The 72,089-nt window shown below is 34.1% G+C and overlaps 1 protein-coding gene across 1 annotated transcript; it reads right to left on the bottom strand.

Moving 5' to 3' along the window:
• Positions 1-26,421: 26,421 nt before the first annotated feature.
• LOC149572581 (enolase (DUF1399)) lies at positions 26,422-31,522 on the bottom strand. Its single transcript, XM_089813675.1, has 9 exons — positions 30,825-31,522; positions 30,543-30,648; positions 30,007-30,270; positions 29,775-29,921; positions 29,240-29,545; positions 28,568-29,124; positions 28,312-28,436; positions 27,997-28,163; positions 26,422-27,337 (listed from the first exon to the last, which is right to left on the bottom strand). The coding sequence occupies exons 1-9, from the start codon at positions 31,031-31,033 to the stop codon at positions 26,693-26,695; spliced, it is 2,526 nt and encodes an 841-aa protein (XP_089669801.1). The 5' UTR covers positions 31,034-31,522; the 3' UTR covers positions 26,422-26,692.
• Between the last annotated feature and the right edge of the window lie 40,567 nt (positions 31,523-72,089).

Raw genomic sequence — 72,089 nt, forward strand, 5'->3', positions numbered from 1 at the left:
ATTGTGTGTGTTTTTTAGCATCATGGTTTCAGATCACTCTCCGTAATCCATCATCAGCCGGATGAGAGAGTGCAGGATGCATACAAAATGTCATATCATACGCAAGACATGTGACTATTTTATAGAATGCCTGAAAAAAATTTACACCTTTCTGTTGGTAGAAATTTCTACCTTCGTTGGTCAAAATTTTTGACCTTTATTGGTCGAAATTTCTACTTTTTTTGGTTCAACTTCTTTAACCTTTGTTGGTCGAAATTTCTACCTTCATTGGTCAAAATTTTTTACCTTCACTAGTCAAAATTTTTGACCTTCATTGGTCAAAATTTCTACCTTAATCCACAAAATTTTTAACCCTCGTTGGTCGAAATTTCTACCTTGCTTGGTCGAAACTTTCAACCTTCATTGGTGGAAATTTCTACCTTTATTGGTCAAAATTTTGACCAATTTCTATCAGAACTTGCAAATGGCAATTGAGGTTTTTCGACCAACGTATTGGTCAAAATTTCGACCAACATAAGGTTGGTTGAAATTTTGACTGGAAAAATTCCGACCAATGGGTTGGTTGAAGTTGGTCGAAGTTTGGTCAAAAATTGGGTCAAAATTTTGACCATTAATGGTCGAAAAATGGTCTCAAATGTACTAGTGTGATCATGTCTTCTGACATATTTTCACAATCTTGGTTCTTCTCTACTTTCTTCAATGGGTCTATCAACTTCAAAATCATTATTACTTCTCTATCAAGTAAATCAACATTCCTATCATGTACACTTATCTCATAATTACAATGTACCTTAGCTTCTATCTGCAACTTGACTCCTGAATGTAACTCGGTTCCTAAATGCAACTTGGCATCCATAATATGTGACTTCATAGTCACGGATACTTGTTGTTGTTGATTTACAACTTGGTTCACAACACCTTCATTAGCAGGCATATCTTCATAAAAGTATACAAAATATTTTTACTCTCTAGGTTCCTTCAAAGGTTGAGCTTCATGCACCTTCTTATATTCATCAAGCTTCACATTTTCACTTTCCACAACTTTGTTAGTATTAGTATTTAAACACTTATAATCTTTGCTTCTTGTGGAATATCTTAGGAATATACCTTCTTCACTTTTAGCATCAAATTTACCATTAATGTTGTCCTTAAGAATGTAACATTTTCTTCCAAATACCTTAAAATATTTTGCATTTGGTGAGTATACATATCATAGTTCAAAAGGTGTTAAATGAGTACCTTTCTTGACTTGTACATAGTTCAGGGTATAAATAGTTGTACTTATAGCTTCTCTCCAATATTTCAAAGAAACATTCTTCTCCATTGTCAATGTTCTAGCATAGTTTATTACAAATATCTTCCTCCTTTCAACAATCTCATTTTATAGAGGTGTTCTAGGTGTAGAAATCTGTCTTTTGATTCCTCTATCATTATAGAATATCTCAAACTCATTTGATATAAATTCTCCACCTCTGTCAAATCTCAGACATTTCAAGCTTTTTCCAGTCTCCTTTTCAACTCTTGCCAAGTACCACTTAAACATTTGAAATGCATCAGATTTTTGTTTCTGAAACATAATTGCCATCAACCTATAATAATCATCAACAAATAAGATAATGTACTTGTCACATTTGTAGCATTGCACATCAATTGGTCCACACAAATTAGTATGAACTAATTCTAGAATTTCTTTAGAGGAGTGAGTCTTACATTTAAAACTAGATTCTATCATCTTGCCTAACTAACATTGTTTGAAAATTACATTATCAGCTTTCTTTAGTTTAGAAAAACCTCTGACTCTTTTCATATTACCAATGTTGACTAAGTTATCAAAGTTAACATGACATAACCTCTTGTTCCATAGCCACACATCATCAAATTCAAACAAGACAAGTAGCATCATTCATGTCAAGATAAAATAGATTATCTCTAGTTTGATCTCCTTTTCCAATCATTTTTCCATCAATGTTATAGATATTTGATTTCTTGTTCTCAAATTCAACTTTGCAACTTGAACTATTCAATTGTGACACACTCAACAAGTTATAGTTAAGTCCTTCTACATAATAAGCATTGTCACACGTGATCTTTTCTGTCAGTTTGATTGATCCTTTAAATTTTATCAGACAGGGTGCATCATTACCAAATCTTGCACTATTTTCATTATAATAATCAAGGGTAATGAACTTACTTTTATCTCCAATTGTGTGATGTGAACATCCATTGTCAATGATCCATATGTCACTCTTGTTCACATAAGATACAAGTGCAGTTGCCTCATCCTCATCAGAATCATCCTTCATAGCAACATACACAGCTTCATCATCATGGTCATAAAATTCATCTTTAGTTTCCTCTTTAGAAATGTAGCAATACTTCTTTCCTTCATCTATATAATCTTTTTTGTTCTCATCTCTTTTACTTCTATATTAGTCTCCACTTCTATTGTTGTTCTTCTTTAGACAACTAGCAACAATATGACCAACCTTGTTACAATTAAAGCACATGATAGGTAGCTTACCTTTGTATTTGCCTTTGTCTTTGTGAAATCTCCTTTCTAGCAATGCTTCAAGCTCTTCTACATCATCATCTATATCATTTTCACTAGAAACATGTTTGACCTTTTACTTTGTCTCTTTACGTTCCTTTATTGATAGTTTATCTTTTAAAGTAGATTCAAAAATTTTAGTTTTGAAATTATCAAAATTAGAGAGTTCAAAGGTAATGAGTCTACCCATCAGTCCTTCAATAGTCAAATTACTACCAAGAACACACCTTAGTTCTTGTATGATAAAGACTTTAATAGTATAGATGGGCAATAATGTTCTCAATGCTTTGCTGATTATAGTCTCGTCTTCAATAATACCATTAGCTCCTCTAATAACATTCACAACGTCTTTAATTCTTGTGCAATATTGGACAATAATCTCACCTTCTTGCATTCTCATGTCATTGAAATTTCCTCTAAGACTTTTAGCTTTAGCTCTCAAAATATTCGTATCTCCTCCATAGATCATCTTAATAGCATCCCAAATATTCTTAGAAGAATCACATCCTTTGATGTCATCAAACTCTGAGCAGTTTAGGGAAAAGGCAAGCTCTAACATAGCTTGATTGTGTTCTTTCTACTTTTTTAGATCATCAGTAGTTAGGGTTCTAGTAGGATCAACATGTTCAATAGTGATGGTAGATTGTGCATAGTCTCCAAGACCTCCTAGATGTAGCTTCATCAAACTTTGCGATGCAGGAAAGTTTTCCTTGTTCAATTTGGGCACCTCCTTTGTATACATCTTGATCTTTAGCTTTTAGTACCTTCAAACTATTCCCTCACAAGCACCACTACTTTGATACCAATTGTTCAAAGTCTTTAGAATAATTGAGATGGGGGTGAATCAGTTATCCAAGGTCTAGATGTACAAATAAAACTTTTCACTTCTTAACATATCCATATCCATAAAACCTTAACATGCATGCATTGATTAGATCATACAATACCTTAGCTTAGCAGGTTACTATCCTAGGTCAAAATAACTTTGTAGAAATGTAAACATGAAATACTATAAGCATATTTACACAATTTGACACAAGAATTTTATGTGGGAACCGAATTTGAGAATAACCACTAGTAACATGTTACCCAATTTCACTCTTATGAAGTGATGCCCTATGAAAGGTCAACCTTGTTAAAGGTTATAATACACACTATTAAATGTGACTTGGTTAAAGGATTTCAATCACCCTGTTAGGAGTGAGCCTTGTTAGAGGAGTTTAGAACATTTCATTAGAATGTCACCTGATTAAAGGATTTACAAATGACTATTATGTCAACCTTAATCCAAAGGTTTTTATCTACACTAGTACAATTTTTAGAAAGCAACAGTAGGAATAAATTAGATAAAAAATTACAACTCACTTGCAAATTACAAATCTTTGGTTTAGTCCTCCATTTTTCTTAGCTTGCATACTCTTCAACTCTGATAGCTTGTTCACCCTTCAAGCATTCATCACCTTCTTGCTCTGTATGTCAACTGTACTCTCTCTTGTTCGGCCACTAGATAAAGCAATGCCCTAGAATTCTTATCTTATTTAGGTTCTCATACATGACAACCTTTTCTTCTAGCTAGCTATCTCTATGAATAGATAATTTATATCTTTTTCCACTTAACCATGATCTTCCATTTTAGGGTTAGTTAGGATTCAATGAATCTACCCACTTTTCCATTTTGTTCCTCTAGAAATGTCGTCCACAATCTACCTTGAATTTGCCTCAAACCAAGTTACCTTGAATTCTGTGTCACCAACTCATCATAGTCATCTTCCACATGCTTTACATAATTCAAGAAATCAAATTAGTTGGCTCAGATTCATCAAATATTTGATTTAACACTTTTTTTGTCACTTGACATCTATATTGTTCTCTCACTTGGCCAACACTAGTTCACTTGACAAAAACTAAAGTTTACTGATGTTCAACACCAACTAAACTTTACTCATCATATACTAACAATCACTCAGCTTGCATTATTTTCTTCTTTTCCTTGTACCTATTGATTTTCACTCGACTTCTGCTATTTTCTGCTTGGCTTGCACTATTTGCTTGGCAGGGCTTGGTAGACACTTGTCTTACTTGATCTTCTTCCATTATTCACTTGAGTAATCTTTCATTACATATTTTAAGTAGATAAACAATAAACTATAGTATCAATGTCTTACTTGGTCTTAGTGCTCCTTTTATACACCAAATAACTCAACCTTTCTCTAGGTTCTCTTGTTATCTCCTCTTTCCAAACCCTCTTCATCAATCAACCAAATGATAGAATTTAGACCAAAAAGAATTTGTCTCACCAACAAGTAGCAAGTTTGACTTCATCAACAAAATGATGACTATTCCATTACATGTTGCACACTTCAAAACAATCTCTTTTCAACACTCTCTACCTCTTGCTTCAAAATTTATTGTGTATTTATTCCCAATTGTATATTTATCTAAATATGTTGAATCTTGTCAAATTTGAATTGATAATTTTACTTAGATCTTTTATTTTCATATCAAATCATATCCAAACATATAAAATGAAAAAGAAAAAAATAAAACACACAACAACAAGCTCCCCTTAAGCCGATGTTTCATAACTATGAACTCATATTAGGCATTCATGTTATATGACACTCTCCTTTAGGAGAAAAACTTAAAATATATATGTTATTGGAAAATAGTTATTACTCGGGTAATTTTTAAATGTAGACATGTACCTATACTTATTTGTGATGTAGAGAGAGAATTGGATAAGTATGTTTGTCTTAGATTTTTGGTAATGTGATCTTAATGTTATCCAATTGTAATATTGGAATCATCTATTCATAAAGTAAACTTGATTATAGTATGATGATGGTCTTAATGTATAATTAGGTTGCCATGCATTGCTAGTGGTGATATTGGGGAACCTAAGAGGACTTTCTTAACTAGTGGATGTAATATAATCAATATTGTATTTATTATAGTAATTCATTATGGCTTAATGTTATAATAAATAGTGAAGTTTTTTATTTTAATAGAACATTTCTGCACTTCAACTTTGAACAAAAAAACTATTGTTTCTTTTTCCTTAGTTGTTGCATTGTCCTCTAGAGTTCCCTAGCAGGGTGTTACTAAAGTTGGATCTTGTTGTTTATTTCCTCTAATAAATAACCCACAATTAAAAATGGTGAGCTATTAAGTTTATATTTTTTGTCTCTACACTTTGGATGTTATTTCCATCCATTTCATCTTGGTATTAAATACAACATAAATTGCACTATTCATAATTTTGATGTGTTGGACATATTCAACTATGGTATTGTGGGATAACTTTAAGGTTTCCATCTGTAGTCTATGAGAGTGATTTAAGGATCACTTGATTTTGATGTAAGTTGTTGTTAGCTAAGAGAAAGTGTTGAAGACCACTATTTAGAAGAGAGTGCTAAGAACATTGTTGTTGCTACAACTGTGAAGATTAAAGAGTATATCAAAGGAGGCTAGTTTTGAACAGAGAGCTATAGAAAATGTGAAGTGCACAAGAGAAAGAAGGGTAGAGTGCAGAAAGAAGCTCACTCAAGCTAGAGCAACAAAAGAAGGTTATAGAATCTTCGGTAAAATGTAACAGAGGATCTATCAAGAAAGATGTGCCAATAGTTAGATCACATACATTAGTTTTCTTTCTAATTATAACATCTATTGTAATCCTTTAATAGGGAAGACTTGTAAAAAGTCTTTGAAATCCTCTAACAAGGTATCTCTTAGAAAGAGATCTAAATCCTCTAGCAAGGTAGCCTTAACAGGCTATTGTAATCATAATAGGCTACTTGCATTCCTAATATATGTGTTCTTATAAGGAACATATGTAAACCTTGAATAGGGCACCCTTTCTATTTCAAGGAAAGGCTAGTGGGTATGTTACTCCCATTGTGGTTTTCACCCTCACTCTTGGGGTTTCCACTTAAAAATATCTATTTCATTAATGTATGCTTCTATGTAAAATATTGTGTGGTTTTATTTCATATCATTCATCATTTCCTTGATAGTTAAAGACATAGTAGCAAAGTGTGTGATAAGGATAAGAAACTAACTAGTAGATTTTGTAAAAGTGTGTGTACTTATTCACCCCACTCTTAGTATTGGTTGGGACCAACAATTTGTTTTAGATCCTAGGCCCTGATAGTGATGAGTCTAACAACCTAGGGGAAGATCCAATGACATGGCTCAAAAGGCTACTAGAAGAAACATTAGACACTATCAAAGATTTGAAGGAAAAACTAAGAGAATCTCTAGCTTAGAGAAAGAAGTTGATGAAAAAGTTGGGAGAAAGCCAAGAGATTGTTAGAGTAAATTATTAATTATTAATTATTTCTTCTATTTATTTAAGCTTACTTAGGTTAATGCATGTAGTTAATAGTTGTAGTGATGAGTTGTTGACAACACGAGAGTTTGTTCCCTTCTAGCATGTTCCACCTTTTTGTGGAAGTGTGCTTACTTGTCAACCTTATCTTCTACCTCCTTCCAACTTGTTCTACAAGATTCCATGAGGCCTTTATATTTGGGCTCTCTCATTATATTTCACAACACATATCATCTCATTTTTCATTGTGAATACATTTTCTTTTTTTTTTGCAATATTTTCTCTCAAGTCTATTTAGGGTTTTTCCAATCTCCACCTCTTCCTTCTTTGGTTTCCCTTCGACAGGTTATTTGCATGCAGGTGATCTTGGTGAGCTATGGAGCTAGATTTCATCAACTCCTACATGGTATCAGATCCTCCCTGTTGCTTCTTGGTTGAAGTTTTTTTGAAGCCGTGATTTGAAGACACAAACCCTAGTTTGTTTGTGCATTTTTCTTCAATCTAAGGGAAGAACAATTTTTCATAACACTTTGGGCCTAAACAGACACTGCCATTGGATTTGGAAGGTCATTTATAGTCAAGATTCATATAAAAAAATCAATTTTATTGATATTCGCTCTGGGAGGCAAAAAAAAATTGGTTGTACGGCCGTATGGATGAATTTGAGCAAAAAAAAAATTTTAATTATTTAGGCCACACCGCCATAGCAGTGCTCGTGTGCCACCATGGAGCTGCCCTCGCTCCACCCACACTCTGCTTAGGAGGAGTCACACCACTTGTGCAACACTCAGCCTCCTCCGTAGCCCGCACGCCTCCCTTCCTAACGGTGCCTCCCTACTCCTCTGCTCCAGTCACCACTTTGCCAAAGTTCCTGCCTCCATGGTTTCGCCACTCAGTCTGCAACAACTGCCAACTGTGTAGCATGCGTAGTTTTTTTGTGAATAATTAGCACAAATTTGGAGCAATTTGTGGGTGACACATGGCACAGGTGCCACATTGACACTTTTCCATGTGGCCCCTACCATGTCACCTGCCACATCAACACATTACCACATGGCATCCATGTAGCACTACCATGTGGCCCTTTTTTTGTCGCAACAACCCCTAGGCCATCAAATTTTTTGCATTAAAATGCTGACATTAGCATGATATCAACACTACATCATCAACCCGCCAACACCTCTCCAGGCTCCTTTTTGACCTAAGGTGTTTTTTTGGACATATCTTGAGCATACAGAGGTATTTTTCTAATCTAAAAGAAGTGCCAAAAAGATGGTTCTAAGACAAAGATGTTGGTGTAGGTATTTTTAGGTTTTGATGTAGTTTAATTGCTCATTTTTGCAGTTAAAGTTTGAAGTTCTATTTTTTACTTCGACAAGCATATCTTTTGCATCCCATGTCTATTTTTTGAAAATGTTATATTTTTCAAAAGCTCGTTTTGTCATCTTTTCAAAAATGTTGTCATTTCCTTCTAATTCTACCCCATGCTCTTTCTATCATGTTTTTGGCATTTTTTCTCTATGGTGGATATCTTGGGTGTTCTAGGTCTGAGGATCATTTTCAAGGCATGGGATCTTCTGTTTTGGGTTGTACTATCTTTTGTATCATATTTTTTTCCTTTTCTAATCATTGTAGCATCTTTTGTAAGAACTTTTATGTATATGCACCAAGATAAAGTGCCACTCTTGCATTTCAAGTTCATAAATGTTGTTTTGAGATAGTTGTACTTGCACTATTTTTATAAAGCGCCATGGGGGGATAGTTGTTTTCCGCTTTTATGCCTTTTTTCTTTTGTTTTCCCATGTAGAGTTAGTGTGATCGTGTCTTTATAGGTGTTTGTACCTCTTCCCCTCTCATTGTTCTTGGTTCTATTTATAGAGGATATTGGCCCACCTTCTTAGTTTCCTATCATCTCACCTCATATGCATTAGCAGGGGGGGGGGTGTTATTCTAGTGTTCTAATGCTTTTATGGTTTGATGGTTCGATAGTATGAGCTATGTATTCAATGGTTGATCCTATATACTAGGCGATTGTAGTGGCTAGCTACCTATGGATTTCGATGAGATGGATAATCTACCATATAGACACGCTCAATTCATGCCTCCTTCCATGGAGGTTCTTTAGATCAGCAGTTTCTTTCTGATGGTAGAATTTGTGGCTTCTTCATGCTTCAGTGATGCTCTTCATGATCACTCCTTGTTCCTATTTATGGGACATTCCTCTAGTTGGAGGCTTCTTCAGTCCTTCACTAGGTTCTTACCTCTTTTTGGGGGAGAGTTTTTCCCATGTAGTTTTCTCTCTTTCCCCATTTTTAGAGGTTGTATTTCTTTGCATTGTACATGGATACCTAACATGGCCTTGTTGTTGAGAGCCATTTTGCATTTCATCTTAGTTTTGTGAGCTTAAGGCATTCCCCTAAGTTGCACTTAAGGGGGGGTGTTAGAGTAAATAATTAATAAATTAATTATTTATTCTATTTACTTAAGCTTACTTAGGTTAATGCATGTAGTTAATAGTTGTAGTGATGAGTTGTTGACAACACAGGAATTTGTTCCCTTCTAGCATGTTCCACCTTTTTGTGGAAGTGTGCTTAGTTGTAACCTTATCTTCTACCTCCTTCTAGCTTGTTCTACAAGCTTCCATTAGGCCTTTATATTCAAGCTCTGTCATTATATTTCACAACACATATCATCTCATTTTTCATTGTAAATACATTTTCTTTGGTTTGCAATATTTTCTCTCAAGTCTGTTTAAGGTTTTTCAAAGCTCCACCTCTTCCTTCTTTGGTTTCCCTTCAACAAGTTATTTGCATGTAGGTGATCTTGGTGAGCTGTGGAGTTGGATTTCATCAACTCCTACAGAGATAATAGAAAAACTCAACGAACAAAGTTGTTGTAAAGAATCAAAAGAAGCTATAGTAGAACTCATGGCAAAGAATGATAAGCTAAACAAAAGGATCAAGGTATTGAAGAAGGAACATGAAGATTCTACAGTGAGATTAAGTAAGGGTATGGATAAGAAAGGTAATGCCATCCTTTCAAGAGATCAAGCCTATGAAGAACTGGGATTGGCTCAAGAAGCACAATAGAAAGATGAGGATCTTATGAGAGAAAGGAGAATAAAATATCTCTAATGGAGGATGAGCACAAATACATAGCACAAGAAAATAGCATACTCCAAGAGTATGATCATGAGAAGGCAGAATGACTGAACATTCTCACTGAGGAAGCTAGAAAAATGGAAGAGAAATCTTGTCAATTGATGAACATTCTCAAGTTGGTTAAGGAAGAATGTGATAGAATTTTAAATCCAAGTAAGAACACTCAAGAGATAGAGATACAATCAAAAATCTGAGAATAAATAAAAAACTCAACCAGTTTAGGATTCCAAGGAATCCATACATCTAAAACTAGAGAGTCTTCAAAAGAAAAAGACTCAAATCTTGCAAAGAAAAAGGGAGAACGAAAGAAGGCAGGTCATTAAATAAATAGGTACTTGTCTTTACTATGCTAAGATAGGACACAAATTGAATGAATGTTGGCATAGGAGAAATGCAACTAGTAGACATGACACAAATAGAGAAGTATGTTGTAGTTGTTACCTATATGTACATAGTACAAAAGAATTAGAAACCTTCTGAGTAGAGAAAGAGAAGAGAAATACTACTGCTACTATGACATGTGTGGTTACAACAAAAGAGACTGTGGATAGAAGAAAAGTCTACTTTTCTCGTGGAAATGATGGGCACATCACATTATAGTGCAAATGGTGGGTGAGTGAGCAAAAACAAGAGAGAACATGGAGAAAATTGAGGAAGACATGCGGGTATGTGCAGGATCATGGTCAACCAAACTATGGCCTTAAGTAGCAGTGAAAAACTAGCAAATCAAGGTTATGTCAACTTGACACATAATTTTAAAGTGGTTATGGACTTTATGTCAAAATTTTGTAAGAAAATAATCTATAGGAAATTGAATGTAGTTTCTAAACTACTAGGCCTTATCTGGAGAAAAAAAAAATTGATTGGTCAAAATTTTGGATTTTAATGCAGTACTACAAAAATTTCAGGGCAAAAATAAAAAGTAGATGTATGTCTAACGACCTTAATCAAAATCAAATGATAATATTTTTTAATGTAATTATAGATATAAAAAGTAGACTCATGCCCAGATGTGATGCATATTTTTGGGATTATTTATTCCAAATACATAATTAAATATGAATTTTCTACTAAAACTTTTTTCGAAAAAAAAAACTCTCGTATCTGACCACCATAACTATACCAAATTAATTTATTTTTTCTTATACTAGACCAAGCATAGAATGTGACACAACTTTTGGATTTAAAAAATGTTATACCATTTGAAAGTTATAACTATTTTTCAATCAGTATGTCAATCAGCACTTTACAATCATCTTCATTGAAAATTAACTAATAAATACTTATCAAAATCAGAATTTGACAGCAATTATATCGATGGAATCTTGAGAGTGTTATAAAAAAACCCTTTTCATTTCATTCAATTTCGATGAAAATAGCATTGTCAGATGGCTACTCGAAGTTTGAGTGTCAGTGAAACCCTTCTCAAACACATTTTTTGGGTTGACCAAATAGGGTTGGTAAATATCAAGCCTAATCGAAAACTCGAAATCAAATTCGGTATCTGATCAGGTATGTGATTTTTCAATTACAATTTTAGAAGAAAATTTGAGAGGAAAGATTTTCCAATTGCAATTTTGGAGGGAGGAAAATTTGAGAGGAAAGAAATTTTCCAATTGCAATTTTGGAGAGAAATTTGAGAGGGAAACTTTACAGTGTTTTAGAGGAAAATTTATTTAGGGGAAGTGTGGACATTGATAGTATTATTATTAACTATTATTATTAAATATGATTATAATTATTATTATATATAATAATATGTATGATTATTATTATTAAATATAATATAGTTATATATATGAAAAATATTATTATTATTAAATATATATAGTAATATTATATGACTATTATTATATATAATAATATATATGGTTATTATTATTATTAAATCTATAATCTAGTAACATATATTATTATTATTGTCATATAATCTAATAATATATTATTATTATATTATAATATACAGTATTATATTATTATTAAATATAATATTGCCATAAAATGTGTAGAGAGGGGTCATAGGCACCTAGGGACATAGGTTGTCATGAAATCTGTCTAGAGGGGTCATAGTTTAACCTATGACCCCTCTTGATGCATTGGAACAAACCACATGCATCCCTAGCGGTCCTAGGGCCCCTAGGGACATAAGTTGTCATGAAATGCATCAAGAGGGGTCATAGGTTAACCTATGACCCCTCTCAACACATTTTATGTTGGTTATAATGTGCCAAGAGGGGTCATAGGTTAACCTATGACCCCTCTACACGCATTAGAACCAACCACGTGTGTCCCTAGGGGTCCTAGGGCCCCTAGGGACATATGTTGTCATGAAATGCCCTGAGAGGGATCATAGGTTAACCTATGACCCCTCTCGACACATTTGAAAAAACCACATGCATCCATAGGGATCCTAGGGCCCCTAGGGACATAGGTTGCCATGAAATGAATTGATAGGGGCCATAGGTTAACCTATGACCACTCTCAATGCATTAGAACCAACCATATGCATCCTTAGGGGCCCTAGGACCCCTAGGGACATAGGTTGTCATGAAATGTGTCGAGAGGGATCATAGGTTAACCTATGATGCCTCTCAACACATTAGAACCAACCACATGCATTTCTAGGGGTCCTAGGGCCCCTAGAGAAATAGGTTTTCATTAAATGTTTCTATAGGGGTCATAGGTTAACCTATGACCACTCTCGGTGCATTGGAACCAACCAAATGTGTCCTTAGGGGCCCTACGACCCCTAGGGACATAGATTGTCATGAAATGCATCGAAAGGGGTCATAGGTTAACCTATGATGCCTCTTGATGCATTAGAACCAACCACATGCACCCATATGGGTCCTAAGGCCCCTAGGGACATACATTGCCATGAAATGTGTCCAGAGGGGTCAAAGGTTGACCTATGACCCCTCTTGATGTATTATAACCAACAAAATGCATCCTGAGGGGTCCTAGGGTCCTTAGAGACATACGTTATCATGAAATGCATCAAGAGGGGTCATAGGTTAACCTATGACACCTCTCGACGCATTAGAACCAACCACATGCATCCCTAGAGGACCTAGGGCCCCTAGGGACATACGTTGTCATGAAATGCATCGAGAGGGGTTATAGGTTAACCTATGACCCCTCTCGATGCATTATAACCAACCAAATGCATCCCTAGGGGTCTTAGGGCCCCTAGGGACATACGTTATCATGAAGTGTGTCGAAAGGGGTCATAGGTTAGTTAACCTATGACACCTCTTGACACATTAGAACTAACCACATGCATCCCTAGGGGTACTAGGGCCCCTAGGGACATACATTGTCATGAAATTCCTTGAGAGGGGTCATAGGTTAACCTATGACTCCTCTCGATGCATTGGAAACAACCACATGCATCCCTAGGGGTCCTAGGGGCCCTAGGGACATAGGTTGTCATGAAATGCATCAATAGGGGTCATAGGTTAACCTATGACCACTCGTGATGCATTGAAACCAACCAAATGCATCCTTAGGGGCCCTAGGACCCCTAGGGACATAGGTTGTCAAGAAATGCATCGAGAAGGGTCATAGGTTGACCTATGATGCCTCTTGATGCATTAGAACCAACCACATGCATCTGTATGGGTCCTAGGGCCTCTAAGGACATACATTATCATGAAATGCGTCAAAAGCTTGATGCATTATAACCAACCAAGGGACATACGTTATCATAAAATGTTTCGAGAGGGGTCATAGGTTAACCTATGACGCCTCTCGACACATTAGAAACAACCACATGCATCCCTAGGGGTCCTAGGACCCCTAGGGACATACATTGTCATGAAATGCATTGAGAGGGGTCGTAAGTTAACCTATGACCCCTCTACATGCATTAGAACCAACCACATGTGTCCCTAGGGCCCCTAGGGACATACATTGTCATGAAATGCGTTGAGAGGGGTCATAGGTTAACCTATGACCCCTCTCGATGCATTATAACCAACCAAATGCATCCCTAGGGGTCCTAGGGCCCCTAAGGACATATGTTATCATGAAATGCATCGAGAGGAGTCATATGTTAACCTATGACACCTCTCGATGCTTTAGAACCAAGCACATGTGTCCCAGGGGTCATAGGACCCTTGAGGACATATGTTGTCATAAAATGCATCAAGAGGGGTCATAGGTTAACCTATGAACCCTCTCGACACATTATAACCAACCAAATGTGTCCCTAGGGGCCCTAGGACCCCTAGGAACATAAGTTGTCATGAAATGCATAGAGATGGGTCATAGGTTAACCTATGACCCCTCTCAATGCATTATAACCAACCAAAAGCGTCCCTAGGGGTCCTAGGGCCCCTAGAGACATACATTGTCATGAAATGCGTCGATTGGGGTCATAGGTAACCTATGACCCCTCTCAACGCATTATAGAACCAACCAAATGGATCATAGGTCATAATAATAATAACAATAATATTATATGTTGTTATATTTAATAATAATAATAATAATAATAATATATTAATAACATATATAAATATTACGTTATTATATTTAATAATAATATAGTAAAAATAATTATAATATAATATAATAGTCATATATATATATATATATATATTATATTTATAGATTATAATAATAATAACATAATATATTATTATATATTAATAGTTAACATAGGTCATAATAATAATAATAACATATATTACGTTATTATATTTAATAATAATAATATATTATAATAATTTCATATATATATATATATATATACATATATTTATAAATTATAATAATAATAATATATATTATTATATTTAATAATAATATGATATAATAATGCATTATAATCTAATACATAACTCATAACTCATTATACATACTATATAATTTAATTATAATATAATATAATATACTCATAACTCATCGTCAATAGCCACACCCTATATACAATAGAGAATGCAATTAAATTTCATTACCACAAACATTTTAGAAGAATGCATTGATATTTAATCAAATAGAAAGCACCTAATTACCTTTCCTTTGTCAATGGGTGTTGGCTCATCCCCTGCACTTTGTCCCCCAGGGATAGGTGGTACCTACAAGATAAAAGAAAGATTAGAAACCATATATGCTATAATATCAAATAGAAAAAATAATGAGAACACAACATAATGTATCGTAGATGTCTCAAGGCCAAATGAAATAGTCGAGAGTGTGGCATCATCGACCTATCTTAGCTCCTACTTGATCATCAACTAAACCTAAATGAAGATCACATACATGTATAAGTCAGTATAGCTTACAAATTAAAATTACTCTATTATAAAAATTTACTTTAAATTGCATATGTCATAACAAAAAAAATGTATACACGTACCAACACAGAAGGAGTCCATGCCTCTGCATTCCCCTCCTCTCTCGCATTAGGGTCTGTAGCCTCTGCACATGCATCTGGTGTATCCTCATCTAATACAAAATAATACTCAAGAAGATCACCTATGGGACCCAAGAAAATATTCTTGCACGTAATGCAAGTGTGAGGCACACAAATGTGTGATGAGCTAGCCGATGATGAACTGGCACCAACATAATCAACACGGGGAGGCAGGACTAACCTAGCCTAAGATATCAATAGGCTACTTAGTCTATGAATGGCTCTAATGGTCTAAGAGCTAGCCTCTGCAATAATATTAGGATGTTGCACTCGAGGAGGGGGGATACATCAGTAGGGGGGACAAAAGTGCCAGCTTTCCTCCATTGGGAAGAGGGTCTATCCTAAGGAGCTCCTAGTCCTACACCCATGTTGGGCTTCATGCTCCAATAGTTCACTTTGAATTTCAACACAAATTCTGCATACAATTTTCTAAGAAAATAAAATGGCACCTCTAAATTTCTATGTGGAGGGATATCAAAAACCATCCATCAACGATCCCAAAAGTTTTCACGTATGGCGTCATTTGTGCACCATTTAATCGATAGTTTGGGTTTTTTGCAATCGACTAGTAAACTAGTTTTTAGGTTCGCAAAAAGGCTGGCCAAATCATCTTTTCTTATATTGAGGGACACAAACTCATCATAGTCCAAGCCATCATCAAACATTTCATACATTTTGTCACACCAATGAAGAGTTGTTGGAAATGATTGAAATGATCATAAGAAAAGTTGTTGGAATGATATATGAAACTGGTAAAGAATGTTCTCAATCATTGTTTTTTTATTGATGTCAAACTTGCTACTTGCAAGAATGACAATTTCTTTAGTGATCCAAATACTATCAATTAGTTGATTGTTAGGAGGAGGCAATCAATAAGATATAACTAGAACACTTAGAGAAAGGTTGAAGTTATGATGTTGTAATGAAGTACAAGGATCAACTAAACCATTGATGAAAAAGTGTATTTGATGACATACTATAAGATACAGAGAATGGGCACACTGAAACATATCAAAGATGTAAGGTTTTAGCTAAGACATTTGTAAAGCTCAACTAAGTTCATTAGAGAGAAGGAGCCGAGCAAGCTAGTATGTGCCAAGCAAATTCCTAGCAAGTGCCGAGTAAACTTCAAGTGCCGAGCAAGTTCAAGTGCCGAGTAAACTTCAAGTGCCGAGCAAGTTCAAGTGTCGAGTAAACTTCAAGTGCCGAGTGATATCGAGTGCCGAGCAGAGATAGGTGTTGAGTAACATAGAGATGTCGAGCACCAGTAAAACCAATAGTGCCAAGTAATACAGAGATACCAAGCACCAATAAAAACCAATAGTGCTGAGTAACACAGAAATGCCGAGCACCAATAAATCAATAATGCCGAGTTGCTGCATTATTTTGAAAATCGAAGATTTGCCAGATCTAAGCGGACAAGGTTGTTATCTAGAAGTTTGTGAATTAAAATGGAAGATAAGAATGATGAGCTGGTGGCACAAAACACCATGTAAAACATTTTAAGGATACAACTAAAGAAGTTTGAAGATAAGAACAAGATATGAGGTAGATACATTGTATCCTACCTAATCCATTCGAAACCCTAAAATTGGAGAGGGAGAAATGAGCGGAAAAGGCAAATCAGATTTCTATTTAAGGAGTCATAAGTTAATGAAAAAAAAGAGAGAGGCGGTCAAGCATGAAAGCATGAAATGTTGAAGGAGGTGCTAAGGAGATAAGAGAGCATAGTGACTCTGTTTCAATAAGAAGACCCCTGATATGGATGCATTGGTACAATGAGTTAGAAGACTCAAGGAGACGAAGCTTAAGAAGAAGTCAAGCAGTCAGAGCTGAAGTGATTGAAGCCAAGCATTAGGATTGAACTAAAAGTGTGATCTGAATTCTGCAAAGTATGTTGTAAGTTATATCAGATCAAAAGACCATTATCATTACTTTCTAGCAATTGTAGCAGTAAAGTTTAAATCCTATGGACTTAGGTTGGTTTAATAGCCATGAGATAAATCTTTTAACAGGGTGACATTCCAAGTGAATGTTCTAAAGTCCTTTAACCAGGCCCACTCCTAACAATTTGGTGAAATCCTCTAACAAGGTCACATTTAACAGTGTGTTGTAAGCCTTTAACAGGGCATCACTTCAGAAGAGTGAGAATCAAGTAGCATGTTATTGGTGGTTTTTTCCAAATTGGGTTTCCACGTAAATCATTGTGTCATGTTTTGATCTTGCATGTTTTATCTTTGAATGTTGATTTACTATAACTTGCTAATATGGTTGATTTAAAGTTTGGATGGATGAAAAGTGTATGGATTCATTAAAAGTAGTGAAAAAGTATTAATAGGGCATTTGGACCTTGGATAACTGATTCACCCCCCCCCCCCCCCCTCTCAATTATTCTAAGGAATTCTAACAAGAGCGACATTTTGTTCGTTCGTAAGGGTTTCAATGTTATCCACTATGGTGTTTAACGTGGATAACATAGGAGCCAATGTGGATACATTATTATATGTTGTTTGCAAAGCCCTCAATTTGATGAGATTTTCAATTATCAAATCCTCAATTTGAGGAGGGTTTTGAGGGGGTAAAGGATCATTTGGTGGACGATTTTGTGAAAGCACTGGATCATTTGGTGGGGGGTTACGAGGAACGGTATTACTTGCCTCATGGTCATCATTTTGATCAACCATTCCTATTAATTTGCAAAACATAGTTTATATTAAAAAAACCTATATTTTAACAATTTCTATCAAAAAAACACTAAATTCTAACAAATTCAACTAAAACTAACAATTTTATAATAAAATTTATATCAAAATTGATTAAAAAGTTTTAAAAACTAATCTTTTATTATGTATCCAATTGAAAAATGGATATCCATGCTTAAAACCCGATATATGACTATGAAACACAACTAGTGGGTTGTGCTTTTTATTAAAAAGATATTATTAGATATCCGATATAATATCAGGTATCCGATATGAAATTGGATACCTGATAAGGGTTGGGCCTTACTTTCTAGGTTTGGTATCAGGATGGGTGAAAAAAAGTCAGAGCGGATTTTGAAATGCTTTTAGACATTTTCAAATTCTATTTTTTTCACATCGACACTTTTTGGCACACCATGATCCTACATATACCCATGCTACAAATGTCATAAGTTAGGTCATGTAGTCAAGAAAATTTGGGCAAAGAAAAGGCTTAAACAACATGAGAATGGTGACTAAGGAAAGGCAAGGCTATTATTACCAAGCAAGTCAACATGGACTTTTACAAAGTATAGATCAAGAAGTGATAAAAAATCACAAGGGTAAAGATTGAAGAGGCAAAAAGTTCACTAGTAAGTGGTAAGTCCTCCCAATAGAGTTAAGTGAAAGCAAGCATAAAAGGGGTGAGGTAAGAAATATAAGACTTGCATTAGTCCCCTTAGTTAAACTGATAAGTCATGATCACTAACTCAAAAGGAAGAGGATGCATCGCTTCCAAAATTGGAAGATAGGTTGTCATCAAAATCTGACTTTAGGTCCAACAGTTAGAAGGCATTTATTGCACAAAGGTAGAGTTAGATAAGAGGAAATTTTTCCATTTGAAACATCACATTACCTTTTTTGTTGAATCAATAAATAGTATTTTCACTAAATAAAAGTTACTTTTGCAATCTTACGATCAATAGAGCTTTTGCTTGTGAACCCCTAACCACCAAGAGCTATTCTATGAGCATATGTGTGCAAGAAGTTATAATTTATTTTAAAACCCTAGGATTTACTTAGGTAAATATATCAAGAGATGAAATCATAACTACAAGTCACAATGGCCTAATACAATGACTTGTTCAATGTTGAACTAGCTGATGGACATGAACTGGACCCACCTATCTATGAACCAATCTTGTTGAGTGTTGAAAAGAAGAATATGAATATCATCACTCCCAAGAAATATACTTCTACTAGAAGATATTGGTTAATTGATTAAGACTAAGATAATTGAAATGGTAGATGTCTTGATCAAAAAGCTATATGAGGATATCCGTGTAGAAGGAACAAGGAAAGATGATCTTGAAGAGATGGAAACTACAACCCTAGCTTGTGCAATGTACATTTCAAGTTTCTTCAAAAAGAATGGGTAAGATTCGTGCTCATCCAATTGCATGATGAGTACATGTGGTTGGATAAGTCATACAAGATCACAAAAGAAGTAATTGAGAGGGTAACAGGGTTCAGTGGAACTAGAGAAAAACTAAACACCAGAGTGCACACAACAACATAAGTGACTAAACTGATTGAATGGCACATAGATGGCAGGATGTGCACCGTTAAACCTATTCCAAACAAGAAGGTGCAACTTGTTGCAAGGATGATTTCTCATAGAATTTACCATTCTAGTCAAGCGGACAATGTACTGATAGGAGTAGTTTATAGAGCACACCAAATAATGATAAAGAAAACCTTGAGTTAGATCAAAGTTGTTGATGACATGGGTATATGATATAAATTCTTAAGAAAATTAAGATGGACAATGTAGCACACTCTTTCAAATTTGGTGCAATGTTGGTATACACATTTTTCTATTTCAAAGGTGAGTACCCTGGATACAATGAATTTTACTAGAAATCAAGGAGCAATGTCACCACTCAACTAATGAGCATGCACAACAGACTAGGCAACAAAGGCTTGGACAATCTTGAAATTTCTTGATGTAAATTTCAAAGAGACATGCATAGCAAGACAAGGATACCTATAAATCTTGTGAATCACTATAGAAGAAGCATTTTGTTCTTAGAAAATCACTGCTAGCAATAAAACTAAGAACTCATTAGTTGACTGAATTCCCTTATAAAATCAAGGAAGTACCAACTAGGAGCCTCATCATGAAGTTAATAGAGAAATCTATTAACAAGGAGCAACAAAGCTTTGGTACAACCAAAGAGATAAATAAAAGGCTCATTGGGTAAGAAGTAGAAGCTCCAAAGAAAATAGAGTCAAAGAAGAAGAAAATAACAATGCAAGATGTGAAGCAAATAAAGGAAGAGTCAATTGATGGGAGTGGAGATGGTCCACAATATGACATAGAAGGAAGTTCCACACCAGAACCTGAGTTAATACAAGAAGAGGAAGCAAGGAGAAAGAAGAATTTAAAAACCACCAAGCCTCCAATAGTGGATACCTACAAAAGGAAAGGTACCACAAAGGAGAAGAAGAAACTTCCTACCTAGTAAGAGGAAGAGGAACAAGAAGAAGAATCAGATGATAAAATCTTGAAATCCACAAAGGTAAAAAGCTTTCAATGCAAAATATTATTAATGATATTGAAAATAATAGAAATTATAATTTCATTAGAGATATATTTTTGAAGTTCAATAAGCTGAATATGATTAAAATAATACATGTTGTACTAGTAATCTTAAGAGCATTCATTGGAATTCCTACAAATGCGCAGTCTCAACTTCTGAAGGAACTATCTAAGATAATCAAAGAGAAATGGTCTAAGGCCATAGTCAAATGGAATGGAATGTTGGATGAATCCCTCATAGACATAAGACTTGACTTGAGTAGGAAGGTGACTAGTCATGGATCTTGTAGATTCATGTGTAGATATAAGAACATCAACCCACCTGCAAATGTGACATTAATACACTGGATTGAAGATAGATGCATTCACAAAAGAAAAGAAGTTTTGGTCACAATTGTATGAGCAGGAAAAGGAAACTCTTTAGAAATGAAGAGGCAAAGGCCATAAAACCAAAGACATCCAACCAAGAATGGAGCCACTAAGACAACATGGCCTAGAAGTGCCAAAAAGAAGCTAACAAAGAATTTAGTTACACAAGTCGAATAGAGGACTCAGATGATTCAAGATTTGAACAAGGAGCCTAAAGAGAGTGGATGTAACAAGCCTCCACTACACCATCTACAACAACAAAAAATCCCAAGGAAGACACATAGGCAACCAAAGAACAACCTAGTGTCATTGACGTAACAAAAGGGTTAGAGGAAGTAAAGGAAAGAACAACCAATTATACTGAAAGAGGAAGACAATAAGAGAAAGGACTAATAGTCAATGTAATAGAAACATGTAATAAGATGGATGATACTCAACTCCCTACAATAGAAACTCAAAATGATGCAAGAGAAGGACATGCACAAGAAACTGATGCAACACATAGCCAAGAATCCCTATAGTCTACTCTTCCATAGGAGACACCAACAATAGATCCATCCTCGACACCAACCAAGGAACAATGGATTTAAAGGAATTAGGAAGAAAAAAGAGGAGCAGAGGGATAGAAGAATCTCAAGAACTAGTAGAATCAGACGTCTTAGAGGATGAGTGATCATTGTATGACTCTAATGTAGAAAAAGCTATAAAGATGCAAGAGATCAGTGAAATGGTCAATGAGATCTGAGGAAATTGAGAAATGCACCTAGCTAACTGAGAAGTACAAAAAGATGAAATAGAATAAAAAATGCTATGAACAAGAAAGCACACTAGCTGGCATGTGTGACAGCTTGAAGGGACTTGTAGAAGGAGCAATATGCAATGAAGATGATGATTTGATTAGTCAAATTTGATTTTTTTTTGAACACCTTCATGATGAGACAATCAAGCTTCCAAGGATAGCAAAACATTAAGTTCAAAGAAGACTCCTAAAAGAGGAAAATAAGCTTATCAAAGGGAAGAAAGAGGAACTTAAAATACTCAAAGAAGAGATGTTAGAAGCCTTGAAAGACATCCCCCCACTGATCCAAATACCAAGCTCAACACACTCTCTAATAAGTGGTTTGAACCAGAATAAGAAAAAGGCACAACAAGAGCTTGATGCAGCTGCACAAGCATTGATCAACTCTCTAGATCAACAATGAAGCAGATCACAAAAATACATGACACAATGTATTTGATACATCAGTTGCATGCATAAGAAGAGAAAAGAGCTATCCAACTCATGGGGCTTCAAAAATCCTTAACTCCAATGATTGGATTCATCATCTCGAGATTAAAGGGCGCAAACAATCATCTGGTCATGCCACCAACAGAAATGGAAGAAGCAATTTACAGGAACCTAGAAAAATTGAGGAGTGTAGTTCTCGCACTCAAAGAATTAAAGGAGTCATGGGAGACTCTTTTGAACTCTACCTGAGAAATACATGGATATATTTGCAAAGCTATAACTCGAAGGAGTGTCCAGGAGCAGAAAACAAGAACCAAGCACCTGTATCCCAACCTGTCCCATTGTCATTGATGATAAAAAGAGTGAGAAGATACAAAGGTACCTCAAGGAGAGTACACACCAAGGAGAAGGAAGAAAGAATCTATCAAAGGATGTAGATGAAAAAATTCTAAGGCCACAAACATTTAGAATGAATTGACTCACAAGAAGACAGGTGAAGTCTTGGCTTACGATTCTTATTACCCTATGAATAATTATAGAAGGTTTCACCATAAATTCTAAAGGGGGAGATTTTTGGATTAAGTTACATCAACTAAGAAAGTGGTGAGTGATGAACTCAAACATCAGGTTAGAAGATTGTGTTGTCATTGATTGGCAACCAATTAACAAGAAGTCGCAAAATGTTGCAAGTAGAACAATTGATAGGGTAGCATACTGATCAAGAAAATAGAATGAAGAAGAAGCAAGAAACATGGAATGGATGTATCCCAATCACCATTGATGTGACAATACAAGAGAAGGTCTACATACAACATTATATGCATCTGAGAAGAGTGGCATGATGAGTTAGAGCGAGCAAGGTTCTACAACTAAGAAGAGTGGCATAATGAGTTAGAGAAAACAAGGTTCTAGGTCTAGTATTAGACTTGCAGATAGAGAGGTTGGCCTATAAGCATAGGCATCTATAGACAAATAGTCACCAGAGTCTTGTGACTATGATCACTATGCATTTTGAAAATCAAACTACAATTTGAGTGGGATAACTTTAGGGTTTCCATCCATAGTCTGTGAGAGTGATTTAAGGATCACTTGACATTTGTTGTAAGTTATTGTTGGCCAAGAGAAACTGTAGAAGACTATTATTTAGAAGGGAGTGTCAAGAATTTTGTTGTCACTACAACTGTGAAGACCAAAGAATATGTTAGAGGAGGCTAGTTGTGAATGGAGAGATATATCAAGTGCGAAGTGCATGAGAGAAAGAAGGGTAGAGTGTAGAAAGAAGCTCACTCAATCTAGAGCAACAAAAGAAGATTAGAGAATCTTTGAAAAGATGCAATAGAGGATCTATCAGGAAAGTTGTGCCATACAGTTAGGTCACATACATTAGTTTTCTTTCTAACCATAACATCTGTTGTAAGCCTTTAATAGGATAGACTTGTACAATGTCTTTGAAATCCTCTATCAAGGTATCTCTTAGAAAGAGATCTAAATCCTCTAGTGAGGTAGCCTTAACAAGCTATTATAATCGTAGCAGGTTACTAGCATTCCTAATAGGATACGTTCTCAGAAGGAAGAGATGTAAGCCTTTAATAGGACACCCTTTTTCTTGCAAGGAAAGGCTAGTGGATACATTACTCCCACTATGGTTTTCACCCTCACTTTAGGGGTTTCAACGTAAAAATATCTATGTCATTAATGTATTCTTCTATATGGAATATTGTGTGGTAGGATTCATCATTTCCTTTATAGTTAAATAGGTAGTAACAAAGTGTGTGGTAAGGGTCAATAAACTAACCGGTAGATTTTGTAAAAGTGCACGTACTAATTCACAAACCCGCCCCCCCCCCTCCTCCCTCCTTCGTACCAGTTGGGACCAACATTATGTACTTATATTTAAAAGATATTCAACCCATTCATCTTTATTAAAGATTAAAGAATCATCATTCACATCTAATAAAATGCATGCTAATTATACTCATATTAATACTCTAAAATAAATATAGAACATTGAATACTATTGTAAATTACATTTGCATGACATGTCAATTACAAACTCAATTGTTAGATTAGAAATCAACTCCTTGGATTTTGAGATAGAGTACAAAAATAGAGAAAAACATATATTGATCTTGTGAATGTTAAATTAGAATTATTCATATTATAAGTCTAAATCATTATTTTTTATTTTTCATTTATTTTTCACACTAAGTTAATATTTAATGTTTTAATTTCTTTATATCCATTCATTAGTTATAAATTATGCATTAAAATTAAAATTTCTTTATTTTCCTTTAGAATAAGTTTCAAATTATTATTGTCTATTTTACCTTTTAAGAAATACAAAAATGGAACAACTTTTCAAAATAATAAATTTTTAAAATAAATTACTAAGTATGTTATTTAGAGGCTTCATTCAAATAATATGTTCATAAGATTTTCATGACGAAAACCTAAGTTTTGTAGGTATGTATATAAATAAGTGTATACATACATGTATGTATATATATATGTACATACATATACATTTATGTATGCATATATGTATATATGTACATATACAAACATACATATTTATAGATATTTATGAATACATATATAGATATATGTGTGTGTGCATGTGTATACACTTATACACATACACATACATATGTACATGTAGATATATAATATATGCATATACATATACATATGTATGTATATATGCACCTATATATGTATGCATGTATATATTATTGTATGTGTGTGCGTGCACACATCCATGCTGGTGTATGTCAATGCATGAGTTTATGTGAGCGTATATTTTTCAATTTTAATATAAGTTAATATAAAATATTCCACATGTGAAATGTAAATTAATTTTAATACATAATTCATAACTATTGATATGGATATTAAGAAAATAAATCATTTATTATTTTCTTACTATTAAAAATAATTGAGAAAATGAATATGTATGTATGTATAAATACATGTTCACTAAATTGCTCATCCTCTCATAAATAGACACTTTATTGATTGAAATGAAAATCAAATACTTGTTCTCTTTCTTTCTATATGGGTGTAAGCACAAACCTGTGTCACCCTTTTTCAAAGGAAAAGGCTAACAAAAGTACAACTAGTCACCTTCAATGATATAAAACTGGTACTATTATTTAGAATTTGAAAATGATGTAAACTAATGAAATGTGTATAAATTGATCAAGTTTAGGATTATAATTTTTAACAATTATTTGGAATAAGATTTGATATATTTTCATAATTTTTATAGAGATTTTTTTAGTTGCTAAAAACACTGAAAAATAGGGGTTTGGGTCCCACCACAAAACTATATAGAAATAAACTTATTTCCCTTTGATCTCAAACTATGTTATAGATAACTTATATATCTAGAACATTCAAAAATAAAAATTGGCTTTAGACCTATATTTTCTCTTTTATAATTATTGAAATTTCAACTCGCCTTAAAAAATCGATAGTTTTCACCTCCAACCACATTTTTCAAAACAAATATATTTTGACTAGAATAAAAATTATACATTCTAGAAGAGGACTCTCTCCTCTAGAACATCTTAGAAGTTTCAAGTTTTTTTGATATGATTTAATATTTTTTTCTTTCTCAAAATTGACATCTTTTCAAGTGTTAAAAATTGTTCTTGTAGATTTTTTTTAATTATAATATATTATATCTAATTAAAACACTATAAACTCTATATGATAATTTTCTTGATTTTGAGCCCTATAAAATGGTGTTTATAAGTTATTTAAAAAAATCATAAAAAATAGTAAGAGTTATTGAAACATCAATTTTCTGAAATAATTATATTTCTTTCGTAATTGAATACAAACTAGTATAATACATGCATTTAATAGATATTTCCAATTTGAAAAGTGTGAGACCATAATAACTTAGTTGGAATGAAGTTATCTAGATCATATGTTTGAACAAAATTGATTTTTAGATAGAAATACTAAAATTCAGTTGTTCTAATCAATCAACCTAAAATGTGACACAACTTTATACTTTTACCCATATTAATTGAATACATATTAAATAAAAATTGTATGTACCAATGACAAAACTCCACCTTTATACACTTTGGAAATCTCATACCTTTAATTTTAAAAAATTGTACACATATTTTGATTGTTGACCAACTAATTTATAGGTTCATACGTGTTTACTACAATTGCCTATAAAAGTTAGGCAAACTTTCTTGTGAGAAATTGTGATTCTTTTGTTGTTGTTGTTGTTGTTGTTGTTGTTATGTCACCTCATCTTGTTATTATTAACCTTTTCAACAATAAAAAGGAGCAAAAAAAATGCTCCATAGAAAATTCTTCCATAAATACATTTGTATTAGCCAATAGAAGAACCTCTCATTCCCTTATCTACAGGAATCCCACTAAGAGTCCTCCTTGTGGAGTCCATACGATGACTCCCTCCAAACTGATTTGTTCCACCTGATTCCATTCTATGCAATACATCCGTAGAAACTGTCTTACGAATAGATTTGTTAGGAAAGGGACTCACTACACCATCCATGAATAACCAACTTTTACTCGAATAGACATGAACCTCTTCTAAATTAGTTCTTGTAGGTTTCTCATCTATAGATGGAATCCCTAAAACTTCCCTTGGATTCAAATACCAAAATGTTAGATCTCTTATTGATCGAGAATTTTGTATTACTATAGATCCCCAATCCCTATTTCCTGGTTTGGCTTCCTTCCTCCTCTTCTTGATAAAAAAGTTTTCTACACTATCACCCTCACCCCCAAAGTCTGCAACAGTACGAACTGTGGCATTGCAAAGGAGGAGAAGTAGAATTGCATCTTCTTTTGCTAGAAATTCCATGGCAGAGACCTTCCAATTAAAGAGAGCAGTAGCTTTTCCTTGTGGACATTGTGGTGTGTATCGAACTAGAGTTACAAACCCTTCTTCTTCATCAGCCTTCGCCCCTGCCACTTGGTACTGTAGCTTTCGCCCATTCAACAACCTTGCCTGAGTCATTGAAAAAAGTCATGATCACTTTTGATTGATACAAAAGAGTTACGAATATAAAAATCATATTTAATTAGTATATATATTTTTTAAATTAATTGTACTACAATACATATAATTCTAGTGTATAGAACAAATACTAATAGAAAAAACTAGAATTATAAAATATGTATAAATAAGTTGCAAAATACAATTAATCAAAGCGAAGTTGACATGAATAATAATAATAAAGGGAAGAACATGGGTAATAATGTGATGGAGAAACATTGAAGTTTTTTCCAAAAAAAAAGAGTTTTGCATACATAGAAAAGGTAGGGCACTTTTGTAATAGTTTAGCTTAAAAAGGCATGGAAAGTTGGAAGAATAAAAAAGTGAAGGTCAACAAATGTCGACAATCAGTTGAAATGCATGTAAATCACTAGTTAGCTCATCAGTATTTTAAAGTTGTCCCTATAATAGATCGATCTTCAAAAATTATAAATATTATATGAAATCTATTTTGAAAATAAATATCAACACGATATATTAATATTATTTCCCTACAAAGTACGAACAGTAAAGCACAAGAACGTCAGAAACGAAAAAAGGTCTCTCTAGATTTCTATCCATAGATACGTTGAAACAAAAGGCCTTGTTGATGGGGAATGCAGGTTTCATACCGATTTTCCTTTGGGGGTGTTTTTGAGTGTAAATTCCAGATGCCGCTCCCACTCCATCTGCTGTATCGGCATCTGTATTGTGAATATCTCACCGCTCGACAGTTCCCATGTCATCCTGTGGTTCTCTAAATCATCTGCTATGGGCGTTGCACTGCCCACAACATTCGCTGCAGTTTTCATATCAAGATTCAAACTTTAAGTACATACATCTTAAAGTAGCAATTTTTCTGATCATGTAGTGATCAGAAATGTTAATTCATGAGCACTCACATCGAAATTCATAAACAATTGAAGAAAAATAGAAATAAGAATGACCTGGGGCGATGCCAACAGAACCAGCAACATAGGTCCATGCTCCTTCACAAACTTGTATCACCCTTTCATTCCAGTCCACTCCCACTGGCCGGTCTGTGCGTCTTTTCCAAACGCCCCTTGCAACTCTGTTGTTTGCATTCACAAACACTATTTCAATCCCAAAACAATACATGCACAATAGATTAATCACAAAGACAATTTGGATTACTGTGAAGAAAGGGTCTAAAAAAGAGAAAAATAAAAGAGATTTTCTTGCCTCATGCGTACAACGAAGCATTCTTTACCCGCATGGTTCAGCACGGTTCTCGAAATCCAACGGCCTTCCTGAGGCCGGTAGCTGTTCATCCGAAGAACATAGTCTGATACCATCGCACCCGTGTCGTCTGTTACACGATCTGGCACGCATTTCAAAAGATATGGAGCTCGAATTGGAGGAGTTATGGATGCGACCACTCTCAGGCAAGAAAGCTCTGCATTAGAATTTGATCTTACAGTAATGGACTTGTCTAGGGTCAGTGATGGGCTTTGCAGAATTTCATGCCACTCAAGAACCAGTTTCTTCAGACGCCTTGATGCTTTCAGTGGACCAAAGCAAGCGTTTATATATGATCGGAGATCGAGCTTTAGGCCTCTTGTATTTGCTTCACATTGCAAAACCCATGGTTTATTCCAGCTTGTATCTGAGCATAGCTTGGCCAATGGTTTCTCTGCTCTCAATGTTTTGTAGGAGTCGATTGCCTTGAGACGCAGGAATAAGTTTCTGAAATCCTCCCTGTTGTCTGCCCTTGCTATGCCTTTAATAAGAATACAGACCTGCTCATTGACAAGAGAAAACCACCATGACCACAATAACAAGAAGAGAGATAAGAGGGCTTCTTAGTATTGAACTTAAAGTAGAATCAGGAACTAGAATTTGTGTGCAATTTACCTCCATGACATATCTGGGCTCCAAAGTCTTGTACTTCCCATTGACATCGATGTCCTGGCATTCCCAGTAAATGGGCTTTGGGGTGTTGAATCCTTCCAGCGCCTTGGGAATTGAAAGTGGTTTGGACTCGATGGAGTCGAACGTTGCACCTGCTGTTTCATAGGGCTTTCCAAAAGTGTTCTCCCATAGTCTTGCTGTTTCATTAAGATCTTCCTCTGACACAGCATTGGGTCCTCTTTCTATGGCTGCTCCTCCGTATATTCCGTCTAGCAATTCAATGTCCTTGACATATGCTAATGGATAACTCTATATACCCAGAAACAAATCAGTCAGTACTAGTGTTAGATTATGCTTTGAATGTGATTATGAAGTCAATTTCAACTATCTAACCACTTTTAGTCTGATATCAAATTTCGTGTGGGATGTTTAAGCCCTTGAAATGCCAAAAAGCTTTGTGTGGATGTTTAAGCCCTTCCAGTACCGAACGGGTTGATATTGATACAATTTATCATAAAGTTTTGAGAGTTTTATATACCTGGTGTGAAGTCCACATTAGAAGGATATCCACCGTGGGGACGCAAGAAAAAGCTCCTCTGTATTTATTGACCAAATGCAGAAAGCATTTGTAACGTTCTTTAGCAGCTACCAGGAACTGAGTTTCCCACAAAAATGGCTGAAAGACCTGCCATTTCCAACCAGGTTAGAATCATGAAGTTACCTTTTACTAGAATGCTTTCATGGAATCTATTTTCATCTGAGTTGGCTACCTGTTGATAAAATGAGCATTGATTACAGATGGAAGCAAAGAGGTCAAATCCATCCTTCTCATTAAGCTTGGTCTCCGTATGAGGCACAGGATACACCAGACCTGCCCGTTGCTTCACCCGCAGATCAAAAGTTTCTGAAGGATATCTCTGACTCCACATTTTCTTGCATCTTGACATAGCTTCCACCTCTCTTTTGGGTTCCAGAAGAAGAGGCTTGTCAATTATTTTGGAAAAACGTGAAGTGCAGTATTGTTGATAGGCATCCTGCAAAGACCAAGATGCATTTAATTTTCAATGGAGGATCTTATATTAATTACAGAGAATTGTTAACTCTTGGATACATTAGCATGAAATCAACATGAATCTCTTAAGTCGAATTTTTTTCGACTAATGTCGACCCAATACTGGAAAAAACTAAACCACCTTTCAAACAAAATCAAACACAAGTGCTAGGCTATTTCCAAGATCAAACTAACTCATAAAATATTATAAACACAATCTTCATCTAAATAAACAAACATGACAGAGGAACAAACCGGATTCAAACAGTGACAATGCCAAACCCATTGAACATCCAAGGGCGGCAGCAGGGTCTGAGATTGTTCTAATTCTGCTGCTAAAGGCATCCAAACCTGTTTGTACCTACACAATTATCACCCAAACACAAACAAATCATTAAAGATATCAAATTTTCACCTGTGACAAAATTGGCTGGGCATTTCGAATTACACTCCACTCCCGGATTCATGAAAAAGAACTAAAAGGACCAACATATATATAAAAAAATCCCATTTTATTAACTTTTATCATTCACAAACCTCCTGATGGCCTCGTGTAACAGGGGACGATGATGAAGCCAGGGCATATTCCCCACATTGCTCAGAAGCTGGAGCTGCTTTTTAGCAGCACAAACCAAATCTACACTTACATCTATGCATTTGGCAGCTTCAATTTCATTTTCTGCAGTAGTAACACTCCTAGACGAAGACGCATCAAAGCTATCAACATGTCGAAACTCAGACACCATTAGACTTACACCACCTCCACACACAATTCAGCAAGCAAAAGCCTTAAGAAATGTTAAAAAGTTTCTGAGTGTTAATCTTTATGCTCTTCCTTCTCGTGATATACAGTCAGCCAAATATTTCAGTTGGAATCATCCAATACTTGTGTGGCCATGGTGCAAAACTCTCATCAAAGTGTGAATTTGGTCGGCTATGTTTCTTTCCAATCACGAGACCATTAAATAAGATAATATCCCACCGCTCCTTAACCACCAAATTTCTTTTTAAATCATCTCCAAAACTCAGTTTAATTCCACGCTCCAAAACTAATCTACAGAATCTTTTTCAGAAGACATCTCAGTGGTTGTCAGTCGTAATGCTTTTCCGTGCAGTGTAGGCAATCCTGAGGCCCCGCCATGAATGAAAACATAGCTCAATCTGGCAATCTCTTATAATTATTGAAAATCACTTCTCGTTATGTACCGGACATACTTTGATCTCTGGCGACGTCTGTTTCCTTTAAATCGGGAAAGAGCTGAAATAATGAAATTACACAACCAAAAAGTGTGTCATCACCCGTCTCAACGGGTCAGGTCAGATACCTCCAAATTTGGCACCACCGGCACTATCTTTAATAGTGACACGCTGGACCTCGCTTTAACTGGACACGTGTGCGCTCCTTTGTCCGTGCTATTCATCGTGCGCCACGTTTGCAAAAGTTTGGTTGCACTACATGACGTTGAATTGAAGTCACGGTTTTGCTTTGACTTTTCGACAATACGTGTCGAAGATAGAAACATTATTTTTTGACTTGAAATTCATTCAAATCGTTCTAATGTGTCCTTGGAAAATTTGCCTTGCTACGTGACGGCATGCATGCGTTCCAAGCTCTCTGGATAGTTTTCCAAGATGAGTGGAACAAATCTCAGCCTTACAGGTCAGGTACCCTTATAATATATGGTCTTATATTAGCCATGGACAGTTGGCGCTTTGGTCATATGGTAGCCCCCATTTAACCTAATATGAAAGACCTTTGACAAAAGTGGAGCAGAAATTAAAAGGATAGGTTCATGGTCTGCGGCCGCCAGCTAATTCACATTACCGAACTGATTGAAATTCAGGGTCTACTGAGAGAGCAGAACCGTACACGTGTCGCATTAACCGCTCTCAATGTGGGCATGGATTTGTGCATATCTCGAATTTGTTTTTCCCATTCCAAACATTTAAGGAAAAATTGTACGACTCTCGAAATCATTCATTGTTTCATATTAAATGTTGCTGCTAGTTCTGATTGGTGCTATATGTAGAAATTTTCTTCTCATTATAGATTTTGCGTTGTTTAGTATTCTATGCTTGTTTGTGTAGTGCTTGCCTCTAAGTCGCATTTCAGTCTTCATTGCCAAACTCTTTTAGGCCAGTTTTATACTTGATATTTAGTAGCATTACTTTCAAATTATTAGATGTTGTTTTACACTCAATTTATTATATGATGAGATGACTTGGTACTCTATATTTCATGCATGTATGATGATTATTCAATGTTTTCAATTATCAATAATGATTAGTTATATGGTTTATTATCACACGTGTTTTTTTATGGATACTTACCCCATACTGCATGTGTATGGTGTGCGTGTTTGTTTTCTTTATGTATGTGTAGTGCCTGCCCCTAGTTTACATTTTTCGAGCTACATTTATGATATGATTGTCAAACTCTTTTAGGCCAATTTATGTTTGATGAGTAGTATTATTATTTTAGAGATTATCAGAGGATGTTTACACTCAGTTTATTGTATGATGAGATTACTTGGTACTCTATATTTCGTGCATGTATGATGATTATTCAATGGTTTTATCGATGATGATTAGTTCGATGGCTTATTATTCTATGTGCCTCTTATGGATACTTACCCCATACTGCATGTGTATGGTGTGCGTGTTGTTTTATTTATGTATGGTGTTTCTGATATGGTTAAGGAAGGGAGTCGTAGTCACCTGCTAGTCGGGATCTACACGATGCACCACTTCCTGCCATTGCATGTTTAGCTTAGAATATTGTGTTTGTACATGCGTGGATTTTATGCAAGTTGCAGGTACCGGGTATCGACTTCCTTAAATTGTCAGGATGAGCGTACCCTATCGCACTGTCTCAATGGTAAGAGAGGGGAGATAAACTCTTAAGTCCAAATCCTAAACCCTTTAGCCAATTGTCCTAATTGATAATTAGGACAAGTATTTGAGTTAAGTGCCCTCCGAATGCATCAAATGATGTAATTTCGTGATTATAACCCTTTTTGTTTGATTTGGTATGTATTTTTCTATGTTGGATTTTCGTATGTTGCTTTATGAGTCCTTGGTGTTTTTTTTTTCTATAAATTAAGTCTAATTAAAAAGACTAATTAATGATTTAAGTTGATAAGGAATTATTATGATATCTTTATATTTAATTAATTAATTAATTAATTAAATAAAAGAATTAATGTTGGAAATTAAAGTTCAAGATATATTTAGAATAGGATAATATTTATTTAATTTAATAATAATATATTTCTAGTTCATTTTTAAATAAATGCTAAATATTATTGTTATTTAAATTAATTAAATATGTTATCAATTAAGTTCTAAAATAAATTAAAAAGTTGAAAGATATTAATTTATTAAGAATTCTAGATCGCATGATCTAAACATGAGTTAAATATAAGAATTAAATTAAAAGATTAAATTATAAAAATTAATAATGTTATTTTAATTTCTTAAAAGTGCACATAAGATTTAAAGTAATAAATTAATTAAGAATTGAAGTCAAGTGAAATTTTAAATAAAGTTATTTAATAATTCAACTTAAGGTGCATGAAAGTTGAATGCAAAAAAATAATAAAAGATAATAAAAGTTAAATTGGAGTTAACTGAGTTGTGCAAAGAGTCTTCTCGGGTAAACGCACAATTAGTGCCCCGAATTGAGGAGAATTTGCTTATCACAACCTTGGGGGTTCATTTTTGGAGGGATAGGAATCTGGACGGGAATTTTTGGGGGACAAATTTTGGAAGCAAATTTCAGAAGGTTGATACGAAGAAAGTCTTCGAGGGGAAGGTTATTGAGAGGAGCGAATTCACATACAGTTCCTGGAGATTGCATAATAGCATCAGGATCAGGTAGGGTCTTGTGCCTTTTTTTTATTATCCATTAAATATGCAATTATCCCTTCCTGCCTTCTTCGTGTCTGGGGTTTGTAGATCTGAATTCTCTATGATGAAAGTTTTAAGCTTTCAATATTGTGAATTTATTAATTGTTCGTCAATAATTTCTGTATCCATGGAGACTGGATGAATTAATTAGAACCATTGTTTTCTTGATTTAGAAATTAAGATTTAATTTAATAAGGGTTTTGTTTTTATGTAATTGAAAGTTCTAGATATATATATATATATATATATATATATATATATATATATATATATATATATATATATATCCTTTAAAAAAAAAAAAAATTTGTTTCATTGAAAATTAAACAAAAACTATTTTTTTTTTTTAAATAAAATTGGATGTATTTTATTATATTTGAAATTCTAAAAAAAATATATATATATAAAAAAAAATTTATTATAATTATATTATAGTGGGGGGGGAGGGAATCATCCCGTACCCGCCCCCCACTGTCGGAGGTCGACAGTACCTGCGTTGCAGGTACTGCGACGGCAGGTACAGAGTACCTGCCGCCGCAGGCCCTGCGACCGCAGGCCTGCGGCCAAAGCCGACGGGCTATAAACGTGTATGTTAAGCAAATAAAAAACTTGGTTTTCGTTTTTTATTTTTTATTTTTTTTTTTTAAATTTTTTTTTTAAAAAATTACTAAAACAAATTTTATTTATTTAAAATTTTTAAATAATAAAATTATAATATATTCAATTTTATAATAGATTAAACTTTTTTAACATTTAATAAATAAATATTAAATGCATAGATATAGTTGTAAATTTTAATTTATTAATAATTTTGCTTAAATATTAATAAATTAACAATTATTAGTTAGATTAAAATAAGTAATTAGATCAAATGAATATTGATTAATTTAATTAAAATTAGTTTAATTAAGTTAATTAATAATGAATTTTATTTGACTAAATTATAAATTTGGATATTGATTTAATGAAAGTTACTATAGAAATGAGTTATTCGTAAAAGGGTAGTTGTGAAAACTTTGTTACTTGAATTCGACATTAAACTAAAACATAAACCTTACCTTAACTTAAATAATATACTTTCAGATCCAATCTCTGAGACTTTGATGTTGTCTTTGTACTTTGAATTTTTTTTGGGTTGGTTTAGCGTTGACCAGTTTAGGTTGTTACCAGAGGCTCGGGGTTGTGAATGTGATGTCATGATGATTTGGTCTCGATCTTTCTTAACCTGACCATGGTAATGTGATGAAGTGCTCTATGACATGATTGTGTTTATTGTTTGTTATTGCTTTCCAGTTTCCTTGTGTGAAGCTGAGGTGTATGTAATTGAGAATACCTAACTTAACCATTTTTTAGTCTCGATCAGTTATATTTGATAACCATTTCTGAGTCTCGATCAGTTATACTTGTATTACTTTCTGGATTGCTCATTAGAGAACCATTGGATTTTGTGACTTATCATTGATGCCTTCAGTTGCTGATAGAGAACTGTCGTGATTACATGATTATTATTTGATGTTATCTGTTGCTCATGAAGAACTGATATAATTTGTGGATTATCTGTTGATGATGTTTTTCAGTTGCTCGTATAGGACTGAGATGTTTTTATTATGATTCTTTGTTTTACGAGTTCATGAGTTAGGGTAGGTTATCTATGTGTAGAGTCGGGAAGTGGCTTGCAATGGGGGTCGGAGCCCTAAGAGGCTGCCTTGAGAAACCCATTGTAAGTCGTTTTTAATAAGTGAAAACATTTTACACTAAATGAGAGAAAATGAACCTAACAAGATAATTGTAGGTTCTCTCCCATGCCATGAGTGCTAGTATAGACTAGGATGGGGTAGAGAGAACGCTTGGTTATGACCTTGCATTCCATAGTATGCCTCGTCAGTACGAGAGGATACTAGTGGCCGCAGGATCAGTAGGGACCCGGGATTCCTAAGGGATTGCTCGGGTAACTTCTACATGACTTTTGCGATGACACTTTCCCGCTTGCATATTAGGTTTCCTACGTGTCTTGTGGTACCTCTGGGATTTAGATGTCGATCTTTTTAGGAACCCTTGAGTTAGCATACTTATAGGATTTCCTGGACTTAGAGAGTATTTATGATTATAGGTTTTTTTATCCTATTTGGGACTTGAGACTATCTCCTCAGTGCGGTGGGAGTGGACCATTTAGGTTCCACGCGGTCGGGTGGTAGTGCTTTTACTCTTACCATTGAGATCTGTTCCGTGGTCACCGTGGTTGGAGATTTCGTGATTGGCAATTATCTACACTATGTTCTTGGATTAGTATGATGGATGGTTAGATTTTATGATAGATGTTTTATCATTATGGATGTATGGATGTATCATGTATGGTGAATAGTTTCATATATTTTTACTGTACTTTGTATCATGGATTTGAGGATGTTGTATCTTGATCTTTACATATGTATATTCTTTTAAGCCTTTCATACCCTGTGACTTGTACAGTGGATGATTGAGCATTCCGAATTAATTTGCCGAGAGGCATTTGGAACAAATGTATATTATGGACATGGGACTTTCTAATTATTCTTTCATATGTGTGTGATAGTTGTTAGACTTAGATTTAATTAAATTTAAACGTGACTCAACGTCTTGGGATCTTTAAGAAATGTAACTTGCAATGTATGGTTGTCGATGATTACATGTTATTGCTTCCGCTACTATGTGTTTGATGTGTATGTTATGCATTCTTACTTTTTTTTTTTTTTTTTAAATGTTTAGCAAACTTAGTGAAACTTTAGGTTAATTCTTTTGGATCCCTTGGCGGGGCGTTACAGTATGGTGTTTCTGATGTGGTTAAGGAAGGGAGTCGTAGTCACCTGCTAGTCGGGATCTATGCGATGCACCACTTCCTGCCATTGTCTATTTAGCTTAGAATATTGTGTCTGTACATGCGTGAATTTTATGCAGGTTGCAGGTACCGAGTATCGACTTCCCTGAATTGCCAGGATGAGCGTACCCTATTGCATTATCTCAATGGTAAGAGAGGGGAGATAAACTCTTAAGTCCAAATCCTAAACCCTTTAGCCAATTGTCCTAATTGATAATTAGGACAAGTATCTGAGTTAAGTACCCTCTGAATGCATCAAATGATGTTATTTCGTGATTATAACCCTTTTTGTTTGATTTAGTATGTGTTCTTCTATGATGGGTTTTCATATGTTGCTTTATGAGTCCTTGATGTATTTTCTATTAATTAAGTTTAATTAAAAGGATTAATTAATGATTTAATTTAATAGAAAATTATTATGATATTTTAATATTTAATTATATTTAATTAATTGAGAAATTAATTAAATAAAAAGAATTAAATTTGGAGATAAAAGTTTAAGGATAATTTAGAACATTATAATATTTATTTAATTTAATAATAATATATTTAGAGTTCATTTTTAAATAAATGCTAAATATTATTGTTATTTAAGTTAATTAAATATTTTATCAATTAAGTTTCTAAAATAAATTAAAAAGTGAAAATATATTAATTATTAAAAGTTGTAAGATTGCATGATGCAAGCATGTGTTGAAAATAAAGAAATTAAAAGATTAAATAATAGAAATTAATAACGTTATTTTAATTTCATAAAGTGCACATGAGATTAAAGTAATAAATTAATTTAAAATAGAAGTCAAGTGGTATATTAAATAAAGTTATTTAATAATTCAACTTAATGTGCATGAAAGTTGAATGCAAAATAATAGAAAAGATAATAAAAGTTAATTTGGAGTTAACTCAGTTGTGCAATGAAAGAGTCTTCTTGGGTGAACGCACAATTAAGTGCCCCAGTTTGAGGAGAAAATTTGCTTATCACAACATTGGGGGTTCATTCTTGGGGGACACGAATTGGGACACGTTTTTTGGACGGGAATTTTTGGGAGACTACTTTTGGAAGCGAATTTCAGAAGGCTGATACCAAGAAAGTTTTACAGAAGAAGGTTACTAAGAGGAGCGAATTCTTTTACAGTTCTTGGAGATTGCATAATAGCATCAGGATCAGGTAGGGTCTTGTGTTTTTTATTATTGATTTATTATGCAATTATCCTTTCCTGTCTTCTTCGTGTCTAGAGTTTGTAAATCTGAATTCTCTGTGATAAATGTTTAAACATTACGATATTGGAATTTATCAGATGCTTGTCAATAAACTTCTGTATACATGAGATTTAAATGGGAAAGGGTTGAATCTAATACCGAAATTCTAGATTAGAAGTTCGTATGGTTGATTATATTTTTATACCAATATTAAAAAAAAAGAGGCAATTCTTTAATATATTTATATTAATATATTAAAGAGGAATTGAGTTAGTATATTTATAAATATATATTTATATTTATATTTAAAACGAAATTAAATTTCATTTTATAAAAAATTTCTTTATAGAAAACGATTTAAAAACAAATCGTTGTTTTTTTTAAAAAGAAATATACATTAATATATATATATATATATAATTATTGTTTTAAGTGGGGGGGAGGGAATCACCCGTACCCACCCCCACTGCTGACGGTCGACAGTACCTGCGTCGGCAGGTACAACGTACCTGCCGCCGCAGGCCCTGCGACCGCAGGCCTACGGTAGAGCCGACGGGCTTTAAACATATATGGAAGGGTGTTAATTAATTCGATTTTTGTTTTATTATAATTTTTATTATTTATTAAAAAAAAAACAAAACAAAATTTTATTATTATTTTAAAATTTTTAATTAATAAAATTTATATATATATATATATATATATTAATTAATAGATATTTACTTATTAAATATTTTTATCTTTATTAATATTTAATAATTAAATATTAATACATTTAACATAGTTTGTTAATATAAATTTATTAATAATTTTGGTTAAATTTTAATAAATTAACAATTAATAAATAGATTAAAATAAGTAAGTAGAACAAGCAATTATTGATTAATTTAATTAAAATCAGTTTAATTAAGTTAATTAATAATGAATATTATTTGACTAAATTATAGATTTGGATTATTGATTTAATGGAAGTTATTATAGAAATGGGTTAATCGTAAGGGGTAGTTATGAAAACTTAGTTACTTGAAATTCGACATTAAACTGAAACATAAACCTTACCTTAGCTCAATAATATACTTTCAAATCCAATCTCTGAGACTTTGATGTTTTCTTTGTTCTTTGAGTGTTATGGGGTTGGTTTAGCGTTGACCAGTTTAGGTTGTTAACAGAGGCTCGAGGTGGTGAATGTGATGTCATGATGATTTGGTCTCGATCTTTCTTAACCCGACCATGGTAATGTGATGAAGTGCTCTATGACATGATTGTATTTACTGTTTGTTATTGCTTTTCAGTTTCCTTGTGTGAAGCTGAAAGGTATGTATTTAAGATACCTAACTTAACCATTTTTGAGTCTCAATCAGTTATATTTGATAACCATTTTTGAGTCTCGATCAGTTATACTTGGATTGCTTTTCGATCGCTTGAGAGGACTGAAGTGGTGGTTATGTTCTTGATGATGTCATGTTTTGACTTGACCATTTTGGAGTCTTCGATCAGTATTGAAATTTACTATTGGGATACTTTTTGGTTGCTCATTGGAGAACCATTGGATTTTGTGATTTATCATTGATGCCTTCAGTTGCTGATAGAGAACTGTTGTGGTCATATGATTATTATTTGGTGCTTATCTGTTGCTCATGAAGAACTGATGTAAGTTTTGTGGCTTATCTTTTATGATGTCTTTTCAGTTGCTTGTATAGGACTGAGGTGGTTTTATTATGATTCTTTGATTTATGATTTCATGAGCCTAGGGTAGGTTATCTATGTGTAGTGTCGGGAAGTGGCTTACAATGGGGATCGGGGCCCTAAGAGGCTGCCTGGAGTAACCCATTGTAAGTTGTTTTAATAAGTGAAAACATTTACACTAAATAAGGGAAAATGAACCTAATAAGATAATTGTATGTTCTCTCCCATGCCTTGAGTGCTAGTACAGACTAGGATGGGGTAGAGAGAACGCTTGGTTACGATCTTGCATTCCATAGTATGCCTCGTCAGTACGAGAGGATACTAGTGGCCGCAGGGATCAGTAGGGACCCGGGATTCCTAAGGGATTGCTTGGGTAACTTCTACATGACTTTTGCGATGACACTTTTTCGCTTGCATATTAGGTTTCCTACGTGTCTTTGTGGTGCCTCTGGGTCTAGATGTCTATCTATGTTGGAACCCTTGAGTTAGTATACTTTTAGGATTTCCAGACTTAGATAGTACTTGTGTTTTGTGTTTTGATACCTTGTTTGGGACTTGAGACTATCTCCTCAGCGCGGTGGGAGTGGACCATTTAGGTTCCACGCGGTCAGGTGGTAGTGCTTTTTACTCTTACCATTGAGATCCGTTCCATGGTCACCGTGGCTGGAGTGGTCGTGATTGGCATTTACCTTCACTATGTTCTTGGATTATTATGATGGATGGGTAGATTTTGTGATAGATGTTTTATCATTATGGATGTATGGATGTATCAAGTATGGTGAATAGTATTGTATATATCTTTACTGTACTTTGTATCATGGATTCGTGGATGTTGATGCAATTCTATTTTTACGTATGTATATTCTTTTAAGCCTTTCATACCCTGTGACTTGTACAGTGGATGACTGAGCATTCTGAATTAATTTGCCAAGAGGCATTCGGAACAAATGTGTATTATGGACATTGGATTTTCTGATTATTCTTTCATATGTATGTGGTAGTTGTTAGACTTAGAATTTAATTAAATTTAATCGTGACTCAACATCTTGGGATCCTTAAGAAATGTAACTTGCAAAGTATGGTTATCGATGATTGCATGTTATTGCTTCCGCTACTATGTGTTTGATGTGTATGTTATACATTCTTACTTTAAAAAAAAAAATGTTTAGCAAACTTAGTGAAACTTTAGGTTAATTCTTTTGGGTCCCTTGGCGGGGTGTTACAGTTTGAGTAATTTCTACTTACTGCATCTACAATATTAATGTAATTATAATGTTTTTTAAATATCAAATTATTAGTTCTGTTGTAGGCAAGAAATTATAGCATCCACTATATGATCATTTGTTTTTCAAAGCACCTATTAGATCAAAGAATTTTTCTAATATGCTATAGTTTTTTATTGTTTCGATTTTGAAAATTATTTTCTAATTTTACAAATTTAGTATTTCTTTTAATCTTATTGGTGCATACATTGAACAATCGTGTTGGCTGATATAGTCAATTTATTTTTTATAGTGCTTAGAAATTTTGGAAATGGTAATAAAGTTTTTTGGGATCTATTGTGAGACTGTACTACCGTTCAATTTGTTAAAATGTGTGCATAGCTGGTAATGTTAGTTTTTTTAGGCGTTCTGGACAATCCACCCTATCTGAAAGCTATCGTAAAATTGACAATCTATAGGAGTTATGTGCTGTCTATTTTCAGAGATTTTCATATTAATTTTTCCCATGTATATGCACAAACTTCTACCTACACAGACTATATACTAGTTGAACATTTAATAAAGCTATATTCAAATACTTTGAAACCCCTTAATCAACACTGAATGCTGGTAAGGTCATTTAGAACCATCTAATCACTTTGATTGTTGGTTCTTAGAAGATTTTGAAAGCAAAAGAGTAGCCTAGTATCTCAGCTTGACCAACTTTGTGGTGATGAGACAATTTCTCTTTTCCATTGTCCACTACAAGTGTAAATTGCAGTGATTAGTGATAGTTGTGGTAAGCGTGGGTAACAAAATATTTCCATATAGGTAACTTCTTTCCTCTCTATTCATAATTTTCATGCATAAATAGTTGTCTAAAGTTCTTAAACACTCGCAACTCGTAAGTGCATTCTCATTTAGGGTAAGTGTACCAAGTTGTGGTGCCAAAAGGAGGGTATAAGTGGCCACATTTTTTCTAAAATCAACAATTTCTGAACTTCGACAAGAATTTGAAGATAGTTATGCTCAAAATTTTAAGATATGACAAAAACAAAAGTAGTAGTCCTTTGAATCTAGTTTCTAAACTACTATTTTTTTTCAAAATTGTTTAGTTTTAGGTCCTCAAAAAATGGGGCCACAGAAAGTGGTACTGTTTATTTAGAAAAAACATAACATGATACAAAGTGTGGCCCCGCTAAAATTTTAACATTTTTTTTAAAATTCTTTAATTGCTCTAGTCAAAAGTTACCTAACACTGTGTAGTTTATCCCATATTTTTCGGGTAGTTTTATAATGTGTATTTTGTTTTTATGATTTTTTTAATTGGACACATACCAAAAACATGAAATATCTATGTGCTCCCCCTAGAAATGATTGAAAACTAATCTAAAATCAAAACTTCTTTTTTTTCAAAGTGTGTAGAATGGAGTCTAGTTTCTAAAACACTAAGTTGTTGCGAAATTTGATGGGGGTGAAAGTACGAAGCTGTGTCACCCTCTATGATATCAAAGAGGGTTACAGCCAAAACAATTATGGCTGTACCAATTTCAGCCGTAATTATTTCAGTCGGACATACGTGGCAGTTTCGCATGCCCACGTGGCTTGTACCGTTTCGGTCGGAATGCTTTCGGCTAAAACGGTTTTAGCCAAAACCCCACAATTTTATAAAATCACTGAAAATACTTTGCAGCTACCATTTTCACTATAGCGGTTTCTTGATTTCTTTGAGAGCAGTTTAGGTGTTTTGGCCGTAATAGGTTAGTGGGTTTTTTTCCATTTTTTAATTTTTTTAAAGTGTTTTTTGATGAATAAATGTTAATGGTAGTAAAATTAATTTTTTTTTATGTGTTTTCTGAGTAAATTATTTAAATTTGTTAATTTTTTAATATGTTTAAATTTTTTTTTAGATTTGTTAGTAAATTATTTAAAACATAAACAAGAATGTAGTCAAACATTAGGTTAAAATGTAGAAAAACATTAGTCAAAAATGTAGAAAAATATTAAGTAAAAATGTCAAAAAATATTAGTTAAAAAATCTAAAAAAACATTAGTTAAAAAATGTAGAAAAATATTAGGTAAAAATGTAGAAAAACATTAGGTAAAATGTACCTTTATATGAATTTATATGAAATTTAGAAAAATTGTTTAACCCTGTACTTAAATCAAAATCTAATTTAGTCAAGAATATTTTTATTTTTATCGCATATACATTTGTACACTTAGTTATAATTTAATCAAGAATTTTTATTTTTTAGATTATCGCATATACATGTACATGTACGAATATTTATTTTTCATATTTGCATGAAAACATTAAAATACATTAAATATGTTCTCTAAGATAATTTGTTTTAAAATACATACATTACATGATTGAATAGCACCATACATTTAATGTTGTGTATTTATATGTACGTGTGTTTCAAATTAAATTTAACTTTTAATTATTTTAATTTATACACTTGTATGTTTATATGTGTATATACATATGCATGTGAAGATCTCTAGATATTTATCAATCTTGTAGCTTCACACTCATATCCACATACATTATATACATATTATACATTATGGCATCTGGTTCTGGGGGATCCTGGTCCTACATCCTCAAGGGATGCTAGTGTCCATAGAGGGGGTTAGAGTGCCGAGTCTAGCACAACATAGACCGACATCCTCCACTGAGGATAGAGAGCGGTTATTTAGAGATACACTTGCCAGGTTACCTCGTCCTATAGGGGTTCTGGACTCCTCACTTTCCTCTTCTACCACTCTCCCTAATAGGGAGAAGATCATAATGATGCAAGAGGAGTTGTTTCATATGATTCAGACCATTGAATCATACAACCCTTTTGATGATATTAGTATTGAGACATTTTATTCTTCTCTATCTCACAGTGTCACTAGCACTATGAAGTAGAGACAGGTTGACATTGAGGTCTCCACTACCATGGTGAAGACCATGTTTCCATTTTATACAGATAGAGCTAGAGTTTGAGGCTGCTTTGCGACGAAGTGTACTGATGAGCTCATCACACCATTCATATATCCTCGTTGGTTGGCTACTCATCATAGATGGCCACAGAAGGATGAGTTCCCTCTGTATTTGTGCAAACAATTATTTGCAAAATTTCATTTACACCATGATGTTGATTACACAGATTATCCAGGTCATGTTGGCTAGGGGCTGGGAAGACTTTCAAATAGATTCAAACCCACGAACACTCCTATGCCCATTAACAAATGGGCAAAGGTGGGTCCAAACCTTTTGGTTATGCCAAGAGGTCCATAGATGGTTGTTGCAGGCTAGAGTGTTCCTAATGACACAATCAGGACACAGATTTATTCGAGCATCGCCACTGTTGCCACACAGTTATAGGATATTTCTTCTGATCGGCATGGTAGATATATGCTACGATCTCAAAATATATGGTTGCATCATCTAGCGCAAGTGTTGATGATGCATATGGGGTAGTAGACATACCTTCTCCACTAGAGGTTTATGTAGTCTTAGATTTGGATGCATTGCGTCATTTGGGATCTTTTTTAGTATCTAATCTTTTGGATTCATATCGAGCATTATCTATAGTCATAAGGATTCCACTTTGTGACATCAGCTCTCAGATTAGGCATATTCTATCATGTATAGTAGGATTAGAGGATTCACAGAGGTAGGAGGACATTCCTACACCTTCTACTACTCGTACTACTACACAAGCCCCCACAGCACCAGCCCCAGCTACTCAGGACCCTACAGCACCCCCCTCCCCCCTACTTAGGATTTCACAGCTAGACAACATGGGCTATTCACTTCTATGCTTTCAGATGGCACTATCGACTTGGGCGCTGATAATGTTTTATCATTGCATGATTCGGATATCAGTCAGATCGACAGAGCATTACATGGTGCTACGGTATTTATATATCTATACATGTTTAAATTTATTTTAATTATGGTAAATATGTCTATATGTTTAAATTTATATATATGTTTTTGTTTGTGTATGTGTTATAGGGTCTAAGTCATAGTATGTTACGTTTTGGTGATCTACAGACATCAACAAATCCTACACGTCCTAAGTCTCAAGTATGTTACAATTTAAATATATATTTGATTTATATGTATGATATAATTTTTTTACCAGTACATAATTTGACACTATCATTTGACCCAGGGTTCAGACGCAGTTGATCGACCCTTTTGGGGACATCCAGGATCAGGAGGGGGGTGTAGCTTATTAGATCACGGCCTTTTATATTATACATGTTATTTTGGAGACATTTGATATAGTATTTTGGATTTACATGTTTATATGGACACTTTGATGTTTTATATGTTATTTCTAGATACATATTTATATGGACACTTTGATGTTTTATATGTTATTTCTAGATACATGTTTATATGGAGACTTTGATGTTTTATATATGTTATTTGGAGACATTTGATACATGATATTTTTATACATTTGATATGGGTACATTATTCTCCAGATATATTTTATTATATATATGTACATCTCTCAAATGTTATTTCATAGATGTACATATACATATGTTCATGTTGAATGTGCATGCATGTTTTCAATATTCATATTTTATTAATGTTTATGTATATGTTATTGATCTTTTAATGTCTTAATATTTTATGTTTATATATGTGTTATTCATGTTTCTGTATATGTTATTCATCTTAATGCCTTAATCTAAGTGTAATTAACTATATTTAATGACATGTCTTAAGGGGAGATCCTAAATTATACATAAGAATGTAGATTAATTTAATGTATTATTTATTTCATAGATGTATGTATATATGTTCATGTTAAAAGTACACACGTATGTTTTCAATATTCACATTTTTATGTATATGTTATTGATTTTAATTTCTTTATCTAAGTGTAATTGATTATATTTAATGACATGTCTTAAGGGGAGATCCTAAATTATACACAAGGATGTAGATTGATGTATATTTTATTTCATAGATATATGTAAATATGTTCATGTTAAATGTAGAGTACATGTATGTTTTCAATATTCATGTTTATGTATATGTTATTATTTTTAATGCCTTAATCTAAGTATAATTAACTATATTTAATGACATGTCTTAAGGACAGATCTTAAATTTAATATGTTATAAGAATATAGATTAATGCACAGGTAAGAATATAACATATACATGTACATAAGAACATATAAAGAGTATGACCTAAAGAATGCATGTTACAAAATTTAATTAATAAAAGTTAATACATATAAGAACATAACTTAGATTATATACAAACATAAAGAATGTATATTTTATTTCATAGATGTATGTAATTATGTTCATGTTAAATGTACACATGTATGTTTTCAATATTCATGTTTATGTAAATATGTTATTATTTTTAATGTCTTAATCTAAGTATAATTAACTATATTTAATGACATGTCTTAAGGGGAGATCCTAAATTAAATATGTTATAAGAATGTAGATTAATGCATAGGTAAGAATATAACATATACATGTACATAAGAATATATAAAGAGTATGACCTAAAGAATGCATGTTACAACATTTAATTAATAAAAGTTAATACATATAAGAACATAAAGATTATATACAAACATAAAGAACATGTATCATATAAGAATATAAAGGTTATATACATAAATACATAACAACATTAACAATCAATAAGAAAACATAAACAATGTATATAAATACATACAGATTTACTAAAAGGGTTGTCTTAAGGAGAGGTCCTAAAATTTGGTACTAAGGGGATGTCCTAATAGGTGGTCTTAAGGGGAGGTTAGGTAATAGGTAGTCCTAAGAGGAAGTCTTAAGAGGTTTTCTTAAGGGGAGGTCCTAAGAGGTTGTCTTAAATGAGATATCCATGTCTAATTTCACATATCCACTTGATAAATGATCCAATGTATAAAAATTTATAAAACAAATATCCTGTTAACATTAAATGTGAAAGTATTATAATCTAGCTATATAGACATAGCTAAACTAGAGCTCCAGAATAAGTACATAGGTAAACTAGAGCTCCACAAACATTGTATTGTTCGGACCCTCTCTAGTTTTTATTATCTCTAGAATTTTTTCATGCTCTTCAATAGATAGTTTCCACTTTTGATTTCCACAACGTCCTCTTCTTTGTATTTGCTTCAAATTGTAACTTTGTTGCTATAACATGGTTACTGTAATGTATAACTTTTTCTCCAAGCTTGTATTCAATAAATTCAATACAACTATCAGTTATCCTTATTTGTTGATAATATGTTCCTTCAATAACAACTGATCCAATTGGATATGATTATCCATTAGCATCTATAGTTCCTTCTAGAAAATTGTTTTTTTCTTTTGTGCATCTTAAAAGATAATAGTCCATATTTTCTGCATTATCTAGTAAGGCTTGAACTGCAAAAATATCTCCTGCATGTATATAAAAATAGATAAATATAAATTAATTTTAAAATGAATATATACATGTATATTAATTTACATATATGTACATATATGCACACAAACCTACCATAACTAAATCAGAAATGTGCTCATAATCAACTGAATATACAAGATCATGAATGTCAATGCCAATGCCAGCATCTTCAAAAGGAGGCTTTCTAACTATCTCCTTCAAATTTCAATGTGAAACATATCCATTCACAATATTTTTGCATACACTCACTAGATTGTCCTTAATGCATTCATCACAAAATAATGTTTTCTCTCTTACTTTAATTACTAGAGGTTTATGGTTTCTTGTAGTCATCGCTTGATGTAAACTTCTAATACCAAGAATCATTTGACAATTGTAAGGATTAGATTGATCTATATCTGTTACAAATACAAAAATTCGTTGTCATATTTCAAAATAAATATTTAATAAAAAACTCAAGAATTTGAAAAATACATTAAAAATAAATATAACATAGTTCACCTTTCACTTCCCAAAAGTAACGCTTATTGTATTCAGTATCTCGAGTAGCAAAACAAACTTTGCACCATTCAAAACTTTGATTTGCACTCTCTATCATATTCCCTATATGTACATACAACATGCATATATATAATTTAAAATATATGCTACTAGTATTAAACATGCACATTAAATGCACATATTTACCAGCAATTTCATGTTGTCGAAGCACACACTTTATACATGCTCCTACTCCAACATGCTTCCCTTTTTCGTGTCCACTTTCAAAGAATTTTTATAAAAGCCTAACATTGGTTCTAGCATGTTGCATTGCTAACCAATTAAATGCTTTTGTAGATTTGAATTGTCCTGTGAACATGAAACATGATAAGTAGAAATAATTATTTGTGTACATGTATCAAATCAAAATAGGCATGTCCAAATAAATATAAGTTAAAATAAAGTTAAATAAATGTGTAAGTTCATGTATACTAACATGCACATCCATCAAACCAAATCCAATGCTCTAAAACATTTATTCCACGATTTCTAAGATCTTCAGAGAACATTGCAAAAAAATGAGCCACATAACTCCTATCATGAACTCTATCATCAGTAATATAGAAATGAACCTCTTTGATGATGATGCATTCATTTTCATCCAACCTTTCTATCTCATCCACCTCAATTGTGCATGTCTATAGGTCACTTGCACAAATATTGCAACTTCCTTGAAGCTTTGTTTGAGGTGCAAATGTATAATTCTCAAAAAAATCTACAACTGAAAGTATACAACTAGGTGGAAAAAAAATTTGGAATCACGAAACTGTTTAGCTTGCCATTGTGCACAATGACAATGTTGGATATGTGTATATATCAATGGACAGAACTTGGTCATAAACTCATCATAACTCAATTCACTCTCCTTCAAAACAATTTTTTTGGATTCATCTCCTATCTTATTTTGGTATGTCTCATATCCATATCTCATCCATGAAACTAGTGTTGATTCATTAATATTCTCAATTTGTATTTCAAAAAATTTGCATAAATTTTCACAATCTTCACACTGATTTTTGATGCATTGCACTTTGAACTCATCTGAATCTTCTAATTTATCACATAATATGGACTTCACAAATTGTGTTGTACTACTAGGGATGACCAAATTAGAATCAAGTACTACCATAACTAATTTATATGATTGCAAGTGTAGACCAAATTCAACATGATTTCGACAACAACAAGATTCACGCATCTTATTTATATGTACAAAGGAAGGATGCAAACTCTCAAATATTCTCTGACATATTTTGACATTTGAAAATTCTTGCTTGAATGTTTGAAATAATTCACTTTGAGTTATATCTACGAAATGTTTTGAATGTTCAATTTTGGCCCTTGTCTCTTGATCTTTAATTTGTATAGTATCACGTTTGTTGGAAGAAACATGAGAATGTGTGATCCAAAATTCAATAACTTGTCTTTTCACATCTTCAAAAAAATTATATTTTCGAGGAACTCTACAAATATTCACCCAGTTATTCTCAATGTTATCATCTAGCATATTTCTCCTCTTGATGTATCTCTAAACAGTTCTTCTAGATATATGTAGTACATCAAAAATAGCACGTGCCTTTTTTCTATGTGTCAATTTTCTACTAGATATAGTAGTCATCAATGCTCTATGTGCATTACTCACATCACCTCCTCAAGTTGTGTTGTCAATTTTTTTATAAGCATTTTGCAAGTTTTCAACTATTATTTTATTAATATTATGCACATGGTTTTTCCTATTATCAACACCCATCAACTCCAAAACAGGTCTCATATCTTTTCTCTTAAATAACTTGACAAATAGTTGTGCCTATCCAAATATACTTTTATCTTTGAAATAGTCATCCCACATATTCTGACAAAGCTTTCTAATAGTGTTATCATTTATCATATCTTTATATGGAATTTGGTTTAAAAGTAGTTCCTCATCTAAATCCATCAAATTTGTTATGCCTTCTAATTTGTTTCTATGAGTAGAACTGTCAATTTCTTCCTCTTCATTACTCTCATTCTCTTCATGAATCTCATCCTATTCAGGAAGTTTAGTAGGTTGGTTTTGGTTACGTTTTGTATGACCTTTCATTTTGTCATCTCTTTTCCTATCATATTTCCTTGATATTTTCCTTTTATTGCCTATTGAATGTTTTAATCTACAGAAACAAAAAAATTTAATTTAGATTTTGAACACTAAATACCAGCTAATGCTTCAATTTAGAATACATAAAAATAAAAATAAGTACACAAGAAAAAAGACCTTAAAAATATTTGATCCTTTGCAATTCTGATTAAATTTGCAAAATAGTTGCTAAAAATGACTTCAAAAATCATTGTCTTCTGAAAATGCCCTTCTATTTTTCACTATTTTCTATATTTATTAAAAAAAAAAGAAAACACAAATCTTATTTTATACATAAAACAACCAAACTAACCACTAGTGGTTTGTTGGCTAACGGGTGTTTCGGCCAAAAGGGTTACGACTGAAAGTGTTTCGGCCATAGCTATCTATGTGGCATCCTAGGTGGTAGCCACACAAGCAAAATTAAGAACTTATGCAAACATCTCACTTTGAAGGCCAATTTAACCTACTAAATTAAAGTTTTGTTAAAAACTAAACATATACTTTTGCAGGTCTCAGAGTCAAGATTATGACCATATAAAAAAATTTAAAAAATTTGACTATGGATAATATGTTATAATTTGAAAATATTACAAGTAGGTATTTTAAGATTCACGGAGATGTCTATTCAAAAATAGGAAAAAAAATAGTAAATCATGTTTAAAAATTATTATTTTTAATGCTACACTAGAGGAGAGAGTCTTCTTCAAGAATATGTAATTTGTTTTAAAAAATATGTAGATTTGTTGGAAAAAGTTTGATAGGAGAAAAAATTTGTCAATTTCTGATAACTTTGACTTTGACCAGTTATAACGTGAAAAATATTATTCGAATTTTAATTTTTCTTTTTTGGTGCACTAGGTATACATGTCAACTCTAACATATTCCATAATTAGACCAAAATATTATTTGTTTGACAGGAAAAAAATTCTATATTTTTAGCATTTTTAAAAAATTCAAAAATAGACTTTAAAAATTCAAAAATAGATAAAATTTTCACTCAATTTTTTTTCAAAAAATTACAGACATAAACTTCATCCAATTTTACACATTTCATTAGTTTACATCATCTTCAAATTCTAAACACAAATGCTAGTTTTATGTCGTTAAAGTTGAAGAGTTTAAATTCTGATATCACTTTTCCTTTATAAAAGGTGACACAGGTTTGTGCTTTTACTCAATGAACAAGCTAAAATCTACAACCCAATTAGTACACGTTGGTTTTTGACAGAAAATGGGCATACATTCAAAAGAAATTATAGTTGAAACACTTGAAATAGTTGAAATAAAAAATAAATTATAGGTTTATATAGCTAACACAGAGACCTACAATGTCATGTAATCTGATTTTATTGATGCTCAACCATGAGGAAACTTGAAGGAGAGCACACAAGAAAAATCAATCATTTTTTGTATGTTTGCAGCAAAACACTCTCAGGCCAGTTTAGAGACTCCAAACCTTTGGGTCAGATCCCCAAGGGAAAACCAAGTGTTAGACTTGGTAGAATCCAAAGCTTTAAATAGTGTGTGTGCTCAATAGCATGCACTTTCTAGTTAAAGAATTTTTAAATTTAGGCCTTTATAGTGCATACACTCTTGAATCCTAAATTTCAATGGAAAGGGAAGGAGAGAGGTAGAGAGGGTAGAGAATGAGAGAGATTAGAAGATGGGGAGAGAGTAGGAGGTAGGGGAGAGAGAGAGAGAGAGAGAGAGAGAGAGAGAGAGAGAGAGAGAGAGAGAGAGTAGGGGATCAAAGAAGGTGGGAGAGAGAGTGAGTGAGAGAGAGACACACACAAAGTAGGGGGTGGGAGAGAGAGAGAGAGAGAGAGAGAGAGAGAGAGAGAGAAGGGGATGGTTGTGTGTGTGAGAGAGAGTAGGGGATGGGAGAGAGACAGTAGGGGATGCGGGAGAGAGAGAGAGAGAGTAGAGAGAGGGAGTAGCAAATGGGAGAGATGAGAGAGAGAGAGAGAGAGAAAGGGATTGAGAGACAGAGAGTAGGGAGAGAGGGAGAGAGAGAGAGAGAGAGAGAGAGAGAGAGAGTAGGGGATGAGAGAGAGAGGGAGGGATGGGAGTGTGTGTGTGTGTGTGTGTGTGTGTGTGTGTGTGTGTGTGTGTGTGTGTGTGTGAGAGAGAGAGAGAGAGAGAGAGATAGTAGGGGATGGGAGAGAGAGAGAGTAAAGGATGGGAGAGAGAGAGAGAGAGAGAGAGAGAGAGAGTAGAGAGGAAGAGAGTGAGAGAGGAGAGGAGAGAGAGAGAGAGAGAGAGAGTAGGGGATGCAAGAGAGAGAGTGAGAGTAGGGGATGGGAGAGAGAGTAGAGAGAGTAGAGAGGGAGAGACAGAGTGAGAGAGAGAGTAGAGAGGGAGAGTGGGAGAGAGAGTAGGGGTGGGGGAAGAGAGAGAGGTGGGGGTGGGGGAGAGAGAGAGTGAGGGAGATAGAGAGAGAGAGAGAGAGTAGGGGATGTGGGAGAGAGATTAGGTAGAGGGAGAGGGAGTGGGAGAGGGAGAGCGGGAGAGAGAGGGGATGGGAGAGAGAGTAGGGGATGGGAGAGAGAGTGAGAGAGACAGAGAGAGAGAGTAAGGGATGGGGGAGAGAAAGAGAGAGAGAGAGGGGGGGTGGGAGAATGAGAGAAAGAGAGAGTAGGGGATGAGAGAGAGAGTAGGCAGTGGGAGAGGGAGTGGGAGAGCAAGAGCGAGAGAGAGGGAGGGATGGGAGAGGGGAGAGATAGAGAGAGTAGCCCAAGAGAGTAGGGGATGGGAGAGAGAGAGAGTGAGAGAGAGAGAGAGAGTAGGCAGTGGGGGAGAGAGAGAGAGAGAGAGAGAGAGAGAGAGAGGGAGTGGGGGGTGGGGGAGAGAGAGAGAGAGAGAGAGAGAGAGAGAGAGAGTAAGGGATGGGGGAGAGAGTGTGTGAGTGAGAGAGAGTAGGCAATGGGAGAGGGAAAGCAAGAGAGAGAGAGAGAGAGAGAGAGAGAGAGGGAGAGAGAGAGAGAGAGTGGGGGGGGGGATGGGAGTCTATGTGTGTGTCTGTGTGTGTGTGTGAGAGAGAGAGAGAGAGTAGGGGGTGAAAGAGAGAGTAGGGGATAGGGGAGAGAGTGGACAGAGAGTAAGGGTTGGGAGAATGAGAGAGAGAGAGAGAGAGTAGGGGATGGGGGAGAGAGAGGGGGGATGGGAGTGTGTGTATGTGAGAGAGAGTAGGGGATGGGAGAGGAGAGAGAGAATCCATAGAGAGAGAGTAGGTGGTGGGAGAGGGAGTGGGAGAGGGAGAGGGAGAGAGGGGGGATGGGAGTGTGTCTGTGAGAGAGAGAGAGAGAGTAGGAGGTGAGAGAGAGAGAGAGAGAAGGGGATGGGAGAGAGAGAGAGTGAGAGAGAGTAGGCAGTGAAAGAGGGAGTTTGAGAGGGAGAGGGAGAGGGAGAGGGAGAGGGAGAGGGAGAGGAGGGGGATGGGAGTGTGTGTGTGTGTGTGTGTGTGTGAGAGAGAGAGAGAGAGAGAGAGAGATTATGGGATGGGAGAGGAGATAGAGATTGTAGGGAATGGAGAGAGAGAGAGAGAGAGAGAGAGAGAGAGAGAGAGAGAGAGAGAGAGAGTGAGAGAGAGAGTAAGTGGTGGGAGAGGGAATGGAAGAGGGAGAGAGAGGGGGGGGATGGGAGAGAGAGAGGGAGTAAGAGAGAGTGATTAGGGGGTAGGATAATAAGAGAGAGTAGGGTATGGGAGAGAGAGTGAGAGATAGAGAGAGAGTACGCAGTGGGAGAGGGAGTGGGAGAGGGAGAGAGAGAGAGAGAGGGGGGGGGGATGGGAGTGTGTGTGAGAGAGAGGGGGGATGGGAGTGTGAGAGAGAGACAGATAGTAGGGGATGGGAGAGGAGGGAGAGAGAGAGAGAGAGTAGCCCGAGAGAGAGAGAGAGAGAGAGAGTAGGGGATGGGAGAGGGTGGGATAAGGAGGGATAATTTTTCACATTAGAGGGCGTACGCACTATAGTGTGTATGCACTATATGAAAACAACAAAAAATGGTTATAATGAAAGTTTGGGTCCCTGCTAATCCATATTCTATTTTTTTGTCTGTTGTGTGTTCTATTGTTCCAATAGAAAACATGGGCTTCATGTTGTTGGAAGTTAGAAAACACCATTTTCAATCATTGGATACACTATTGGAAGGCTTTTTGAAAATTCTTTCTTTCTATTTGAAGCTAGAAAACACCAAATTCAATCATTGGATACACTATTTGAAGACTTTTTGAATATTATTTCTATAGAAAAGGTTAGTGCAATCCTTTTTAATTATTCTTTGTTACTATATAGAGACAAATTTGATTATAATTTGACAAGTTGTTTAATATTTAGTGAATTCATTGAAATTTGTATGTTTGAAAGAATTTGTTATTTGGAAATGGTTAGAAATTTGACAAGATACTTAATATATATTGTGTATTCATTGAAATAATTTTAATTTGTATATGTATTTGAATGATTTGTAATTTACAAATTGTAAGCAATTAATAATGGTGTAACTCGCTATCCCATTATTGGATTTGTATGGTCTCTTGGTTATAGTGAGTATACACAATGTAATATAGTGTGGCAAAAGCAAGGCCCTTCAAAAAGTTGGCAACCAATTTTAACCTCTTGCCCTAGGCGAGCTAGAACATGTCTGACAAGTGCATCCAATAAAGAAAAGGAACATCATTGAAGGATTTATATGCATATATGAACATTAACCAATAAAAAATATAAAGGAATACAAATATTGAGTATTGTATCTAACAAAGATTTTTCGAAACCAAAGGCAATAAATCATTCATAATACTCTAACAATTAAGAACTAGATATATATATATGAACCAGATTATTCTTACATATGTATACAGTATTATTGACCAAATCAAAATTAGCAAAATGATATTGCACATAATCTCCATTACAAAAACATGGAAGCTTTGCGATTTTAATAGTTACATTCTTTAGTCCCAAAAATAGACATAATAGATATTGCTCACTAATCCTTTACAATAGAAAATGTTTACAAAAAATGGCATGTACTTGTATGAGGATATTATAAATTATAGAAATCCCACACTGAAGCAGTTGGCTAGCCACTCAAAAAATAGTAACTAAATGCTAGTGGGATCATAAAGATATCTTAATAAACTAGTATCCCCTTTACTCAAGCAACATCTTGGTCATTGATGCAGTAGTAGGTAGTAGAATTCTTCAAACAACAAGGAATGGTAGAAGTTCTCATATTCCCTCAACACCCAAGTGAAGGGTCCTAGTGCCAAATACATATCATAGCTATGGAGATGGGCTTATAGGAAGGTTATCACAACCCCACAAGACAAGCTAACCTAAACACTAGGTCTACCAAAGTTATAAGCACCAAAAACTCAAAATGCACTAATGGATTCCCTTAGCCAAAGAGGGATCAAACCCCAAAAACTAGATACAAAGACCAGGGGTGGCCCAAAATCATTGATATGGCCTATTTATGTGCTAATAAACATGACTCAATTATTTATTTCAACAAAGACAACTTATAGCATCAAGTTGCTTTGGAAACCAATTAATTGGCTTGTAGCCCTCCTAGAATGAAAATGAGGCATAAGTTTGAATTCTTCTAAACAACATGGTGACTTGACTATGGATTTGCATACCCTTTTAGGTTTTATAAAACATGCCAAAGTTCCCAAGGATGGAGAGGAATAGAGGTTTTTGTTGTTGCAACATTAGCCCTGATTCCTATGCCTAATTAGGGCTCCATTTACTCTACAAGTATGTTTTCTACAATGGAAAACCTCAATCCAACTATTAGGATATGTGGGGGCATGAAAAAGAAACAATAATCCAAGGTTTTAGCCTCTGATGAATCCAATAACTCAAACTAGAAGAGACTGTTACAAATGTTGTATGGTGTACTCATGGTGATGCACACCTAGGGTATGGCGGTAAACTCAAATCCTTGCACTTCTTGGAAAAAAAGTTGTAGAATCTAAAAGCATATTGTTACACCTTTCATTCCACCAAAGGGCATCAATTTCCTATGGTGGAATGTGTCAAAATGACCCAGCCCTAGCAAAGTGTTGATTTCTAGGCTAAATCCTAGGTAGCAAGCAAGAAAATTTGATAACTTTCAACCTATGAATAATTAGAACACGAGACTTGATGAAAAATGAAATAGATAAAATTTTCCAACTTCTAGATCCACTAGCACATTCCCTCTTATGCATACAGTTTCGTACAAGGGTTTGGAACACTTGTTTTGCAAGGAAAAATGTTGATTTGTATTGATTTCAATGCCAAATTATAATTGTGCTTCCTATCATTGGCCTATAAGGATTTATAGGACTTCTGTAATGGTTACATGGTTATTTTAAACTTCCTAGCCATTGGAGAAAAGGATTTGAAAGTATCTGACACTTTCTCGCAAAGTTACTCAAAATTTGGTAACAACTTTTGAGCAATTTTTGCAAAAATGCAAATCTAAAGACCAAACTTGGTCCAGACCTAAAGTAGGTGATTCAACATGGATCTAGTTATTAAAAAAAATTAAAAACCTATAATCCTATTCATTTTTTAGGTGTATTGATCATATTTGGTCTTCGTTATCTAGGGGCTCATATTTATACCTAATCCTTGAACTAGGCCTTACAACTGGATCAATGTGCCAACCTATCCTAAGTGAACTATCTAGGATCCTTAGTTTTTGATGAGTCTAGAGTGGGTGCTCTTGCACCAGTCATCTACTTGACTAGGATATGTTTGGGAACTGACAATCTCCATCTAAACTCAAGTCTCCATTTAAAGGTGGCAATGAGTTTTTTGTTGTTTTGTTAAGATCATTAATATATTTCGATGAGAACTTTGAGGGATCATGCCTAGCTTGAGTGTCCTGGCTTCTCTAGTCTTGTAAATTTAAGGCCATTGATGAATAGGAATTTCTAATTGAAACATCTATGGTGTTGGAATGAAGTGTATAACCATATTCTTTGCCTAGTAATGAGCCAATTTGAGGCTTCTTTTCACATTTCTCCATGGATAATTTTATAGCACTTGTTACTTCTCTATCTAAAAATTTTGTGTCTGTGTACATGTGCACTCTTTCCCAATAGGTGTAGGTTTTGTCTCTTCATCCTAAGTAATTGGCATGCCGTGGATGGCACCAAGATAACCATTTTCTTCTGAAATGTCCTTTTCTCTTAGATTAACCTCTCTATTAAGTAGGTTTTCTATATCTTCCTCTATATATTTAATATATGTAGCTTTAATTCATCTATATATTAAGCTTTCCTCCATAGGAATGAGAAGGCATGGTGAGTCAGGCCAATTATTGATCACTATGTAAAAAAGGTAGTTCTTGGACATGCCACTAATGGGAATCATTTCAATCTTATTTTCAAAATTGGTAGCTCATTTTTCTTGAAAGAATCATTTATTTTTTTCAATGTCTTTGAAATATTTGTAGCTTGTAGCCAATTGCTTATTCATCACCTTTCAATATTCATGGGAAAATAAGGTATTTGGTTACCTAATAGGTCATAGAAATCTTAACTAAGGTCCTATAATAGTCCTAGATGGAGCCATTTGACCTAAATATGTAGAGAAAAAATTTCTCAAAAGTTGCAATGTTGCTCAAAACGTTGCTTGAGCAACTTTTGCAATTTTGGTAAAAAAGTTGCAAATGGAAGTTTGGGAAGTTGTAACTATCCATGCTTGGGTATATGAGTATGGGAAACATATTTTTGAAGGTTAGAAGGTTTCCAATCAAATAAAAAAACTATTAAAAAAATAACTAAAAATACCTAATCCTAGGCTATCTTGACCAAAAACTCAAAAGGACTCAATTTTGCCTAATTAGTAACTTTTGCTCATATCTTCCACAAAGTGGCCTAAGCATGCATATCTTACTCATATCTCTCTCATTTTTCATTTTTGGGATCAAAAATTCTATTTTGTTAGCTCCAACTAGCCAGGTAAACCTTAGTCCCAAGCTCCTCCTGTCTCGTTGAGCGCTCGAATGTTCTCGAGCATGCAAACTGAATCATTTCTAAGAGTCACTAAATGCCATAGGGCAGTGATCTTTGATGGGGCATATCTTGGATCTCATGTGAGGTATGGATGCAATTCTAGGTGCTCTAGGACCATTTTGTGGAGACGTACAATAACCTCTCTCACTTTTTGGAGATCTAGTTTCGTTTAGATTTTGCAGCCCCATCTCGGGTGAGGTTGAAACTTGTAGTGTTGGCCAGTTCAAAGGTGCTAGCTATCGAATCTCTCTCACTGTTCATCATGGAATCAAACTATTTATTCTATTAGCTCAAAGTGGCTAGGTAAACCCTAGCCCCAAGCTCCTCCCATCCCATTGAGCACTCAAACTTTCTCGAGCATGCCAAACCAAAGTGTCCCTAAGAGTCACTAAATGTCATAGGGCAATAATCTTTGACAGGGCATATCTCAGAGCTCATGCGAGGTATGGATGCAATTTTAGGTGCTATAAGACCATGTTATGGAGACCTATAATAATCTCTCTCTTTTTGGAGATCTAATTCTGTTTAGATTTTTCTGCCCCATCTCGGGTGATGCTGAAACTTGTAGTGTTGGCCAATACAAAGGTGCCAGCTACTGAATCTCTCTCACCATTCATCGTGGGATTGAATTGTTTGTTCTGTTAGCTCCGAGTGGTAGGGTAAACCCTAGCCCCAAGCTCCTTCCATATTGTTGAGTGCTTAAATGTTCTTGGGCACGCTGAACTGAATCATCCCTAAGAGTCACTAAATGCCATAGGGTAACAATTTTTGACAAGGCATATCTCAAAGCTTGTGTTAGGTATGGATGTGATTCTAGGTGTTATAGGATCATGTTGTAAAGACTTACAATAATGTAATGATCCCATCTTTTAGCAGTTGACCAAGTGTATGTGTGTTAGCCTTGTTCTACATGGTCCCGAGGGCTAACGAAGGGTTTAATGGGATCCTGGAGTGTTTTGGCCTAGTCATTTCCAGTTTGGGCCAAAATGAAGTTGATTTACTCAGTTTCAGGCATACTTACTATTTTTAGTAAGTCGGCAGGACACAGTGTAGGTCAATTTTGGTGATTGGATTTGATACTCCTCGGTGAGAGCTTTTCGATGAGCTATCACTCGCATTATTCAGAGTTCGATTGCTAATACATTTTAATGCCTAAAGTTTTATTAAAGTAACGTCTAATTTAATTGTAAAATATTAAAGTGTTACTTTAATATTTATTTTATGGTGATGTGTACCCAAGGGAGACATAAGGGGTATTTTAATATATGTTTTATATATTACACATCTTTTATCCCACATTGCCCATATGAGTTGAGCGGACCCTTGGAAATAGAATAAAAGGAAGCATTTGTGGCTTCATTAGACAGGTTGAATATGAGAAGAAATTGGTGTGTGAGTTGCAGCTCTGTTCTTGGCATTTGAGGACGTCTATCCTCTCTTGTAACATTCTATACATCATTCCCTTGGGGTTTTGCCTTTGGAATTCTTTGTTATTGGCTTCATTATCAGGCAGTTTAGTTGCATTTCTAACTACAGGCAGATTTGGTATTTTGCTCATATCTTCTTCACTACTTGTCCGACGCTTATGCCACTTTGAGGGAATGGTATTATGAAGGTAGTGGACTGATTGAAGGACAAATTATTGTAGCAGCAAGTTCGAAAGCATGGGCTAGAGTATTATGTCAATACTGCTGAAGTAATTAGTGAGTTGATAAATCTGCCATGTATTTAGTTTTATGAATTCTGAAAATAACATTTTATTAGCAGTAGTTCATTTCCACTTTGCATATCATTGTAGTTTCTTTCTTTCTTATGTTGTATGATACCAATTCCATGCATGAAACACAAAAAACAAATAAACGTTTGATTTCCGGAGTTATAAGGGGTTTAAAACATTAAACGGAGAAATAAGAAGTTGAATGCAAACTGTTTGACATAATTCCTTTTAGCAATTTGGTTTAGTTTTTGGGACATCCAGGGGTGCCCATTAAAAATAACCTCTCTCACTTTTTGGAGATCAAATTTTGTTTAGATTATGTGGCCCCATCTCGAGTGATGCTAAAAATTGTAGTGTTGGCCAGTACAAAGGTGCCATTGTTGAATCTCTCTCACCGTTCATTGTGTGATCGAATTCTCTATTCTATTAGCTCTGTGTGGTTGAGTAAACCCTACACACAAGCCCCTCCCATCCCATTGGGTGCTCAAACATTCTCAAGTATGCCAAAATGAATCGTCCCTAAGAGTCACTAAATGCCATAGGGTAGCGATCTTTGATGGGGCATATCTTAGAGCTCATGCGAAGTATGGATGCTATTATAGGTGCTACAAGATCATGTTGCAAAGACCTACAATAACCTCTCTCTCTTTTTGGAGATTTGATTCCATTTAGATTTTCCAGCCCTATCTTAGGTGATGTTGAAACTTGTAGTGTTGGCCAATACAAAGGTGCCAGCTGTCGAATCTCTCTCACCATTTTTTGTGGGTTCAAACTATCTATTCTATTAGCTCCAAGTGGTTAGGTTAACCCTATCCCCAATCCCCTCCTCTCTCATTGAGCATTCAAATGTTCTCAGGTATGCCAAACTGAATCATCCTTAAGAGTCACTAAATGTCATAGGGCAACGAATTTTGATAGGGCATATCTTAGACTTGTGCAAGGTATGGATGTGATTCTAAGTGCTACAAGACCGTGTTGTGGAGACCTACAATAACCTTTCTCTCTTTTTGGAGATCCAATTTTGTTTAGGTTTTGCAGCCCCATCTCGGGTGATGCTAAACTTATAGTGTCGGCCAGTACAAAGGTACCAGCTACTGAATCTCTCTCACCATTTATTGTGGGATTAAACTGTCTATTATGTTAGCTTTGGGTGGCTAGGTAAACCCTATCCCCAAGCTCCTTCCATCCTATTGAGCACTCGAATGTTCTCAGGAGCGATGAATTGAATCATCTCTAAGAGTCACTAAATGCCATAGGGAAGCAATATTTGACGGGGCATATCTCGGAGCTCATGTGAGGTATGGATGAGATTATGGGTGCTATAGGACCATGTTTCAGAGCCCTACAATAACCTCTCTCTCTTTTTGGAGATCCAATTCCTTTTAGATTTTGTGGCTCCATCTTGAGTGATGCTAAAACTTGTAGTGTTGGTCAGTACAAAGGTGTCAGTTGTCAAATTTCTTTCATCGTTCGTTGTGAGATTGAACTATCTATTCTATTAGCTCCAAGTGGTTGGGTAAGCCCTAGCTCCAAGCCCCTCCCATCGCATTGAGCACTCAAACATTCTCCAACATGCCGAACCGAATCGTCCCTAAGAGTCATTAAATGCCATAGGGTAGTGATCTTTAATGGGGCATATCTCAGAGCTTGTGCAAGGTATGGATGTGATTCTTGGTGCTATAGGACTATGTTGTAGAGACCTACAATAACCTCTTTCTCTTTTTGGAGATTATATTTTTTTAGATTTTGAGACCCCATCTCGGGTGATGTTGAAACTTGTATTGTTGGCTAGTACAAAGGTGCCAACTGTAGAATCTCTCTCAACATTCATCATGGGATCGAACTATCTATTTTTTTAGCTCTAGGTGGCCAAGTAAACCCTAGCCCCAAGCTTCTTCTATCCTGTTGAGTGCTCGAACATTCTCAGGGATGTCGAACCGAATCATCCCCAAGAGTCACTAAATGCCATAGGGCAACAATTTTTGATGGGGCATTTCTCAAAGCTTGTGCTAGGTATGGATGAAATTTTAGGTTCTATAGGACCATGTTGTGAAGACCTACAATAACCTCTCTCTCTCTTTTTGGAGATCCAATTTTGTTTAGATTTTATGACCCCATCTTGGGTGATGTTGAAACTTGTGGTGTTGGGCACCGAGGTGGCAACTGGATATGTCATCTCATCCAATGATGGAAACTCATGATAGAAGGTAAAGGGGTGATCATACACCTCATTTTGAACATGTTATTTTTTTATGGTAATAAGGTAATCCTTGTTTGTAAGGTCAAGGAACTTGAGGTCACCTATAAACCCAAGTTGCCTTAGTCCTAAGGATTTTTATTTTTTTGTTGTTTTTGTTAATAAGTTGACTCAATAAGTACTTTGAGACTTATTACACCTTATATAGGTCCTATTTTTTACCAAAAACCACTTGGTTAAGTTCTAGGAGGAGTTAGTGCAAAAATTGCATTTTGCAATAAAAGTTGCTGACAACTTTTTGACAATTTTAGCATTTTTTTGGAAAACATTGAAATTAACCTTGTAACTAATCAAACCAACTTGTAATCAGTTGGAATGGATGTAAAATGATGAAAATAACCTCTAATAATTTAGAGAAGGCATAAGGTGTTGGTGATTATTAAGTTCTTTTTATATGGCAAGGAATCACTGTTGATGTTAAACTTGTATATAGGATCATTGATTTATTGTCAAATATCATTACTTCTTGTTTAGAACAGCAAAGCCGTACTTTTTGAGAATGAAACTCCACTTTAGCTACATGTTATCACTGAATGGAGTTAGTGGACAATGTTAAGGATCTTCTTGGTTGTCTTAATAGTCATTTCATGGGTTTGAAACATAATCATTTCCCTTTGTGAAGAGTTGTCCGAAAATCAGCAAATTACATGTTGCAAAGAAAATACAATCATAGGAGGTTTGAAGATTTTTTTCACTCATAAAATGTTGAAGAATCTCTTGGAAGGATGGAATAGATGATAGAATGAAGTTTTTGAGATAGTTATTAGTTGTTCCTTGAAGTTTCTAAGGTGTTAGTTTGAAGCAAGAAGTTGATTATGATCTATTTCTCAAATTTTCTCAATTTTCCCTTATTGCTTCCCAAGTCTTGAATAGGGATAGTGATCAAGTAGTTTTGTGAAGTTGGGTAGTAGTTTTTTCAACGTTGTAACCAAGTTGGAAAGAGTCTTTGAAGACACTTAGGAAGGTGGGAAAGGTAGTTTTCCTTAAAAGTGGTCTTGCTGGGAATCCACTAGCTTTTGGTGTGAGCACTTTGCCTCATTTTGGATGCAAATTACATTAAAATGAAATACATGAAATGTACTTAAAACATAAACAAGAAAAATAAGATATATATTATGATAACTAACAATTTCATACATGAACAAACATACCATATATAAACAATAATTTCATAAGTCTAATAATGTCATGCATCAAATATATGTCATACATCAAATATAAAATGTCATATATACATCAAATGTATATTGAATATATCCACCAACATATATGTCCACTAATGCCTATACATTTGTGTCTATCCCTATATCTTCTCCTTCCCATGAGGGGAAGCAAAAAAATCTCTAGAGGTCTTTGGTCATTGTATGGAGTGAGATAATGGGGATGATGGGGTCTTCCTCACACACTAGCTCATCCTCTTGTTTAGGCTCTTCTCTAATTGGAGTTGATACAAAAAAAGTAGATATGAATAAATAATTATTATACATTGAAATCAAATATATGTACACACAAAATTAATTATTTTCTTACCACCATCAAATAGTCACTCTATACGTCCACCTGAAAGGTTCGTAGATGATTGGGTGTAATAAGGCCCTACAAAAATTCAATCAATATAATCATTTATAAATAACATTTTAAATTTCAATACTATCTATTATAAACAACAACTAAAACTAAGAAAAATCTTTCATACCTTGATCAATGGCTCTAAACTAGCCATCATTGCAGCAACTCCACGATCGATGGATTGGTGAAGATGAGGAGTCTTAGACATCAACAACTGCATGTCATATAATACAAATTACATGTAACATGAAACATGAAACAAATATAACTGACTAAATTAAATTAACATGAAACAAATGTACCTCTACGAAGCTCGTACCATGCCTAGGCTCAGACTCCCTTGTGAATGTCGATGGTCCAATAGAGAATTGATGCACATAGATAAAAAAAAATCATCAATCCTTCATATGATTACTTAGTAAATATATGTATTAATTTAAATGATTAAATCAATACATACCTCTTGACTTATCAACGGGATGTAAAATGGGACCGAGGAATCTGTACTAGGGCCATCAACACACTTACCCTAAATTTTGAACAATGTTAATACATGCTAATTACTTATTCATTCACTATACATACAAAATGTGATCAAATTAGTTTATTATAATTATAATTTACATGTCTTTCAATGCTAAATGTGTCACTCGGGAACTCATCTGTGATTAGCCCATCATCCATACTATCTCTAACATGACTGCCAAATGTGCACAAGGATCCACATGATGTGCACATGTGACCACAATGCACAGAAGTCTCATTCTCAACTAATGGACTGACACAATCAATGAGAGTATGCATCAAAGCACTGATAGTCCCTAGATTGTTGGTCTCTACATGTTCCTTCACGCATAAGGAATAATCACATGCTCACCCTGTGGCTTGACAATAGGCACCCTAACTACATTAGGGTCACAATGTTCTCCCATCCTCTCAAATGATGACCCCCCACCTCTACCATAAGATTCTAATATATCAAAATAATTGAAGATCTCTCGAAGGACAAATTCACAATACAATTTCTTTAAGAAATACATTGGATCCTCATGATTATTACAAGGAGGGGCATCAAAGACCATCCATCATCTATCCCAAAAGTTATTTCTAATATCATCATGTATGCACCAATGGATGGGGAACCTTTTAATTGTATGTTTAACAATGTCTTGTTCTCCAAGCTTTTTAAACAATGCAGAAATGCTACCTTTTTCTATTTCCTTTTTTTGACATCTTTATAGGATAATTTGTTTGTATAATATCTTTTTTGTTCATCCCTCTTAACATGCCAAATATCCAACTGACCACTAACAGAAGCTACATGGGTCATAATGGACTCAAGGGAGGATGCCAATTGTGCTCTCATAGGATTGGTTTTTCCACAAGTTTTCAAACTTCCAATGAGTGCTTCTAATTCATTTTTCCCTCTTTCTATTTCATTCATTATGTTGTCTTTGGTGCTAGAAGGAGGTCTTTCAATTAATGGAGGTTGTGGAATTTCTTTCTCTTCTTGTGGAGGGTTTTGATTTTCATCTTGTGGAAGGTTTTGATTTGGATCTTGTGGAGGGTTTTCATTTTGATTTTGTTGATTTGGCTAGGGATTTGGCAATTTATTATTCACATTTCCTAATAAGAAACCAATTGCATTCTAAATAAATAAATAAATTTAAAGCAAAATTGAAAAAACCTACAAAACAATGTAAAAACTTACAAAACAATGCAAAAATATATAAAACAATGCAAAAACAAGAGCAGAAAACATACTGCGTGATCTTGATCTTGATCTTTGGCGACGATAAGGCATTTTGAGGAGGTGGGTGAGAAAATTCTTCAAGTTTTGCAACCCATGTGCACGCTGTTAAGGAGAAAGAATGAACAACAAAATAAAATGAAATCAGCCATAGGTTTGTAGCCCATATATAAAAAGTTAAAATTTTGCAAAGCACGTGCGCACTTTTAGAATTTAAAAAAAAATTGTGTGTCATGTTTTTGGAACCACAACTTGGTGCACTTACCCTTTATGTAATGAGATTATTTGAAAAATTCTTTTGCTTCCTATGTACTACTCTCGCACTTTTTTCTATATTGTAGACTCCCAATCTGATAAAGTAGGTAACAAAAATAAATAATATTTATCAAAGTAGGGACATAATTAACTTTTTTATCCTTTCTCAACTATTATGTGTAGATTTGGTATTTTGCATTCTGATTTAGTTTTGATCTAGCTTACTAGTGGATCCATCTCTTTAACATTTTCAAAGAAGGTGATTAATGGTTTGTAGAGACAAGAGGGTAAGGGCTGCTTTGAATTTAATTTTTTCTTTTTGCAACTGACAGATGAAAAGTTCTCATCTTTCTTTCATATATTTAATAGTTTCAAAGTTTGGCCCAATTTTTTCCATACCTTAATGTACATTCATCCAAGTTATGATGTGGCTAAATAGGGAGAACAAAAAATAAAATGATCTTTCGAGACTATAATAAATCCCCCCAAGAACACTAAAATTGTCTAGAATCATCCAATGTCAGTACTATTGACGAGTTAGGAATGTAGATAGCAACCAGGCTTAGTGGAACTATTGGAAGGAAAATTCATGGGTGTTACTATGTGCGTAAATCCATTCTACCTTGTCCCTTAGAAGCACAAGTAATTGTGAACATTCATATTTGTGCAATTGTGTTCTTCTGAGGTAAGAAACTTTATCATGCCCTATTTTCTTGGCAACTATTAGGGCTTTAGTGGTAACTCTATGAGCATCATTTTCTTTCTCATGATGGCAAACTTATTCCTTTTATAATCAAACAATAGAAAGTGTGTAGTTTATGTTTCTAATAGGCTTTACATTCTTTGGGATGTTTCTTTCCTATGATGGCCAGTGTTGGTGGAGTTATTTTGTAGGTTTTAGTTGCTCTTGAGTTTTAAGTAAAAATAATACGAGTCAATTGTGAATGGAAAGTGCATGCTCTGATATTTACTCCTTCTAAGATCCATTTTATTCAATGATTTTGTTTGTAGGAAAATGTGGTAGTTAATACCGGTGTGTTGTGCCATGAGATGAATTTCAATGATTGCAAGAGTGCGCTAAGTTTGTACTTTTTCTTTATTCCTTGTATATTGTTGCATACCGTGTAGAAAACCTTGTGGATAACTGTAGTCATGTCATCAACTTTTTAATTTATGTCTATGCAACAAATTTTCTTCTCCTGTCAGTGATTCTTGTTATCTAATTTTCCTCAAGTTTCAGTGCTCATTTGCGACCATTTCTTATTTCTTTCAAGAGTTTCTTAAACTATTTAACCTTTTTTTGGTGCATATTGCAACTACTCTAAGCATTCACAGCATTAAAAGGACCCTTTTAAAGATTTCATAGATGTCACTTAGCCTTTTATTTGGCAAATAGATTATTTTGAAAACTGTCTTGGATGAGTCTTTCAGCTTTCTATGTGGAATTCTTCACAAATTTTTGTTTGATCATTTATTGACTATTTGCATACATGCTAAATCTGTTAAGGGTTTCTAGTTTCCCTATTTAGTTATTGATATTTTGGTTGTTACCATTATATACATTCGTGATTATTGAAGTCTCTATTTCTCTAACCTTTTTCGATTTTTTTTTTTTTAATCTATCAAATATTAGAACTTATTGAAATTGTTGTGTAATGCCCTGCCAAGGGATCCAAAGAATTAACCTAGAATTTCACTAAGTTTGGTAGCATTTTTTTTTTTTTTAAACATGAAAGTAAATACCAAATATAAATTATGCACAATAACGGAAGCAATAGCAATGTCCATCTGAAAGTAAACATAACATACATAACAGATTACATTCTTTAAAGATCCCTTGACATTGAATTACATCCAAATTAACTAACATATATGAATCCATCTAGTACAACAACCACATAAAATAATAATGATAAGTCCAATGTTTATACATTACATTTCAAATGCTCAATCATCCACTGTACATGTCACAGGGTATGACAAGCTCAAAAGAATATACATATGTAGAATAAGATACATCATCCTATTCTAATCCATGATACATCAAAGTAAAGATAATCACATGATACAACATCATAGAAGATCAAACATAATAAACTAAGTGCAAAGTTCCTCCCAACCATTAATAGCATCATTAGACCATCGTGGATCCTAGCCATCCCTCCGTGCATAACATTCCAAATCACCAAAGAGATCATCGGTATTAACATAGTAGGAATGTCACTCCTAACATATACAACATCATAGAAAGTAATCTAACATCAAATATAAGCATAAGATAACATCATCTAACATATGCTAATCATCAATGAAAGGATACATATCCACCATCACGAAGGATGCATCAGGCACGATGTCTCAATGAATCTCAAATGATAAGAGTGGAAAATACACTACCACCCGACCGCGTGGTACCTAAGTGGTCCACTCCCACTGTGCTGAGGATATAATCTCAAGTCCCAAACAAGCTATCCAAAATCACATAGTACAAATCTCTATAAGTCCAGGAATCCTAAAAGTATACTAACTCAAAGGTTCCAAACACAAAATTGACATCTAATCCCAGAGGCACACAATGACATGTAGGAACCTACTATGCAAGCGGAAAAGTGTCATCGCATTTATCATGTACAAGTTACCCTAGCAGTTAGTTAAACTCCACGGTCCATACTGATCTCATGCGGCCACTAGTATCCTCTCATACTGACGAGGCATACTACGGAATGCAAGGTTGCAACCATATGTTCTCACTACTCCCATCCTAGCCTGTACAAGCACTCAAGGCATGGGAGAGAACAAAACACTTATCTTTTTAGGTTCATTCAGTTAGTATTAGGTGTGAATGTTATCACTTATTAATCCAACTTACAATGAGTTACCCTAGCAGCCTCTTAGGGCCCCGGCCCATTGCAAGCCACTTCCCGTCACTACATGCAGATATCCTACCCTAAGCTCATGGAATCATAAATCTCAAAATCACAAAAGATAATCTATAATAAAATCATCAAATATGCATAAAAGCATCAAATCTCCATGAGCAAACATGCATAGAAAATCATGATCACAACAGCTCTCTATTGGCAACTGAAGCATCACTGATAATCAAAGTATCCAATGGTTCTCAATAACCAAAATATATCTCATCATACTGATCGAAGACTCCAAAAATGGTTGAGTCAAACATGTCACATCATGACATCATCAAGAATAAATCCACATTATAGTCCCATTATGGCGACTAGAAACTAACCAAGGATAACTGATCGATGACCAAAAATGGTTAAGTCAAGTGTCTCATACATAAGAATCTCAACTATAACAATCAGTAATTATAAACAATACATAGAGCATTCCATCACATAACCATGGTTGGGTTTATAAAGATCGAGATTAAAACATCATCATGACATCACAATCACATAACTCCCAAGCCTCTGGTAGACGTCCTATAACTGGTCAACACTAGTCAACCCAAAACTCAAAACAATAGCATGAAGAATACACAATGCAAACACATGTTTTGGTTTTGCTAAATTTACAAATTTGAATTTAAATGCAAAAGTCTTGGTTTACGTTTTCCAATTTAAATATCAAGTGAAAAAATTTCACGTTTAACCTAACCCATGTTTTTGTATTGGTAGATAAAAGTTTCTCCCCAAAAACCATTAGACTCAATTTTCTAAATGTTCTAAATGTCTCTTATATTCCCATTTAGACCTCCATCATTTTCAAAATACTATTTGAAATTCTTTTCATATTCATCTTTCTAAAATAAAAGCTTATATTGAACCTATATTCAACAATATAAAATAACTTGTTATTAAAGAATTACTCTTTAAATTCTAAATATCTATTAATATATCAATTATTTATTATTATTAATGTATATACATACTTATATATATATATACATATATGTATATATATACATATAGATATATATATGTATATATATACATATATGTATATATATACATATAGATATATATATATATATATATATACACACACATATACACATACACACACACACATATATATATATATATCTATATGTATATATATACATATATGTATATATATATATATATACATATATGTATATATATATACATATATATATATACATATGTACATATAGATATATATGTACATATATATATATATGTACATATAGATATATATATATATATATGTACATATAGATATATATATATATATATATATATGTACATATAGATATATATATATATATATGTACATATAGATATATATATATATATATACACATATAGATAGATAATTATTAACTTATAAACGAATTATATATATATATATATATATATATATATATATATATATATATATATATATATATATATATATATATATATATATATATATATATATATATATATATATATACATATAGATATAGATATATATATACATATAGATATAGATATATATATACATATAGATATATAATTATTAACTTATAAACGAATTATATAAAAAAAAAATTGAATAAACATTTGACAACACACGGCGAGTTTATAACCGCTGACACATATATATGTGTGACCCGCGGATCACAGGGTACATTGTGGTCGCAGGTACACTGCAGACCACAAGTACGCTGCTGTTTGCTTTGGCAATACCGCCGGCGGGAGTGGGAAACACGTCCCCCCACCTGTTCAAATTTATAATTATAATTGTGTTTTATTAAAACGCATTCCTCAATCACGATGCATCATTCGCTCGCTGTGAATTATGTGACATTCGACTTTTTTTTAATGAAATATATATAAAAGTATATATGTATATATGTGTGTGTGTTTGTGTGTGTGTGTGTGTGTGTGTGTGTATACAGAGTTTAATCAAATATCACAACATATAGACATATAAATATATATATATATATATATATATATATATATGTATTCAAATTTGGAAATATAAAAAAAAAAATTCCAATAATTAATCTAATGGGTTTGACTATGAATCTAAACCCTAGCCCCGTGTTCTTTTCAGATATATGCATATAAATTTCTCAAATGAATTAAACTACCCATATTGAGAATGCATACAATAAAAATATGAAATTCCTCAGAAGACATATGGAAGACATGAAGAAGACAGGTAATGCAAGATGCGAAAATAGCATAAGTAAAATCACAAGAATCTACCTGAATTCTGATGCTAATTCGCTCTTCCTCGAAAAACTCACAGAGCAAGCTGCCTTCCTCAGAGTTCTCGAATCCTCCAATGCTCTAATTGCACTCCAAACGCTATGTCTAAGCTTCTAGGAATGCCTAAATATAAAGAGCTCTCAGGAAACATCTAGAATGCCTCTAGAAATAGCTAGAAGGTGTCAACAACTAAGCATGGGTCTTTTCCAACCTTCTAGATGGGTCATAAGGTTGTAGACACCACGTGCTTAATTGATGCACTAATCTCCGTGTTGTTGACATAAGAGAAATAGAAAAGTGCGTTAACTCCCATGCAAGCTTATAACTCCAAATTACTTTTTATATAATTTCTATTTAAATATTAATAACTTTCATTTTAATTTTTATAACTTTTATTATTATTATTTATTTATTACTTTATTATTATTTATAATTATTATTAATTTTAATTTCTAATTTTCTTTTATTTAATTCTTTTTCTTCAATTAATTCACATTTAATTAATTATAATCAAAATATCAAAGATCGTGATATTTTATATTAATTTTCTCAAATAATTAATGTATTAATTAAATCTATTTATTAAGACTTAATTAATAGAAAATTCACCATAGACCTCCAAGATAAAATATGAAAATCCATCATAGAGAAATTCACACAAAATCAGTCTAAAGGGTTAAAAATTCATGAATCATGTCATCCAACACATTCGGTGGGTAAAATATCCAGATACTTGTCCTACCTCACTAGGACAATTGGCTTAAGGGTTTGGGATTTGGACTTGAGAATTTATGTCCCTTCTCTTATCATTGAGATAGTATAATAGGGTATGCTCATCCTGGCAATTCAGGGAAGTCGATACCCGATACCTGCAACCTACAGAAAAACCATGCATGTACATACAATATATATAATGCTAAGCTAAACAGACAATGGCAGGAAGTGGTGCATCGTGTAGATCTCGACTAAGTAGGTGACTATGACTCCCTTCCTTAACCATATTAGAAACGTCATACAATAAGAAAACATGCACACCATACACATGCAAGTATGGGGTAAGTATCCATAATAAAACACATGAGATAATAAACCATCTAACTAATC

The sequence above is a fragment of the Cupressus sempervirens genome, chromosome 2, assembly GCF_028749045.1.
Source record: "Cupressus sempervirens isolate cs-2001-9-10 chromosome 2, ASM2874904v1, whole genome shotgun sequence".
Classification (NCBI taxonomy): Eukaryota; Viridiplantae; Streptophyta; class Pinopsida; order Cupressales; family Cupressaceae; genus Cupressus; species Cupressus sempervirens.

Coding starts and splice junctions, on each gene's coding strand:
- LOC149572581 (XM_089813675.1), bottom strand. CDS start 31,033: ATGGTGTCTGAGTTTCGACATGTTGATAGCTTTGATGCGTCTTCGTCT. Junction 29,922..30,006: donor AATGCTCATTTTATCAACAG/GTAGCCAACTCA, acceptor TGGAAATGGCAG/GTCTTTCAGCCATTTTTGTG. Junction 29,125..29,239: donor AGCCCAGATATGTCATGGAG/GTAAATTGCACA, acceptor GTCAATGAGCAG/GTCTGTATTCTTATTAAAGG.